Genomic DNA, 70,717 nt, shown 5'->3' on the forward strand with positions numbered 1-70,717 from the left:
TTTAAGTTTTTCTTAGACAATGTTTAAAAATTCATAGAAAAAAATATAGCTAACCGATTTTGTTGATAATAATGCACGAGCAAGGATTACACGAAAAATGTATTCAACTATATAAAAAAAATATTTGTAATTAGTATTTGAGTGTATATGTTAACTTTGAGAATTGAATTATTATTATTTGTTTGTTGAAAGTTAAACATAACTTAACGTCAAATAATGATTGAATTTTTTTCTTGAGTTGAAGATTAAAAGCATTGTTAAAAAAAGTATAAAGAGTAACTTTACTTTTAACTTTTTTTTTTTCTTTGATTTTTTTTTACCATCTTAATTCAAACAGAGCCCAAATACTTGTTTGTAATATTTTTTAATATTCTAATTTCTTCGAAGATTAAAATATATGTGAATATAACATTTTACAAAACCTTAGAGGATAGTCCATTGAGTTTGTGAGTTGATATTTCTTTTCGAAGAAATGTCAAAATTGATTTAAGATTTTCATATTTACAATATCACACTAATAAACTCTTCTACTGTGTTCCTTGTATTTTAGTTGGTACTAGAGTTTGAATTTTAGGATTAGACTCCTAACATCATAGTAAAGATATATCTTGAAAAAGATATGAAAAAAAAATATAAGTTTTTAACTTATCACTTATTTTTAGACCTATCACTCATTTTCTATATTTAGAAAAAGATATGGAAAAATGAAAAGTTGTCAATTGACCAAGTACTTCCAAAGTGTACTATAGGATACCTAACCCTCCAACGGTCAACCAATAACAACCACTGAAGGTTACTATAATGACGTTCGACCACACAGCTTGGTCGATCACTTGATCACCGACCGTAATAGCTTACGACCACGTGACGCTCTCGACCATTTGAGGCTCGACAGCCGCATAAGCGATGTCGCGACATGAGACATACGTCCGACACGTCATCCACTTAGGTCGACACGAATGATGATCGACATACAGAGGCTCGACAGCCGCATAAGCGATGTCGCGGCATGAGACATACGTCCGACACGTCATCCACTTAGGTCGACACGAATGATGATCGACATACAGAATGCGACATCGTGATCTAGCAGTTAAGCAGTTACACACCTTGACTGAATAACGCCGCGAATCACGACCATATATCGTGGAAATAATTGACTCAGTGTCAGCGCACAATTCGACGGTTACAACTTCTACTTCAGTAACTGACCGGATTTTCAGGTAAACGGTTTATTATGTTAATTTAAATATACGAAGCACACCAGAAAAAAGGTACGTTTTTCCCCTAGGAGAAAATTTATTGAGATTTTCATATTTCGAACAACACCCCTGTTGACTTGAGCGTCGGAGTGCCTTTGCAGGTACCCAGCCCACTTTGCTTACGAGGATCAGAGAAGAGAGAGGGAAATACAACACAGTGAAACCAGCGCAAGATAGAAGCAGAGCAAGGTTGTTAGGTTCGTATCTTGGTCTCCACACCCCTACTGAAACATTTTGGCGCTCACCGTGGGGCCCGAGATTACTATCCCAACAACGACCACCGGAGCAATGGAAAATTCCGATACGCACGATTTGATCAGGCAATTGCAAGCGCAACTTGAGGCACAGGCACAAACCATGCAGGAGATTCAGCGTAAACACGCAGAGGAGATGGCGGCACTGCGAGCACAGATCCCAACGCCAGAGTTATCTGCTTCCAACAGACAGGAGGATAACGATGCCAGCCATCATGGGGAAGCCTCCGAACGGGCCGGTGGAGGAAGGAGGGGGCCTCCTCCTATGCGCCTCACTAACCTGCTTCCATTCACAGAAGCCATCATGCAAGCAAACATGCCGGACAAGCCTCCTCCAACTCTGGAACGCTACAATGGCTCTGAAGATCCTGATGACCATCTACGCAATTTTATAGATGCCATGGCATTCTATACCGATAGCGACCCGGTGACATGCAGAGCTTTCTCCTTATCCCTTAAGGGGGAAGCTCTGGAATGGTTCCATAAACTTCCCCGAAATTCCATAGATTGCTTCGCAACCGTCGAATCTTTATTCCAGAAACAGTACGCAGCCAATAAAAAATCGGCGATGACTGCTACTGAACTTGTCCATACCAGACAGGAAAAGGATGAGACCTTGAAAGCTTTCATGCAGCGGTACATCGAGACAGCCCGGCGGGTGCCAGACATAACTCCTACTTTCATCATCAGCAATCTGTCGTCCTGCTTAAAGCCGGGGCAATTTTCAGAACAATTATATGCTGATCCTCCAGCATCCATGGAAGAATTACAATCTACTGTGGCAAAATTCATCCGCATTGAAGACCACCGTAACGCCAGCAAGAAGCACCACCAAAATGCCCCCAACCAGGAGACAAGAAAACCAGCGAACCGACCCCCCAACGACTACAGGCCAGACCGAGTACCTCGGAAGGAGTCGGGGTGGACATCTAAATATGATCGTTACACGGCCCTCAACGCACCAAGGGCGAGGGTACTGGAAGAGGCCTTACACGCCGAACTTCTCACCGTGCGGCGAAAAGTCACTCCCAAGAATGCGGATAACAGCAAAACCTGCCGGTTCCACATGAACCATGGGCACGACACGGAAGAGTGCAACATTGTAAAAGACGAGTTAGAACGACTCATTCGTGCAGGTTACCTCCAGAACTATGTCAAGGAGAGAGTTTCCACTAGAGCACCAACTCCTCGCCGAAGAGACCCTCCTAGGCGAAGTCCCCAGTGATCACCCCCTAGGGATGATCGACACCGCAGGCGGTCGCGCAGTCCGCCTCGACGCATAGAGAGAGAACGCTCAGTCCGAGGCCGCATCGACACCATATCTGGTGGTTTCGCTGGGGGAGGCGTGTCGGCTTCGGCGAGGAAGCGACATTTGAGACAATTGAAGTCGGTCCATATGGTCGAGCGGCAGGCTCGGTCAATCCCCGACATTACGTTCACAAACGTTGACTTCCATGCACCCGACCCCGACCATGACGATCCTATGGTCATCACTGCTAACATAGCTCGTTATGATGTCAGCAAAGTCCTCGTCGATCAAGGAAGTTCAGTCAATATCTTGTACTGGTCCACCTTTCAGAAAATGGACCTATCCGAGGATCTCATCGCCCCGTTCAACGAGCAGATTGTCGGATTCTCAGGGGAAAGAGTAGACACCAGGGGATACCTTGACCTACGGACTCGGCTCGGAACAAGTCGAGAAGCTCCTGAGCTTCGGGTCCGATTTCTTTTGGTCGAGGCGAACACGTCGTACAATGCTCTGCTAGGACGACCTTGCCTGAATGCGTTCGGGGCAATAGTATCTACTCCCCACCTCGCCATGAAGTTTCCGACAGATCATGGTACTATTTGTACCGTCAGAGCCGACCAGCAAACAGCCCGACAATGTTATGTCGCCGGGCTGAAAGTCACCCCTTTTGTTCCATCCAAAAGGACAAAAGGAGTCGAGGCAGCAGCAGTTGACTTAGACCCTCGGACCAATGTAGACGAACGTCTTCATCCGCAAGGCGAAGTCAAACTCCTATCCCTGACGAATGACGCGTCTAAAACCACCAGCATTGGCGGAGACCTTCCCTTGGGCGAGGAACACGCCCTAGGTCATATACTGCGAACCAATGCAGACTTATTCGCATGGACAGCCGCTGACATGCCAGGAATCCATCCAGGGGTTATGGCTCACAAGTTGTCAATCTTCCGGGAGGCACGACCAGTCGCCCAGAAGAAGCGAAGGTTCGGAGAGGAAAAGCGTCAAGCCATCCAGGTTGAGGTCGACAAGTTGATGAACGCCCGATTCATCAGGGAGTTAACGTACACTACGTGGCTGTCAAACGTAGTTATGGTCAAGAAGTCGAACGGTCAATGGCGGATGTGTGTCGATTTCACTGACCTCAACAAGGCATGCCCTAAAGACTCGTATCCCCTGCCCAGCATCGATCGCCTCGTAGATGGAGCTTCGGGTCATGTCGTATTAAGTTTTCTCGACGCTTACTCGGGGTACAACCAGATCCCTATGTATCACCCCGATCAAAGCAAAACAGCCTTCATCACCGAACGCGCCAATTACTGCTACGAAGTAATGCCGTTTGGATTGAAAAATGCCGGGGCCACTTATCAACGCCTCATGGATAAAGTCTTCCATCATCAGATAGGACGTTGTATGGACGTGTATGTTGACGACATGGTCATTCGCAGCAATTCTGTGGAACAGCACCTGCAGGATTTGAAGGAGGTCTTCGGCCAACTCCGACGGTACAGCATGCGCCTCAATCCTTCCAAATGTACTTTCGGCGTCCCCGCAGGAAAGTTCTTAGGATTCATGCTCACACGTCGAGGCATCGAAGCCAACCCCGACAAGTGCAGGGCGGTACTAGACATGTCTTCTCCAAAGACTCTGAGGGAGGTACAACGTCTAGTGGGCCGCCTCACCGCCCTATCTAGGTTTATTCCAAAGCTGGCTGAACACATCAAACCCATCCTTGGAAATTTGAAAAAGGGTTCCCCGCAACACTGGGACGATGATTGTGAAACTGCATTCAACACCGTCAAACACATCTTAACCAGTCCTCCAGTTATGGCTCGGCCAGACGAGGGATCCGACTTGCAGCTGTATATCTCAGCTTCCCAGCATGCCGTTAGTGCAGCCTTGGTACAGGAAACACCCTCCCTCAAGTTAATATATTTTACCAGTTGTACATTGCACGGGGCAGAGGAGCGATATTCTCGAATTGAGAAGTTCGCATTGGCCCTTCTCACCGCCTCTAGACGACTTCGCCCGTACTTCCAAAGCCATCAGGTGGTAGTCCGCACAGATCACCCCATAGCCAAGATCCTCCGCAAACCAGACTTGGCAGGAAGAATGGTCGCCTGGTCAGTCGAACTATCTGAGTTCGGACTCCGTTACGAGCCACGTGGGTCTATCAAGGGCCAACATTTGGCAGATTTCGCATCTGAGCTAATCCCTGCCCAACAAGACTCAACGACAACGTGGCTACTCAGTGTCGACGGCTCTTCCGACAAAAAGGGGAGGTGCCGGCATCGTCCTAGAAGGGCCTGATGGTTCAGTTATAGAACAAGCCATCATATTCAACTTTCCAGTTAGCAACAACCAGGCCGAGTACGAAGCCCTGATCGCCGGATTATCCCTGGCCAAAGAGTTCTCGGTCGAGCATTTAGAGTGTCGGATGGACTCGAAGTTGGTCGTCAGCCATGTGAATGGAGTCTATCAAGTCAAGGACAATCAGCTGTTACGTTACTTCCACACGGTTCAGACCTTACTCCGAGATTTTGCCGAAATTAATATCCTCCATGTACCCAGGGAGCAAAACGCAAGAGCAGACCTTTTGTCTAAATTAACTCATTGTAAAGAGCGAACACAGTTATCCTCAGTCATTCGGATGACACTCGACCGTCCTGTGGTGGAAGCTTTCGTCACCAATGTGTCAACACCTATGACAGACTGGCGACAGAACATCAAACATCTCATGGAGCGGCAGGAGAAAGGAGATAACATCACAGTGGCTGATTCCAAACGCATTGCGCGTTTTTTGTGTATAGGTGATGATCTATATCGTCGCGGCCATAGCACTCCTCTGCTGAAATGCATCTCAGAAGAGGAGGCGGACTATATACTGCGTGAATTGCACACCGGGATATGTGGCTTCCACTCTGGCAAACGCACCCTGAGAGCACGTGTACTCCGTGCAGGGTACTACTGGCCTACGCTCGACCACGATTGTGAGGCTTTCGTCAAGAAGTGTTTCTCCTGTCAAGCACATGGTCACGACATACGTGCACCTCCCGAAGATTTGCATAATATTGTTTCTCCTTGGCCGTTCGCCCAATGGGGTCTCGACATAGTGGGACCTCTGCCGATCGCCAAAGCGCAAAACAAGTTCCTCTTAGTGGCGGTCGATTATTTCACAAAATGGATAGAAGCTGAGCCACTGTCTGTCATCAGCGCCCAACGAGTGCAGAAATTCATTTGGCGTCTCATCTGTCGGTTCGGTCTCCCTCAGAAGATCATTACCGACAATGGTCGCCAATTCATCGAACGCAAGTTGGAGGATTTCCTTAGCAATTTAGGCATTAAGCATGTCACCTCATCAGTCGAGCATCCTCAAACAAACGGCCAAGCCGAGGCCGCAAACAAAGCAGTTCTAACAGAGCTAAAAAAGCGACTCGGTGACGCCAAGAGTTTATGGGTGGAGGAGCTACCAGAAGTCCTTTGGGCATACAGATGCACTCCCCATGGATCTACCGGGGACACGCCATTCAACTTAACCTACGGCACTGATGCCATGCTCCCAGTCGAGGTAGGCGGGCCCTCATTGAGACGCCAAATCACTGATATGTCGCTTAATGAAGAGCAGTTACGGACGAATCTCGACGTCCTTCCTGAACGTCGAGAGGTTGCCACCATCCGCGCTGAGGCCCGGAAGCGCATGCTATCTCGACGATACAATACCAAGGTCAAGCCTAGAGCCTTCAAAAGTGGCGATTTGGTGTGGCGAAAGCGGGGAGAGGCTCGGAAGAATCGAGCCCATGGCAAGCTTGCAGCTAACTGGGAAGGACCCTTTCGGGTTGCAGAGAACATGTTGAACGGCGCATATCGCCTCCAGCTTCTTGATGGACAACCAGTCCCCAATACCTGGAACGCCACCCACCTCAAACATTACTTTAGTTAACGTCCATGTCTTGTTCATTCTTTTTTCAGTTATCAAATAAAGATTACATTACATCATGTTATTGTTCAGATTCATTTATCACTGTGCTAATGTCGAGTCCCAGGCTTGTCGTACCGGACCCTTCTACACACAAAGGGGTTAAGAGCACACTCACTGGTAGATGTTCACCCTTGAACACCCAGTCCGTTCGGGATACACTCCCATTGGTCGATGTTCACCCTTGAACACCCAATGTGCTTGGGATACACTCACTGGTAGATGTTCGCCCTTGAACACCCAGTCCGTTCGGGATACACTCCCACTGGTAGATGTTCACCCTTGAACACCCAGTCCGTTCGGGATACACTCCCACTGGTAGATGTTCACCCTTGAACACCCAGTCCGTTCGGGATACACTCCCATTGGTCGATGTTCACCCTTGAACACCCAATGTGCTTGGGATACACTCACTGGTAGATGTTCGCCCTTGAACACCCAGTCCGTTCGGGATACACTCCCACTGGTAGATGTTCACCCTTGAACACCCAGTCCGTTCGGGATACACTCCCACTGGTAGATGTTCACCCTTGAACACCCAGTCCGTTCGGGATACACTCCCATTGGTCGATGTTCACCCTTGAACACCCAATATGCTCGGGATACACTCACTGGTAGATGTTCACCCTTGAACACCCAGTCCGTTCGGGATACACTCCCATTGGTCGATGTTCACCCTTGAACACCCAATATGCTTAGGATACACTCCCATTGGTCGATGTTCACCCTTGAACACCCAATATGCTTGGGATACACTCACTGGTAGATGTTCACCCTTGAACACCCAGTCCATTCGGGATACACTCCCATTGGTCGATGTTCACCCTTGAACACCCAATATGCTTGGGATACACTCCCATTGGTCGATGTTCACCCTTGAACACCCAATATGCTTGGGATACACTCCCTCGGGTAGATGTTCACCCTCGAACATACAGTATTTTCCTCACTCGACTATCGCACTCGACACTCACGCTTAACGATCACTACAAATAAGTGGCAGAATCACCTGAGTTAAAAAACAAACTGCAATATCGCCAAACATGCAAAACGCACTCTATTTCAGCGTCAAGCATTCATGTATTATCAAGTTTCACGATCATAGTCATCAACAAAATATTCAAGTATGTATGTACAAATCCCTACTACATCCTAATCTATTACAATTTTAGATGTGTCGCCTTCAACAGCTTCAGCACTCTCCTTGGCGGGCTCGTCCACCTCCTTTGCTCCTTCGGGCTCGTTGTTGGCGACCACCTCTTCATCCTCTTCCCCCTCGAGGACAGCGTCCTCCGGAATTTCTTTCAAGGGCTTCAGGTGACCTTCATGCACGTCCTTACGGACGTCAAATTCAGCTCCCTTGGTCGATATCTGAAACAAGTAATAAAAAGTAAAGAATAATAACATTTTTTAATACTTGTTTGTAATATTTTTTAATATTCTAATTTCTTCGAAGATTAAAATATATGTGAATATAACATTTTACAAAACCTTAGAGGATAGTCCATTGAGTTTGTGAGTTGATATTTCTTTTCGAAGAAATGTCAAAATTGATTTAAGATTTTCATATTTACAATATCACACTAATAAACTCTTCTACTGTGTTCCTTGTATTTTAGTTGGTACTAGAGTTTGAATTTTAGGATTAGACTCCTAACATCATAGTAAAGATATATCTTGAAAAAGATATGAAAAAAAAATATAAGTTTTTAACTTATCACTTATTTTTAGACCTATCACTCATTTTCTATATTTAGAAAAAGATATGGAAAAATGAAAAGTTGTCAATTGACCAAGTACTTCCAAAGATTTCAAAAATGAGTAATAAAAAGTAAAGAATAATAACATTTTTTAAATACTATTATATAAAAATGCTTGATGTTGTTGAGAAAGAAAATCATATTCTAACTTATGTCAACAACAACAATTACCTTCATGGATATGTATTTGTTTGAAGTGTTTCATTTTTATGTATTTGACAAACTTATAATATAAAATAGAAATTTGTTGTCAAGTGTTCGAAAGGTGTTACGTGACAGGGTGTATTTTTAATTGACATGACATTAAAAACATGTTTTGTGTATTTTTTAATTTGTGAATTAAACCTACATGTCAAATTTGAGAAAAATAATTTCGACAAAACCTGAAATGGCTAAGGTGGAGTAAAAAAAAGGATAAAAGATTGGGTAACGATATTTACAATAAATCATCCAAGAAAAGAAATTTCTTAAAACCAAACATGTTGGTGCCTTGGATTCAATTCTGACACTCTCCTGAACAACACCCGAGCAAGGTTTGCAATTGATTGTTGGTATTCTAATAAAAGAGATTGAAGTAGAACAACACCCTCGGATTTAGAGTGTGGCCTATCTTTAAAAGTTTTTTCCCTTGTCAATGTTGCCAATGTTTGCTTCAAAAACGCCCCACACATGCCAAGCAAACCTATTTTTGGGACTAGCCTGCACTGCTTTCTATTAAAAAGAAGAAAAAAAACATAAGTCACTTTATATTTCTTAATTTCTCCTTTCTCCCACCATCAGGTATCTCAATCAATCTTTCCTCCTTGTTTTCTCATAAATAATTTACTTACATGTTAATTATTAATTTTATTTTATTACAATTTTGAATTACTAACTTTAAAATTATACTTAAGAGTTATACATATTTTGTATCCATACTACTTTTATTATCTTGTTGGTTTAAAACTTATTTAAAGAATTTTAGAAGTTATTTTAATTTAAAAGAATATATAAAACTTGATCATCATATGATAAACAATACTAATCTTATAAACTAAACAAAGTAGCATGTATTTTTTTTAGATTTATTAGCCATATATACAGAAAACTTTCTGCTTTTTTATCAATCAATTGATATAAAATACTCAAGATAATCTATACAAAAATACTTTTTTCCATGCATCTTTTACCACATGACATTAAAAAAAAACTTTGTGAAGGTATATACTAATCATGGTTGCCAGATGACCTACGATATCTTTATCTGCTTGAATATTCCAAACATATTAGTAGACTTTTAGATTGTAAAACAATTCCTTAGACTTATTATGTATGGACCAAGCCGAACTAGTTTATTTCGGACTCCTACTTTTATTTGGAAAAAATAAAAAACTAACCAATTGTAAAAAAAACAAAAAACATCAACATATTTATTGATTAAAAGTTGCTAAGCTCAAACTATAATTAATTAATTAGCAAGGCTTTTCAGTAATCTAATTTAAAATACAAGAGGTTGTACGATTCTATTTAATCGTAACATAATTTGACTTTTTACACAGCTTTTAAAATTGATTACATAATTAAACGCTATAATTCCAAGGGGCGGCTTCAACAGAAAAACAGGTGAATGCAGACAAAAAAATGGTGTTGTTAATTAGTTTCCTTGTATGTCTGTTTCTGTATCAGAGTGAGAAGCAGACGATTAACAAATTTTTGGATTGTTCTGTTAGTTATTATTAAACATGTTAATCTGCTAAAGTAAGATGAGAACAAAAAATTAGTTCCTAGTTTGCCCTCAATGATATATACTGCATAACAGACACTTTAATTTATGCCAAAACAATTAGAAATACAGTCCAGATGATGGAATGAGAATTAATTTATACAAGTGGTGTCACTCTTGTTATTACATCACCATTAATGTAATTTCCATGGATTAATGAAAATACAAGTTTATATTACTCATATTAAATTTAATAATAACAAATAGCCGGTCCCAGTGATAATAGAATCAATTTCCTTAAATAAATCTTCCAGTTGCAATCTTATAGATAAATTAAAAAAAAAGTATTTAATAGAGATAAAGTCACATTTCTCAACAAAATTGACAAAATTGGTAGATACTCCATCATGATACAATCTTTAAAAATGTTAAATATATTATAAAAGTTATGCTTCAAAGAAGAAGAATATTGATTAAATGCATTTTTATATTTGTTAAAATATTTAAGATTCTAATTTTAATATAAATGAATTAAACAAGTTTAGATTAGATAAATTATCTATATTAAAATGTGGGGATATTTGGGTAAATTTACTGTTATTATTATAAATTGATCTATTTACTAAAATTTAACCATATTTAATTATTTTCACTCCTTTTCATCCACAAGAAAGGATTTGAGTAAATTTACAAGTATAAATTTATCTAGTTTGGAGTTAAAAGTTTCATGGGTGTGTTTATTATAGGAAAGAAATAGATGGATGAGACTATAGAAAAAAAAAAGTTGAGAAAAGAAAGATAGAAAACAAAAAAATAAATAAAATTAACCGTTTAGATTTTGGTAAAGTATAAATAAGTGAAAAATGGAGAAATTCTGTTTGGAAGGTGCATAATTTAGTTGATTTGATAAAAAATAAAGTGAGAGATAAAAATAGATGAAAAATAATAAGAAAATGAGAAAAACTAAGGGGATAAGGTGAAAAAACAAAATAAGACATAAAAAAATTACTTTTTCCTAGTAATTCTTCAATAAAGAGAAAACTTATTTAAATAAAATACAATAAGTTGTGTCCAATATTTTGGTAGGCATTATTAAGATGAGTAAACTAAACTTCTTTGGCCGAGTCATGTCATTTGATTAGACGTATTTCAATTTCAAATATATCATGAGTTGTTGCTAACACAATGCATCACACTGTGACTGTAACTTATAATGTATGTAGTAATAGTTTTTTTGTTAGAAAACAATATAATGTTGTTAGTTCTTATGATTTCATTTTCAATGAAAAGGAGATGGCTGGTTTAGAAATGAATAGCATCATCATGTGAAGCCCTCACATCGTCAACCTCAAACAAGAAATCAGCTATCAATTTTTTTGAAAAGACTAATGATAAAACTGATTATTTGATGATTATCCGAGACTTCATTACAGTATGAAAATGACATGAGAAATAAGTAGAAAGATAATTAGTTTGAATCCATCAGCTTTTAGCAGCAAACCATAAGGTAGGAGGAGAAAGTGAAATGAATTGCACATGCGATGCCTAATTGCTCTGTCTGGACATATTTGGCCGAGCACTTCCAAATGCATATTTTCTTGATTCATACGTAAGCTTACAATAACACCCATCTAATCTCAATTTCTATATATATGTTATCGTTGACTTTAATACCATGTTCCAAACCGCTAACCTTCACCATGACATAACCATTTCTATTACCTCAACTCCAGAACAAGCCCCTAGTATTTCATACATAGGATGAGCAGCAACACTGCGGTCAATTCCCCTGGATTCCTCGGCTCAAGCAACATCAGTGGCTACAGTTATGGCATAGGAATCTCCATTGGAATCCTGTTGCTCATCATAACTATCACTCTAACTTCTTACTTCTGCACCAGAACACATGTCTCGTTTGCTGCAGCTACCAGGAACAGAAGATTCACTCCGAATGTTCTTCAACCAGACCACTCTGTGGTTGATGTCAGTTTGGATGAAGCCACCATTCTCAGTTATCCAACCCTTCTATACTCTGAAGCCAAGGCTCGGAAGCGTGATTCCACTGCAACATGTTGCTCCATTTGTTTGGCAGATTACAAGGACACTGATATGCTTCGCATGCTACCTGATTGTGGACACCAATTCCACCTCAAATGCATAGATCCATGGTTGAGATTGCATCCCACTTGTCCAGTTTGTAGAACATCTCCAATTCCAACGCCCCTCTCAACTCCACTGGCCGAGGTAGTTCCGTTTGCTATCATACGAGATTCATAAATAGACCTAAATTCTCGTGTCGACCAGAGAAATGATAAATTTATAATATATAAGTCATACAAATTTTATTTTACACATTAGTTTTAGCAAAATTTGTATTTTTCGAATGTATTATTTCATCCTATTGTCTCGACTTGAGAAGTGTATTTTTTCATCCTTACTTAAGTTTTTTTCTTTCCAATAGTTATTGTTTCATCCTATTGTGTATCCATGAATCGAGATTGTTCGTCATAGTTAGTTCTAACCTCTAATCTTTACGTGATAAATTGGACTAATTCAAGACATTTTTACACGACTTTCATGATCTTGTTCCTATTAAAACGTTTTCAGAGACTGAGAAATGGATGAACCAAAGAGAAAAACCCGGTGTTTTCAGTCAATTTATACTTCATCCGTAACGAATTTGCGGTTTCATCTCTCATAGTTGATATAAAGAATTATCACAAGTGGGATTGCAGATACATTAATGTCAAAATTTAGGTTAAATTATATTCCTACCTTCTTTATTTTTCTTCATATTTTTCCGTTTCTCATCATATACTAAACTCTCTCGTGTTTCTTTAACGTTCGGGACAAATTGTTTACTTCTGGTTAAAGTTGAAAAAAATGGAAAAAATATAGATTACAAAATTCATTTTATGCAAAAATAAACAGAAAGAAACCGAGAGTATCCAAAGTGATCGTATATTCAATTACGTTCATTATTTAATGAATTGTGTTACAAAGATTTTTAAAATATGTTTCAAAATGGAAAACACAATAATTAATCGTGAATGATATTTCTTTTGCTTTTTATAATAATTTAAAAGTAATAGATAAAATTATTCATATAAAATAATATCGTTTTATATTTTATTCATATTCACTTTCTTTAGTATCCAAACAATTTTTCTTGCCTAATTTTCTTCCTTTAATTACTAAATGTCAGATCCATTTTTATGTTCTCTTTAAACATATTGATACATGATCAAGTATGTTAATCATTAACTAGAAATTTGAAAGTTAAGAAGATAAGACTAACAATAAGAAGAGTTCTTCATAATTTTGAATAATGAATTAAATCTCAAGTTTGAAGAGATCTCTTCGAACCTTTAATACAATAAAAATCACTTTTAAACTCTAATTGCTAGTGAGATTAAGCTATTTCTTAATTAAGAGTTAGTTTAATTCAATCCTTTAATTTTTTTTTTCACCCAACATATAAGGGTGAGTTAGTAGAGAAATTATTGGGTGTTTTTGTACTACCTTAAGTTGTTTATAGTTTCAGTCAATCTTTACGTGATACATGATTAAATACTGTTTATAATTTTATTTTAAATTTTAAATTCATATCGCTTAGGGATTGATCAACCATGAAAAAGTGGTAATTCAAGACCACTAATAATTTCTCCAGTTACTAACGATTATATTGAAAGAAAAAATCAAACTGAAGAAAAAGGGTAATTGATATTAAACAATTAGGATTCTAATAATATATATTTTACCTCATATGACTTGAAATACCAATTAATACTCACCTATCCTATAGATACAAAACAGAAAACTAAAGGCCCAATAATAAAAAAAAATGAAATGTTTTCAAATATAATATTAAAAAAATGCCGAAACTAATCCATTCACTTTCATGAAAAATGAATTGGGACAAATCAATTCGTTATAGTTAGAATGGATTTAAACTCTTAATCACCATGACTTGAAAGCAAAATGAGACAACCTAGTAGTTTTTTTTTATAATTTTATTCATTTCCACACTATATATATCATCCAATTATCTATTAAAGATTTAAATGGTTAATTAGTATTTTTAATTAAGTAGAGTAAAGGAACTTTTATTTTTCTATCTTAAATTACTGTATTACGATTAATAATTACAATTTATCTCATAAATATTAATTATTATTAATTTTAGAAAAGGTAGGTAGATTAGAAGAACCATTTTTAATTAATATCAATTTGACCCACCAAACCAAATTCACATATTAAAAATTTGAACTCACAAACGTTACATCACCCATCACTAAAAATAATGTCATGTAATTGAAAAAATAAAAGGAGCATAACAAAAACTTGTGCCAATAATTGAAAAAGTGATGTCCTGAATGTGAATTCAAAGCCGAAACAACCAAAATAGATGCATGTTTTATGATATCATATCATATCAAATTCAAATCACCGCCACCATCAAATTCAACCTGCTTAATTCTATCATAATGCCCCAATAATTACTTAACAAAACTTCAACCAAAAGAAAAGTGACATAACAAAACAAATGCAATCATCCCAAAACTACCAAAAGCCAACGGCTACAGTATAAAACTATGCCTCAAACATAATCAAATAAAATAAAGTTATTCAGCGATTTAGTATGTTAAACTGTAATGCTTGATTAAATTTCATTTTCAATCACTTAAAAGAAAAAATAGGCCTTAACAATATAAAATATTAATCAATTTAATTATTAAAATTATAATACTGAACTGAATTAATTTACTAAATTAAAGAAGTATACGTTGACTCTAACGTGTATATCTTTAATCAATTTAATCTCTTCCTTATTACCTTGTATAATATATAACTAATAACATGAAATGTTTTGCTATATTTGCTGCATGCATGTGATGCTCTCTCATGCATTTGTTACTTATCTATTTCATCCTAAAAATAAAATAGAAATTATATTTTTACACATACAATTTTTTATTTATTTATTTTGACAATATTTTTTTTATTTTTTTTTGTCAAAAAACACAAAAAATTATTTTATATAATTATTTTACTTTTATAATGTGTATGAAATGAATGTAAAAGTGAATGGTTCTATTATTACTCAAAATAAAAAGTAATACTTCATTCAACCTTTATGCAATAAATAAGCAAAAATATTTTAATATTATTACTCATCCTTTTTACCTATGTGCACATTCCAATTTTTCTTAAATTTTCATTTATTTTTACTTTCATCTAAAGTCATAGTAGCTAAACTATTGGTTTCTTCTCTAATAATAACTAGAATTATAACTAAGAAGAGTTATATATAGAGTTAACTTTGTGATAATAATGCAATGAGTAGAATTATAATCAATACAAAAATGAATCTATGTACTGTGTTGAAATCGAGCTAACTGCCATCAGAAAACTGCATTAATTGTTTTGTTGGTATCGCAGTTTTGTTTCCTAATCCGGCAAGGCAGCAACAACCATATAAGCATGTTTTTTCAAATGTCAAATCTTAGTTGACCAATTCCTAGCTCTTATGATTATCTTTTTCTGCATCATGTTAAAATGCCTATACAACACTTTATAACACTCAGTTCCTTCTATTTTACCAACATGCCCACTACACAAACCATTCATTTATATATATATATATATATATATATATATGGAATTGATAGTTCCTACTTAATATAAACATCATATTTTTTTGTATGATGTTTAGTTTTTTTAATTTTTATTTAATATGAAACTTAGATTCTTAAATAATTATGGATGCATGTGCTTTGTTTCGTCAGTTTAATAGAAACTTGTACAGCATATAATAAATACAGTGACAAGCAATACTAGTCTTTGGAGGAGGGATACAGAGAGCATGAAAAAGTTGGCAAATGCATAGAATGAACTATGCTTTAAAGTTTACCAGTCATTGCATTCATGTGCTTGATTTATGAAATGCATCCAAAATGGTATACTTGTGCCTACACATCAATGTACAAGGGCTTATGGTCTGACACAAACGCGATTAAACATTGAACATGTTTGGTGGACAAATTATTGATTCGCTTTTTTGAAATAGACATTTAATGGTTGCAATGTCTATTGCTTTTTCTTAATTTTTTCTTGCAACAACTAATCTTTTTAGGTCTTTCCAGTGTGCTGCTTTATGTGCGTGATAACGGCATTTGATTGCGGATGGGGAAGGATTAAAAATATGCTGTCTCTGCACAAAAAATATTCGCTCATGTAAACTTCATTTCATAGGGAGATGACATTAACAGAGATTGACTTTGGTGTGATAAAAAAGCGCAGATGATGATTAAAGTTGAGAAGGGTGAAAGGTAATCAAACTGCAAAGAAATTGTAAACTTATTCTCACTAAAATCATGAAAACATCTTTAAATTTGTCTAAGTGAAATTTCGCAATAGACATTAAGTTTAAGGCAAAACCTCAATCATGATCGATCAGGAACTACTTATCAATCACATTAGTCTCTCGAGAAGGACTGTAGTCATCAATTTGTCGTTTACAATGTTACTAACATGTCGGTCACTATATTTCCGTCGACAAATTTGAGAACTTACTTTATAGTCAATCTTTTTCCACTATTTGTGTCTTTTCCTCCCTGCAATGTAATGGGAGTTGCTTAAAGATTCTTAGACTTAAAGAAGTTATTCTTGTAGTTTCACTGTATAAGAAATTGATGTACAAGTTTTTATATAAACAGCAATTCTTAAGAACTGTAATGTTGTGGTTCATTTTAAGTTTGTAATGATGGGAAGAAAATAAATGTGAAGCTATTAAATCTCATGTGCACAGTGGAATCTGTGGGAAGACCCACGTCTAAGGTAAATCTAGATTATAAGAGGAGTGAGTTGAGCAATTTCAGCATGATGGTATTGCAGCATTGCATACAATTTTATTCTGATTCTATTATCCGAAAGGTTAGAGTTTGAGGAGAACGCGGCTTTTACCAGAAATATGTCGAATCATGATCATCGGCACACTTTGTCTCCTTTGCAATGGCCAAATGAATAGGTGTGGTCCAAGGGCACTCCCAGTGAAATTGGTACGAAACCAAGTGAATGATATGGTAAATTGAGATTGCATAAGGTTGGCATAGTTTCCCAATCAGATAAGCAAATGATATTGGGGAATATTAGCCACTTTATAGTTTTGAATTAACAGATATTCTTCATACTCCAAATCCATGATTGAGGCACCAAATGGTAGGTAAAGGGTCAGTCCCACTCTAATCTGATAAAAGATGAGGAGTGGGTATGGCCTTGTCCCCACATCGTCCGGTGATCATTCAAAAGCAAACCCAACATCACACACACCTTTAGAATCTCCACTTTATATACTCTCTTCAAACCATAACACAAAACTTATCGTCAACCCCACTCATTCTCACCCTCTTCTTTTCTTCACTCACCAATCACAATCACATGCCATCCAATTTTCTAGACACAACAGGAATAATGGTGAGGGGAAGGTTCGTCAGAAAACTAAAACTCCTCCCAACCATAACCAACTTGAAGAAACAAGGCTTTGTTCTTCAAAAAAGGTTTCCAACCCCATATCATGACTACAAAGAAAACAACCTGTCTGAGCTAGTGCTTGAGGATGGTAATCATTTTGAGGAGGAAGAAGCCACCGTAGGGTCCAAAGAAATCACTAAACTTTCGGAAGAAAAGTTATCAGACAAGATGGCATCCGAAGAAAAGTTATCAGACAAGATGGCATCATGCAACAACCAATACCCATCTCTCAGTGATTTCAAAGAGTTATGTCCACCAGGAGGGAACCACTCGATCGTTCTCTACACAACAAGCTTGAGAGGGATAAGGAAAACGTTTCGTGACTGTAACACCATCCGTTTCTTGTTGAGGAGCTTCAAAATAGTGTACCATGAGAGGGATGTGTCTCTGCACTTGGAGTTCAGAGAGGAGCTGTGGAAAATCTTGGGAGGGAAAGTTATTCCTCCAAAGCTTTTCATCAATGGAAGATACATTGGAGGAGCTGATGAAGTGGTTGGGTTGCATGAGACGGGGTGGCTCGGGAAGTTTCTAGAAGGAACACCAACTCACTCTAGTGATTCTCCTTGTACTGGTTGTGCCAACATTGGATTCGCCATTTGTTCCAACTGTTGTGGAAGTTGCAAAGTGTTCAGTGCCAACAGGGACAACAATGATGAATGCTTCGTTAGATGTCCTGATTGCAACGAGAATGGCCTTGTCAAATGCCCAGTTTGCTGCTAGAGATTTATATACAACCCTTGGTGCGTTTGATTTCTTTTTTCAGTTCATATTTCTGATTACAAAAGCATCATTTCTATTTTCACTCTATATTTTCTTTTCAAAAATTTGTTAAGGAAAAAGGTGACAACAAATTTACTTTGGTTGTTCTCACCGATTTCTTTATAGATTTGTGAAAATGAGAAGTAGAAGTAAAAATAAATAGATGTTTTAATAATTGTTGGCATCAACTGAAAAGAAAAAACAAACCAAGTTGGCCAAATAAGTTTTATATCATTCTTCTTGTACTATATTATTGATATTTTTTGCTCTTTAGCCTTGTCTGTCTCTGGTTCCTTAGAAATGGACATTGTATGAAACTCGTACCATCAAATGTAGAAACTGCAATACAAGCTCATGTTGTGTAGTGTGACAGGTAAACATGTCACTCGGTTATTAATAGGTTGTACAGTGATTTTGAATGAAAAATTTGAGTATCGTGTTTTCATAACAACAGTGCGTAGATTTAGCTTCAATGTATAGAATACAAAATAAAAAGAAAAAGGAACAAAATGTAGAATACAAGAATATAAAATTTGTATTTCAATCTGAAAATGTTTCGAAGTGGATAGTCTGTATATTTTGGAACTGAACATGAAAAAAAAATAATGATAAAGATAAAACTGGAATTTTAAAATGTATGGGGTGCAGGATAAAATTGAAGAGGTACAGAAAGAAACAGCGTGCAATAGAGCCCATGAGATTGATAACTTTTTGGCAAGTATACCAAATCGTTCCAAGTAATACAGTGAATAAGTAAAAGTATCGTTATCCCAAGGGACTTGCTCAACACATGACAATTCTTCCTTTTATAACTCAATTAGACATGAAAGTGTACAGAAAAAACACAAGAAACTCTTTTTGGTATTTTTATCAAACAGTTGGTGTGCATGGAATTATATTTAAAAGAAACTTCGTTGGAATTGAGTTTCATGAATCATATGAATATAAAACTCTGTTCAATATTTCATTACTTCATTCAAACATTCACATCAAGGCATACCAGTCCTAATCCCTTAGCAACTAGTTCTAAATTAATATATTAAAATGATAATCCCTTAGTCAATTTAATATACAATTTGCATTAAGTCTGATGTTAAGAATGATCAAGTTATTGAGTCTATCCCTAGATCCCAAATCACTTAAGTGCTCTATCTACGTTCATGTTCAAGTTACTTTCCAGTAATAAAAGACATTCAAATAACATCATATTTTCATACAATGATAATAAATTCAAGATAGAGCATATGAACGAACAACGATATATTGAACAGGAAAATTACATCACAGTGAATTCATTACATCCAATCCCAACGAAAGAGAAATTTAACTACTCCTAGTCATCTAAAACGTACACATTTGAAGCAATCCCTTGCAACAATGGTGTCTTGATGCCTTGAAGTAGTCTCTGGAAGTTCCTGAGATGTTTTCGTTTCTTTCTTTTGTCCGGAGCTTCTGTTAGAAGAAGAGAGTTTCTGTCGCTCTGTCACGTCTTTTAAAGCCACTTAAATTCATTAGTTCGCTTAGCGCACATGTACTGGTGCGCTATGCGAATTTTCTTAACTGCTGTATTTTAACTAATGTTATTCGCTTAGCGCACACGTACTGGTGCGCTATGCGAATTTTCTTTTTCTGGCAGTGCGAATTTTGGCTTTCGCTTTGCGAAAATTGGCTGACAGAATCTAAATAATACATTATTTCCTGTACAATATTTTACATAACAATCTACTACCTATTACAACTTTTCAATGAGGAACAACATGAATAATTACAAGATTGAGTTCATTTATAAGTATAAAAACAACTCTTTTTGACGCTTATCAGAGATCCATCAAGTTCAGGTCCATAACCATATGGAAGAAGTCTAAGATCCAGTACTTAAGAGGATTCATGACAAAAACTAAAGTGGTTCACTCAGAATGAGAAGCTCAATTGCTAGAATTTGATTATTTGAACCGAAGTTTAAGCAAGTTTACCTTAATCACAAACACAGGTTAATTATATTTTTCCTTTTATTTACTTCTAAGTATAAAGGAACTAAATTATATAAATTATTTAAAATAAATGAAATATTGTTAATTATTTTAAGGGTGAAAATTTTGTTGATCTTATAAAAAAAAAGTAAAATGTTTATAGTGATCTTTAATTGTTTGTGGAGTTAACTTTTTTTTATCAAAATATGAAATTTAATATCGTAAATTTCATCAGTATATTATGAATTAAAGGCTAATAATTATAAAAGAAAATATATAAAAATAAATTGTTAATATACATATCCCAATATATTATAAAATATCTTTAAAATATTTATCATTAATATTTAATGATATAATAATTTATTATTATATTTTATTATATTTTCAAAATATTATAATATAATAATTGATTATATTTAAATAACAACCATGAAAGAAAAACTTAACTCAAAGTTATATAGAACTTAACTATAATACTCAACTCTCAATATATTAAGAAATATATTTATAGTTAATATCTTATAATATAATAACTTATTATTATATTTTATTATATATTTAAGATATTATATTATAAGAGATTATCAAATATATATATATATATATATATATATATATATATATATATATATATATATATATATAATTTTTATTTTTATTTTATTATTTATAATATAATTATTAATTGATTTTGTAAAAAATATAATTATTAACTGATTTTTAAAAATAACTGCTATTTTAAAATATTTTATTTAAAATTGTGATGAATTTGTTTCTTTTTTCTTTATTATATTTATAATTTCTAGAATTTTTTGCTACTCTCATCCTTTTTCTCTTATATATTAATTTAATCTATTTACATATATTATTGACTTATAATATAATATAAATATTTAAAAAATGCGAAGACACAGTATTTACGCTAGTATGTTGATATTTTATAATATATTGAAAGTATGACCAGTTAATTTATACTTCAATTAAAAATTAAAATTAAAAAATAAATAAGAAAAGAATTTGTTCAAACAATTATGTAGCACAATTATGGAGGAGACATGTATTCTTTTAATTGGTATAAGTCCTATGACATTAAAAAACAAGTATTTCACTATGTCATCAGTAAATCGCACATGATACTAATACCATTCATATAAAAATATAGGGGCATACATTACCATTGGCAAAAACACGTACGTAGTAGGGAGAAACATGACTTTACTCATATATTAGTTCACGTGCAATGAAAATTAAAATAAAATTAATTATATAGAAAAGTCAATTTTATTAAAATTATAATGTCAAACTTATAATAATGTTTGACTATTCTTGCATTTGGAATATGTTGTTTTATTATGAATTCAAAAATACATAGAAATTTATTAGTTGAGGATTTATCTTCTACGTGTCAAAACATGCACTTATTTTAAAAGAAAATTATAGGATCATTCACATAGTAACCTTCCTAAGAAAAGATTGCAAATAAAAGCTCAACTCATCGTTGTCAGCATAAAAAAGCTTAAAGGGAGTATCCATTTGTTAATCTGATTCAATTAAAAAATCATAAGAATATCAATGGTTAGCATAAATTTCAATTTACAGTGTGATTATATAGAATCATCATTTAAAGCTAAAGTGTATTGTGTTATTCGACCTCTGGAGTTGCATAACAAGACTGTAATAGTTGGGTATAGTGAAACTCAACTTGCAGGAGTCTGTGATGAAGGGATGTTGAAGAAGTGATACCTTTCTTAGCATCTACTTCCAGTTCTCTTATAGGTATTGCAGCTAGGAAGCTTTTAATGTATTCTTTACATGCTTCCTTACCTCTGCAACATATAACTTCTTCTTCCTCACTTCTCAACTGTGCATCTTTTCCTTCACCAGAATCCATTTCCTTCTTTACTGATACTTTCGCCATAGTTTGTTGGTCGTTGGATGTTTTACCATCTGATATGCGAGGAACATCTGGCATTTTGTAAATCATCGTGCTGCTGTCAAATTTCAAGATATATGCTTGATTACACCCTTCATAAAGTCTTTCTCCCAGAGTGTCAATGATGTAGTAACAATCAGATTCAACTTTGAGAACGAAAAAATGGTCATTCCAACTAACAATATAAACATGAGGTTCACCAGTACCAGGACACTCTTGTTCAATACAACTGATCTCATCCCAAATGCTATCAAATGACATGGCACCATGTAAAAAGTCGAATTTCCCTTCATCCATGCCTTCAGGATGAAAAAAACCAACAAAAGATTTTTCGCAATCCACGGTAAGCGAACGTATTTTTGCTTCAATAATTGTTTCCAGGTCGAAATGCTTGTCGGGGAATCGCTCTTTATAGGTATCATTGTCGCACAGTTTCCTCCATTCTGATGAGCCTTCTCTGATTAGACTATCGAACTGAGACTCTATGGGCATGAGATCACGATTATTTTGAAACCAGTCAGCAATCACAGCAACAAGAGCTGTGCATGCACTCTCACCTGCTGCACGCTCACTGCGTTGATCAATTGAAGCAAAGAAGACTTGTGTCTGAAGCTTCATATGACCATCACGACTCATGATTTCTTTCTGCTTCCAACTCCCAACCACGAAACTGTCATCCCCAAATTCAGATATCGATGATCTACCTACAGATGTGTCCTCCTCAGTCTTGTACCACTGCATTAACACGAATCAAATAAACTACGTGTGCAACAAGACTTTGAAAACTCTACAAAAGTTTATGGCTTTTGCATCATACTTCCTATGAACATTGGACTATTATACACTATGTATTTGTTAGTTTACAACCATTAGCACAAAAATTAGAGTTAGGCTAAAACTGTCCTCCAAAAATAACATATTGCGAAGGTTTGCAAAACAAATTCAATAAGAACAAAAGAAGTTTTAGTTTCAATTCAGAAATAGTTCTTACACTCAGAGAAAGAGAATCATCGGAGCTAAGTTGACGACGATCAAAATCTATGTCATCACCGCCTTCTTCTGCATACGCCTTCTTTAACAACGGCTCTCCCTTGTAAGTTTTTGGAGATCTGAAACTCAACTTCCTCTTCCTCCATGGAAGTATGCTGCTTTTAGATCTTCGTAAATAAGGCTCGGAAGAAGAAGAAGAAGAAGCAGAAGGATCTTCCATCTGTGAACACTCAACATCAAACTTCGGTTGGCTGTAATAAACCCAATCTTCATAATTTTCTCTCATATCGGAATTAAAAAATCCACCAGCATTTGCAGAAGCCAATGTTCCATAACGAAACGACTTACTGACACTGGAATACTCCTTCCCTTCATCCGTTTCGTGTTCATCATCAGAATCAAACCACTCGGTATCCAAAGGATAACTATATTCACCATCCTCACTTCTAGAGGATCTACCTTCGCTTCCCTCTTCTTCAGGATACCCCTTTTTTGCTTTCTTGGAAGATACCAACTCTGTCAAAAAATTTACTTTCATACAACCAATTGTAGAAAGCTCACTTTTTTCTGCCAAGGTTGTTTCTCGTGACTTGGTTGAGCGCAATGACACAGGCACCGTAGATCTCTGAATTGACTCCAAGCTTTCTCGGGAAACTCCTTGCTCTGTCAAGCTAATTGATATCTGCACACAATCAAAATCTGTTGAAACAAATGCAAATACAAAACTTGAAAGCTGCTATGTTATATAGAAACAGAGAGGCCTGTACACTACGGCATGAGATGAGAAGAAAGAACTCAGAAAATGCTGTGAAAGAGACTCACACACAGTAAAGGAGAGGACTCTGCAGAACCTCCTGTTAGCGTGAGTGGAATGTTTAAATCGAAATCCTTCTGATCAGTCGAAGCTGCAAATTCAGCAATATTCAATAACTTCGTTCCAACAGCAGCCTTGCTTTTCGACTTCCGATCCGATATCTGCAAAAGAGAACAGTCCAAATTCCCTTTAGAGAAAATGATAATCAAATTCGTCACTCATTAATCGACCAAAATTTTAAAGGAAAATACAAAAACCATATATCATATAGACAATAAAGTCAACCAGAAGTTGGCAACAGAAGAAAATGTCCAGTTTTTCAACTAAATCTCTTGTTTGTAGTGAAAACCCAAGAAGTAACACAGTATTAATACCTTCATTTAAAAGGGAAGATGGGCAAATGAAACAAAAGACAAAACAAAATTCCGAACAAGTATTTTTCAAATTTTATTAGCCATCCTTTTATAAAGATTTTATTTAAATATTATGTATTAACATTTTTTAAGCTAATAAATTAAATTATAAGTGATATATATTAAAAGTTTAAGATACATTAATCACTACTGTCTTTTTGTTTCTTTTTCTTTTCTTTGATGTCGTTTTATAGATAAAAGAAATCAGAAAACTATGGCAAATAATATGTTTATGACTTTAATGACCTAATATGATTGGTTTTCAGTAATTATTATCGCTACATAATTTAAAAACATATTATTTCATCCATCCATACGATTACAAAAAGGATACAAATTTTATAACAATTGTAATGTTATTTTTCAAGTACATAACTTTTTTTATTTAATAAATATAAATAACTTTTATTTAATGAAATATACAACTATATAATTTTTTACCTAAAATTAAGTATGTAACTTTTTCGCTTAAAAATAACTATTAGGTACAATTTTTTTTTCAATTACCTTTTCGAAATCCTATTATTTAAAAAATCTAAAAGAATATTTTTTTCAGATGAATTAAAACTTTGCCGTTAACGACGTTATATCATTATATTATAAATCAATATAAAATCTTTAGCGCTTGTGAGACTGATGATAATATTACGTCTTTAAAAGAAATATTTTGTGTATCATATATTTTTTAATATTTTGACAAATTATTTATATAATTAATATTTAAAATTACTTTTTATGACTCTTTTTTTCATGAAACGAAAATTAGCCTCTAAAGTTTGTTTCTTCCTGTGACAATCCAAAAGAACCGATGATCCAAAATCATCATACTACTAAACAACCTTTAACAAAAAACTCGTATGATAATACAAAATCCCCCATCTCCAAATTCAGTTCAAAAAGTCTTTTCTTCTTAATTGGTGAATCCAATTTATAAATAATTTAAAAAAAAAAATTGGTTGAGATAGAGGAACTAACATTGAAGAGAGTGAAAGCGATCTCCCATGGCTTAAAGAAATTGTCCCTGTGGCCATTCAAATTGCATGACGTTTCAAACTCCTCGTCCCAGTCAACCACGGTGGCGGTAGCGCCGTCCACGACGGCCTCTTTCGTAGAATTTCTTGCGACGGAATTCCGCCGCAGAGAGCCGAGCGTCATCTTAGAACCCTTCCAGCGAATCTCCACGACTAATCTGGAACCTTCCCGTGCAGCGTCCGGCAGCAGATCACAGCCCTGGAGCCTCCGCACAATCAATCTGACTATGAAATTCTTGGAGACGGGCGGGGGCCATGGCCACCACTTCTTCATCCTCACCACCATTGGTCTCCTCCTGTTTTCTCACTGTTGTGTTATTCTATGGTGTCCCAAAAAATGATTGAAAGCGAAAATGGTGTTGGTGGAAAGAAAGAAAGTTAAGGTTGTTGCTGATTTATTTATGGAGAGAATGCGCTAAGGGTGACTTGGTCGATCATAGGTTGCGCTACTACACATGTTAAGAGAAGAAGTCGTTAGTTTGAGTTTTAAGAAACAGTTTATCCTTTGTTACTGGTTGGTTAGTTGGATGGATTGGATTACATTAATAAATAATACACCATATCATCTTTAAAACTATTTTCAGTTTTTTCCCTTTAACCAAATTATACATTTTTGGATATTCTAAATTTAATTTGATGCAATTGTCGATTTTAGAAATTAATATTTTTTTATATCAATGATTTCGTTATATATATATATATATATATATATATATATATATATATATATATATATATATATATATATATATATATATATATAATGGAAATTTAACCACTAAAAAAAGTGTAGCCTTATACAACAAACCACGAAAAGAAATTATACATTGAAGTTTGCGTCAAGAATACTTAAAATAATGTGCTTTATGTAAATTTTATAATAATTTGTACTTAAAATCTAATTTCGTAATGGATTAAAAAACAAATATAATTAATTAAAAATAATAAAAAATGCATTATTTAAAATATATAAATATAAACTATAATCAAACAGTAAATAAAATAAAATTAATCAATTTAAATTTGATATTTTTAGTTTTTTTTTATTTTGAAATGTTTTTTATCCTAACTTATTTTCCAAATATACTAATATCTAAATAAACAATTTATGTTATATCAATCAAACTTACTACAAACTTTTTACAAATACGTGAAGACTAATAAAATGTGTTAAAATATGTATTATGTATGAAATATGAAGAAGAAAGGGAATAATGGATATTCTTAAAAGTTATAGAAAATTTAATAAAATAACACATGAATATTTTATTGATAAAAAATTAAAATATAAATAGAATATTTTTATTTTCTCTATAGCATATAAAATTCATTTATTTTTCTTAATTAGAGCGGAATCATAATAGAGAGTATTTCAGCTTCATATAATCAAAATCTAAGTTATTTTTTTAATCTTTTTCCAGTATCAAATAATGCTTTTGGTTGCATGCGAGCAAGATGGAGTCGCATGTGATTTAATCCTACTCAATTTGTCTCTCTCCTTACTCATGATCCTAGAATACCTTTCGAATCATGGATTTTATGTGAAAATAGATTTACTTCTGGATTTGAGCAGTTGAAAATATGTTTTGACTACGTTAAGAAAATTGTGCATGATAAGAGAAACATGAAATTCAGTTGTTTGTTTATGATTGTTTTGATTATTTAAAACGATTGAAATTCAGCGAGTGAGTTTAATGCCCCATACTGATTTTCTTGTTGTAGGGGCGGTCCATGATAGAATATTTATCTCATTTATCATCATTATGCATCAGGGTTACTTTAATTATCATGTACGTTTGTATTAATTTATTCTTATAAATAAAAGATTATGAGAGAGATTAATAAGCCTCTAGAATTATTTTACAATTTAATTCTCAAGTTGGTATCAGAGCGAGTCAATCTCGTTCTGGTTTCTGTCTCGTAGCATTTGTCGTCGTCCGACGCTGCCATCAATCGCCATCCTCCGCCGTCGTATGTGTGCCGTCACAGTTCTGCCCGTCTAAACCCTTAGGGTTTTCTTGTTTCTCATTGGTACGATTAGTTTTCCTCAGATGGCAGTACTCTTAAATTCACCAAGAATGAATATCAAGAGTATTTAAGGTTAAAATCTAACAACTTTGCACAACCATCTCAATCTCCCAATACATCAATAACCTGCATTTATCAATCTATGGAAGGTCAAAATTCATGGATAATTAACTTAGGTGTTTTTTATCACATTTATGGTAATACCTCTTTGTTCTCATCTATTTCTTGTGGGGAAAAATCTCATTTCATAACCAACACAATATAATGATGATAAATAGGATAAATATCCTAACAAATATAACCATATAAGTGAGTATTTTCTTCATGTTTGTAGCTCTTAGTACAATTCTAAAGCCCTTAAAGTGTTTATTTATCTAAACATAATTATTTCTTGTCCAATCATGCTTTCTTGAGTTACAACTTGTTTTCTTCCATCAAAATTGTTTCCTATTTCCTCATTTCACGCATTCCATGAGAAATTAGAGGTAAAACAAACATATATTAATTGAAACACAAGAAAACATAAAAACACGTTAAACTTGAGAACAAACAAGATAAAAATTATGATGGAGTTGATTTATTCATAAAAATATACACACAAAAAATACGTAAAATCAACAGTTATCATAACTAAACATTGTATTAGTTAGATTCAAACTTTACGAAATTTTATCATGTAAGTACCTTTTACATATTTGGGATTTGAACTTTAACTAATAGGTTACACATGTATGTAGATTTGTGCTTAATGAATGACTATAATTTAAATAAGTTTTGAATTTAATGAGTAACTTGTAAATGTTAATGATGCGAGCTTCAATAACTTGTATATGTTTGAGAATAAAAGCTTTTACGAGTTACTTGTAGATGGTTAGAGATTTGAGCTTAATTCATGATTTTAATTTAAGTATCTTATGGGTACTTGAGGATTCAAGCTTTAAAAAATAGCTTGTGAATATTTGAAATTCAAGCTCTAATTAATAGTTTGGAAACTGAAGATCCAATTTGATTTAATATTTAAGTATATATCCAATAACTTGGATTTGAGAAGACTCTCATAAAATAAATAAATAAAATGTTATTAAGAAGGTGTCTTATTTTAGAAAAACTTTCACTTTTTTACTAAATTTATATATTTTTTTTTATCTAGGTAAAGCTTAAACATTAAAAAATAAATATTTTTTAAAATATTGTGATAAATAAAAAAAACAATAATAAAAAGAAAACAAAATAAAAAAAAAACTAACTTTCAAACTGTTTGGCCCGTCTTAAACCCCTTCACAACTATATTCAGTTGTTTGGGGCTTAGGTACTATACCGTGCATACTAGTTGTCCCTCTCGAAAGTTGTCCATAACTCACGGCGTATAATGGTTGAAGCTACCACAGTTGGGCGACAACACCATCAGCAGGTAAGCAGGAAAACATTAATGGGCAATTATTAGGTTTAATGGTCATATCAAATACAAATATACGATATTAATGAGTAATTAACATGTTATATTGCCTAAAAATATATTGTATTAATGGATAGTTAATGGGCTTGATGGTTATGAAGCCTATAAATACGAGATTAATGTCTAGGTAAAGACACTTTTTTCGAGAACCATATTAGGATCTTCTCGAGAAACATATCTGACTTGACTGTTGAAGAGTTCTCTGCATGTCAACCACCAATAAGGAAAGAACAGTTGAAAAATTGGATGGTCGGAGGAGTTCAAAGAAGAGTTGAGTGATCAGAGGAGAGTGAAAAATTGGACGATCGACCTTAGACCCTTCCAATCAAAACACTAACTAATTAAAAAATATTAATAAGTAAATACATATACTATTAAAAATGTATTTTTTAAAGTTACTCTAAGATACAAGAAAGAATAAAAAATGAACAAAAGAAAGGAGATAAGATAAAATTACATTCAATGAATGCAATCACGACTATGGAAAAATTAGTTAATTAAAAATAATTAATTTACAAATTTATGAAGTGAAGGAGAAAAGGAAGGGGTGTAAGACAAGAGAGAAAGAAAATTTGGAACAAGGGATTGTAAGAAAGTTTAATCATCTAAAGTATTATCCGGTGTCACTCCAATTATGTGTCTTCCTAAGTTTTTATTTATTTACAATTATTTATTTCATTTCATTTATATCTAGTTGTGTACTACCATTTTAAATTAATTTATATTTTGTTATTATATTTGTTTATGACATTCTAATTCACAAATTTATTTAAAGTTATTGCTTTGATTTTTATTTTATTTTAAACATCATGAATATATATATATATATATATATATATATATATATATATATATATATATATATAAAGTAAAAATAAATATTTTTTATACAATAAATTTATATAAAAGAAAGTTATTTATATGTTTTATTATTATTTTTATTTTTTTTATAATTTTTGGATGATGTATAGATTATTAGTAAAGAAAAATGACATGATAGTCATTACATTTTACAATCCTTATAAATATCCAAAAGACCAATGAAAAAGTATTTATGATCACATTTTCAAAACCAATAAATATATACACATATATGTCTCGTTCTCGTTTTCATCTTTATCTTATCTGTTTCATTCTCATTTTCCATCTTTATCACCATTTTAAATTGCCAATACAATTTTTAGTTTGTTAAGTAACTTAAAAATAATGTTAATCTTTAATATACCCTATTATCTTTAATTTTGTTTTATTTGAGTAACAAAATTTTTGCCACACAATTATTCACCAACTCTCTCAATAGTTCAGTTGTTTCATATCTACTTGAAAATTTGTTCTTTTGTTACACAATTTTTTATCTCATTTATTAACAATTTGACTAGTTAAATATTCATTAAGTTCAATCAAATCTGTAAGATACTTCCCATTTCAATATTTAAAACAATAATAGAAAATTATTTACCTATTTTCGTAGACTCTTGACATTTATGCATTTGTTACTTGGTACTATATTTTAATATTTATGCAAATTTCTTCTTAAGAAAAAGATTTTGCATATTTTAACGTTGAATTTTTTATAATATATAAAAGTCACAATGAAAAGTAAGCCATGAATCATTGATCCACCAAGGGGTGGCTTAACTCACAGAAGATTTGCACATTAATAAGTTTAGCTCGCCTCACAGAATCACGAGTTTGTAGGCTTACAGGCTGACTTTGAATAAACTACAAAATAATAAAAAAATATATTTCAACTTCTAATTCTGTATTTGAATATTTAATAAAAATAAAAATATAGTTGAAGTATATCAATTATAAAAAAAATTAAAAGATCAATAATTCTCTATTTACTACAAAAATACTGAAATATATTATGAATAAAAAAGAAAAAAAAATTAAGTCTGTATCTATACGTATATAATATAAATGAAATAATATTAAATATATTTACCGTACAAACAAAACAATACTTCGTCGTTACAAATCTTTTTAAGGATTTAAAGAGGACATAACTTTCCTTAACCTTTTGTTCTAAATTTTTTCAAAGTGAATATATATATATATATATATATATATATATATATATATATATATATATATATATATATATATATATATATATATATATATTAACCGTCCAACATTTTTATTTTAAGCTTGTGGCTTTCTCAAAATTAAATATCTTTAAAAACGATTATAAATTAAATTCTCGAAAATAAATTCTTATGAAAAATAAACTCATTTTAAAGATGCCAAAGTAGTACTATTATTCTCCCATGAAGATCGAGATAAATTTGAATGGAAATTGGTGTCTCAAATAAGAGATATGGACTTGTGAAGTGTAATTCATGATAAGTATAAAGGATGAATTCATAAGTTTTAATGTTTTTTATATTTAAGGAAATCCTTTTGAAGATAAAAATATTAGCTATTATTCATGGTTTAGTTTGTTTTATAAATTTTATTTGGGTATAAATACATTTTAATAACAAGGTATACTAATGGGGACACGAAATGGAATTAGATGCATACATATGAAGACTGTGTTAAAAAGAATATGATGTTAAAGAGGATATATTTTTTTTTTTAAAAAATGACTATTTTACTGTAAATTTTTTAAGTAATTTGAACATTTCAGTCCAAAAGATTGACCAAGTACTCCTATTTTTGTTAATGGAGTGCTGTATAAGCAATTATTGCTTATTTAGATTTTTTGTTTATTTTCCATGCATAATAAAAGCCAATAAAAGGTATTAAGTTTGGTTATATGTAAAAGGAAATCTAAAATAAATTTAAAAAATGCTTACACATACTATTTTTTATCAATTTAATCTTTAAATACACTGATAGAAAATTGCACGACTTTTCAAATTTCAAATTAAGATGACTAATTTCAAATTAAAATACATGCTATATCTTTATTTGATTTAAAAGTGTTCGAACTCAATAGATCCTCGGTGGAATCAAGCTTGTTTTATCTTCCCCGTGGAGTTTCATTTTCCAAAGCGATAATAGATTAATAGATTAATGGATTTATTAATTAATAATAGGATTAATATATTTTTTTTTAAAAAAGGTTGGCGAAAAAATTAGAAATGTGTGATTGCTGTTTTAAAACGTGATAATGGTGAGTTTGAGGGACCGAAATCGAGTTAAAGGAAGCGCAATTCTATGACCCGTTTTTCCGAGAGGCTCCGTTTGCGCTGGTTGTTTCCGAAACCGACCCGTTTTCTCGCTCTTGTTTCTCTCTCCACTCTCCACAATCTCTGCAAGTCCCTCGTTGGCTTCCTACTCTCCCAAACCCTACCCTTCCTCGCTATGGATAACTTCTTCTCCGACTACCTCACCGATGACCTCGATTCCTCCCCCTACCGTCCCCACCGCCGCTTCCTCCAAGACCACGACCTTGATTTTGCCCACGAGAGGGTCTACCTCCTCCCCTACAGGTACCTACCGCACGCAATCATTCTTTTCATTCTTTGTGTCAGGAAAAACCAAAAATGTCTTTCGGATTCTTTCAATTGCTTGCATTGGAATGTATTTTGTTATTTGTTGTGGGAATTTGATTTTGCTGCTCTGGTGGAGTGAAGGTGGCTGGTGGAAATGGAAGGTGAAGCTGATCGAAGAGAGGGTGTGCTTTATACGGTGACGTGTAATTCCGATTCCGACTCCGAGATTTCGCTTCATCTGAGGAAGGAGGAGGAGCGCCACAAGATTGGGGTTTCTGGTCGTCAGTATGCGTTGGTTCCCGAGGGAGTTTGGTTGCGAACACTCAAACGGTGAGTCACCGTAATGGTGCGGTTCTTACTTGAGGGTGCTGTTTTATTGAGATTAAGCGATGCTTTGACGTGTTTATAGCGATTGTGGGTTTTTGCATGTTTTAGGCATGGTGTCTATTTTTGTATTGTTTGCTCATTCATTCGTTTTTTGGATTAGAAGTTGCCTAATGGGATAGTCTACATAATTGTCTGTGTGTGGTATTGAGGAAGTCCACTGGGGTGTTGGTGTGCCTTGCATTTTCAGCTCTAAGATGCAGTCTCCATCGACAAGGCCAAAATGTCTGTCCCCAGGCTGTACCCACTATATCAAGGGTTCATTAGAGACCTTAGTTGAAACAGCATCAGGCCTGTCTGATACTAAGTCAACACTAGGAACACTCATAATAGTTCACAATCACATCCTTTACCTGCTCTTGCTCCTCAAGCTGGTGCAAATACTAAGAGCCTAAAAAGTTGAAGTGGTGGATAATCATTTAAGGATCAGATTGTAAATGTTCCTCCAATACAGCCTGTGGGTAATTATCATATGATGTTGACAGAAATGGTTGCAAGAACAACTGATTGCAGTAAATGAGTCGTGCAGCAATAAGATACCCTGTATGCTAGGAGTATCCCACTCGGTGTGTTTGTCTTTCTTTAGTGCCAGTGTGACACTAAATAACCATCACGTTTTACTAAGAATGGGAAGCTACGTCCTTTTATGCCATTTATTCTGGCCCCTTCCCTTTCATTGTGTCTGTGTTGCCGCAATTCACTTTTCTGGATCATTCTATGCGTAGTTATAGAAATCCAACATTAATCTGCATTTTGTTGCTGCTTTTCCAATGGCAAAATGATTTTAACAGCAATGAACAATATAAGTCTTCTACTGATGAATGTTCTTCTGCCAGATTATTTCCATTTCAAGCTAGAAAACATTTCTAGATGGTTCTTACAAGAACATATAACATACAGATGCAGTAAATTGATTCATCGTTTATCTCACTCTTCTTGAAGGTATAACGATTCTAATAATGAAGTGAAAGATTTAGGAAGCCTCTCAAATGCAGAGGATTGTTTGCCAGAATTGTTCCCCTTGCAAGTTAAGATATTTTTTTCGCTGGAAACCAGTTCACTGGAAGCAAAAATAAGCCAAAAGGTTGAATTAATGACTTTCCTGCCGCTTTAATTGTACTTTGTCTTCTATTTAAAGTAGACTTTTACAATCGATAATTGATAATAGCTGGCATGATTTCAGGAAAATGTGGCTGACTTCTATGAGAAAGCATGTGACATTTTCAATTCTGCATATAACCCCGTGAGTTAGTCATCTATTGATTTTATTGTTTTATAGTGTTTTTATATGATACATTGGTATTGTATAACTCTATTTTAATGATGTTGCAGGTGCATATTTGGGACTTCTCAGGGCAGACGACACAGTTTTTCTTGAATGACAAATCAGGATTGCCACATGATTCTTCTGGTCAATCTGTAAAAGAGGTAGTTGGTCATCCATCCTTTTTCTTCTTTATCTTCTTTTGATATAAGTTTGTTGAAGAAATTTCAATTTTGATGTGGTATAGCAAGTATATAAATGTTTGGTAACCAATTGGGGAATATTGGAATCAATCTATGTACTTGATAAATTCAAATTTTAACACATTTGTTTTTAATCTCTATATCTATTGTTTGGTTATGAAGTTTGAAAATACCAGTTACAGATATTCTGGCTGTTTATAGCATTTCAGCTGCTTCATGTATTTTCAGGTTACTTTGGAGTTACAAGTACACGGGCTTCCCGATTCTATGAGGGGTAATGGGGGCAATGAGATGATTTTAGATAGGTCTCAGATGGAATGTTCACACAGTGGTTCTGTTACAATGAATGGAAGCACTGACAATGTAGCCCCCTGCAAAACAGCCAACTATTTTCGAGGTAGTAGTTGTAGAGCAATTCGATCTTTGGGCTTGACAGGATTACAGAATCTTGGAAATACATGTTTTATGAATAGTGCCATTCAGTGTTTGGCTCACACCCCAAAGCTTGTTGATTTTTTCCTTGGAGATTACCATAAAGAGATTAATTATGAAAATCCATTGGGGATGAATGTAAGCTGTTTGTTTTCTGTTTTTAATTTGAAGTCTCATTTCTAAACATAATATTTTTTTGCAATATTTTAGTTAATTTACATTGTTTATTTTTCTCTCTATCTTTCTTTGCAATTGTTTCAGGGAGAACTAGCCCTAGCTTTTGGAGACTTGCTTAGAAAGCTGTGGGTTCCCAGATATATACCCATTGCACCAAGAACGTTCAAGATGAAACTGGCTAATTTTGCTCCTCAGTTTAGTGGTTATAGCCAGCATGACTCTCAAGTATACTTTTATCTTTTTCTTCTTATATATAATAATAATAGTAGTAGTAGTAACAATAATAATAGTTTTTTTTTATTGATGCAAAAAGTGTTAAAAACAGCTGTAGTTTCCAGGGGCATCTGCTATCATTGATGAATTGTCTTTTGTTTTGACACGAGAGGAAATAGCTTTATAGAACATTGAAGTTTCTTGCATGCAGGAGCTTCTTGCTTTTTTGTTGGATGGGTTGCATGAAGACCTTAATCGAGTGAAACGAAAGCCATATCATGAAGTTAAGGATGCAGATGGTCGTCCAGATGAAGAAGTGGCGGAAGAGTATTGGCGAAATCACCTTGCTCGCAATGACTCCATAGTAGTTGATTTGTGCCAAGTGAGTCTTATAGGGGTTTTCTCCTCTGTGATGTGAGAATCTCTTCTATAGATTTCTAAAGTAATTTTGGGTTCGGTATCCCATGTTTTTTCTTAACCCGAGATGCATTAGAAAGTTTGATGGAATCAATGAAATGGATATCTCAGAGATATTTAAATTTCTTGCAAGTCAGATTATGAGATTATTATTGAGAAGAGGATTTTCATTATAGAAGTTATTGTTATGGTGAACTGACTACTAGTTGGCACAGCACTCATTGACTGGTTACAATCACATTAATTATGAGATTTTAACTAATCTTTCTTTAGTTTTATTACCGAAGTAAAAGCTATACAGTTCCTTGGAAGCTATAACAAATCTATACTTTGTTCCCCTATCTTGTAGGGCCAGTTTCGGTCAACGCTAGTTTGCCCTATTTGCAAGAAGGTTTCTATCACATTTGACCCTTTTATGTATCTATCTCTGCCTTTACCATCTACAACGATACGGACCATGACTTTGACGGTCATAAGCACTGACGGGATTACATTGCCTTCTACACTTACGGTAACAGTACCTAAATGTGGAACACTGAAGGATCTTATTGGGGCTTTAACTACTTCTTGTTCTCTGAAAGAAGATGAAACCCTCTTGGTGGCTGAGGTATGTTGCAAAATTTAGAAATTAAATAAAAACGTTGTTTGATATATTTTGATTATAATTTATTAGGCCTTGCAAACATTTTTGTTTGCATTCTTATTAAAATTATGACTTTATGGAATTTTCTGCAGATATACAAGAATAATATTTTTCGAGTATTCGAGAATCCTTCTGAATCATTAGGTGAAATTAGAGATCAAGATAAAGTTGTTGCTTATCGAATGCAGAAGGATACTGAAACTACTCCCTTGGTTGTTTTTGTCCATGAACGTTCGGTGGAAACGTAAGTTTCTCTATGCCCAATCCTTTTACAGAGAAATAATTTCTTTCATCCTTCAATGTGCTTCTGTGCATGTCATGAATAATCATCATGTGCCCTAGGGCCAGAAGTACATACTGATTCCACTGTGGCCATCATGATATGATAGAATATTTTTGTCTCATGGTATGAAGTCAATTCATGGGAGCACATACTCCTAAAGCAGTACAGATCCAACAACTTAAATTGTGGGAAACACTTATTATTGATAATTTATTTTGATGAAAATAATTGAAGTTTAATTTAATGGTGAAGATAAAAGAATGTCGATAAATAATGATAGATAGTTAAAAAATTATAAACTGGATCGTCTATTGACCGAGGGTCGTTGTGTTGGTGTTATAATATGCGTAGTAGTATGCTTACTGAGCTGGAATGGGTTGAAAGTTAACACTAAGTTGTCTAGGAATTATTCCAACTTGGTTGAAGAATGAAGATACCGATCAAGTTCAGGATGTTCAAGTTGGTCCAGGGAACGTTGCCAAATATCTCATGGCAGGAATCTTTTTTGCGAAAATTAAAGAAAGGAGTGTGTAAAATCCACGTAGTTTATATTATTCCAATCAATTGAATATTAATGTCTTTAAAACAAGGATAAAAGTTAAAATTTTGATAACTGACCGCCCCTGTATAACAAGCAGGGCACACCCAGTTGAGAGGGAGAGAAACACAGTCTCACCACCATGAGTTAAACCGTGAATGCTTGTGGCAATAAGTCCCTTCATACTTCTTGCTAGAACATAAACTGGTTTTTTTTATTTTTATGTTAATTACAATGATATACGTGTCTAAAAATAAATAAGATTATGAATGTTTATTTGAAAAAAAAACTAAAACTATAAATATATTGGTTAGGATACAACTAAAAATGATTTTATATTTGTATGTATAAAATTAATAATTATATATATCTATTATAGTTATAGAATCTAAAAAGTTAGTGGGGGCAATTGCCCCCAAGGATTTAAGAATTTCACATTTTTCACCGCTCCAAGATTTTGATTAAAAACTCTTTAGACTTCATCATCATAAATTTTTTGTATATACCCAAGCAACCTACCTAGTTGTCTAAGAATGTTAACATGGTTGGTTTATGTAAGTTGGGCTGATATGCCTTGACTGTCGAGCGTACACGTTTATCGGGTCTTCTGCAATAGCTTTTGTTTCTGAAATGCTTATGCTAGCAAATTTTGGTGTTAAATGTCTGGCGTATTTGTTAGGTGAGTCTGCTTTTTGAAATTATTCTGTCGGTCGTTTCTCAATCTGCTTACATTAATAACTTTGTGTTTTATTTGGTGCACTAAATTTATTGTCATGTATTACAGTTGTGGGAAGGAAGGGTTGTTTGGTATTCCCCTTGTAACAAGGTTGTCCAATATTTCTTGTGGATATGATGTTCAAAGGGAGTTTCTGAAGATAATCAATCCATTTATGATGCGCGCTAAAGATGTATCGGATGATTGTGAAAATAATGAAGGTATTAGTAAAAGACCAAGTGAAGATGATGAATGGGGGGATACTACTAACTCCTGCGCAATAGGAAATGATACAGACTCAATCATTGGAACAGATGATGGCATACATTTGTCGACTGACTTTGAATTCCACTTACATGGAATGGAGAATAGCAAGATAATATTGGACAAACCATTAACAGTGACAACATTTCCCAGAAAGGAGCCTCCGGTAGTTGTCGTACTATGGTCGGATAAGATGCTTAAAATGTATAATACATCTCTGCTTGACTCATTGCCCGAGGTTTTCAAGTCCCAGCTATTCACCAAGAGAATACAAGAATCAGTTTCTATTTACAAGTGTCTTGAATCCTTCTTGAAAGAAGAACCTCTTGGGCCAGAAGACATGTGGTTAGTTGATATATGATATATCGTTTCTGTTATTTTATCTATGGAGATTTTATTCTTTTATGCTTGAGAACATAACGTCTTCAACACTACTGGCATCATGTTTTTATATGTTAATCAAAACCGATGTCCTGTATTCTGAAGGCAAGATGTATATTACAGTCGTTCTGATGTTTTTATATTGCAATTTGGTGTACACAAGGTACTGTCCTAACTGCAAAAAACCTCAGCAAGCAACTAAAAAACTAGATCTTTGGAGATTGCCTGAGATCCTTGTTGTTCATTTGAAGAGGTTCTCGTACAGCCGATACTTGAAGAACAAGCTGGAAACATTTGTTGATTTTCCAATTAATAATCTGGACTTGTCAACATATGTAGCATATGGGAATAGTCAGTCTACCGACCGCTATGAGTTATACGCTATTAGTTGTCATTATGGAGGGTTAGGAGGAGGTCACTATACAGCATTTGTCCGAGTAAGTACCTGACAATTTGTAATATCTCTAACTCCGTTAAAACATTACAATGAACTATTCTTTTTTATTATATTAGGATGTAACTATGTATCCGTAGAAAAACCAAGAGCTTGGTTGGTTAAAGAAGACATTTGTTTACTTTTATGTACTCATTCATTATTACCTGAATTTCCCGTTTCCACAATTTCTATTTCAAATATTTATAATCAGGGAACAAATTTTTTGTAACGTGAAATGAAAACAATATTTTTCAAATCAAACAGGTCCCCTATATTCCATTAGGTTACAATGGCAAACAATTTGTTGATAGGAGTGGCCAGTGGTGTGGTAAAAGAGCTTTGGAGATTACCTGTGACGGTGAAATATTTTTTGTGGTTTAGCTTTTTAGAAGTTCGCTCCGGAGGTGTTAGAGCACATAAGCTGTTCATATAGTCTTATAATTTTCATGTAGTAAATAAATCTTTTACAATTGTAAGTTACATATGCAGTATAATTAGTTTTAATTTGACATTGTTAATCACATGGATTTATTTTAGTTGATAGTTTTTTGGGTTATTTAGCCAATGTTTTTCAATGGTTAGTTTATTCTACACATTCTACTAATAATTATAATTAAGCTTATACAAGAGTTTTTATTTTCTTGCAGTATGGCTATGATAAATGGTATGATTTTGATGACAGCAGAGTCGAACCTGTTAATGAGGACACGATAAAGACTCCTGCTGCTTATGTTCTTTTCTACAGGAAAGTTTAGATTAATAATTTGGAGGCAATTGTGTAAAATTAGACACAGCTACATGGAATGCTCGAGGCTTTTCAGACCAATACACGGTTGCCTGATTTCCTCTAAATTGCTGCATAAGCGGCACCGGTTGGGTTTTACTGGGAGAAGTGAAGAGAAATGCAAAGAATTTAATATTGTACAGCTTTTAGAAGCTACAGGTAAAATGAGGGTAGCACTTCAATTTTTAAACTCTCAGGTTAGATTAATTACACATGTTTGCATGTACATATGCATCCTAAAATTGTTTAACCGATTTTTTTAGTAGATGTAGTTTAAACCATGATTATAAATGGAAAATTACACATTTTTTGCCTCGTTTATTTTCCAAATGATATAGTCAAACTATAAGCTCTTGCATGTTAAGTAATAATCAATGTCATGATGATAAAAATGTTTGACATACTTATGATTTTACCTTAAAAAATAAATTTAGATTTAGGTCTCATTTAATTTTGTAACACTGTCTTGTAAGATTTGTATCTATTTAGAATATTAGTGGTTTGATAGTTTATTTTAAAATGAACTTTGTATTAGAATACATATATATAAAGAGAGAGAGATTATTTTCTTCCCTGTAGGTGTTAATAGGACGATGTCCATGCATTATTATCATAAAAGCATGTAGATGTTTGCCATTTGATGTACACAACCGGATTGCTACTATTTTAATGCTTTTAAGCTCGTTGATCCCTCAAATTTTATTTGGATTAGTGGATGGATTTAAGAGAATGGAAAAAGATAGACTTGAGAGGAAAGATAGGGAAGGGAAGTTGTTTTGATTAATGAAAAGATAATAGGAAGTGTAAGAAAATGAGATAAAAGTTTATGAGTAATTCGATTAATGGGAATTTTAAAAGAAATGTTTTACTAGAAAAAATTTAGAAATAATCAAATTGTCCATCAGGTGAAAATTATTATTATTTTAGTTGTTACAATAATTATGGTTTTTATTATTATAATTATAATTATTATTTGTGGTTAATATTATTATAATTTTTATTATCCAACACCATCGAACCTCAACCCAGAGCTACTCTTTAAGCTCTTGCTTCGCATCGCCGCTCTCCAGCTTTCCTAATGTGGAGCACTACGTGCGTCTAAAGAAGTCGACTGACGTCTAAGTTTCGTCATGGTGATGTAATTGATCGACTCAATGACGTGCGACATTCGAAATCGTCACCATGAAGGCTACACCAATAACGGAAGCAACCACCACACCATTTTATCACCTACAACACAAGAATCTATTATTGAACAAATAAAAAAACAAGAGAATAAATTTTTAAATAAAGAGTGTTGAAAATCGATTCTCTCTAAAAACAGAAGCAGAAGAATCAATTATCCTTCAAATGGCTAAGAATTGATTTTGTCTCAGTCTAGAATGTTGTGAGTCGATTCTCTTTTAGTGGAGAAAAGCATGATGCTTGCGTAAAAACTACCTTTTTTTTTTCTTGTCACTCTCTTCCATTCCCATCGAGGAAACCGCTAACTCTATAGGACGTTTGACCAAGTGTAAATTTAAATTATAGTTGGGAATTTTTAAGAATATGTTTACTCTCAGAAGTGACATTTCTCACTTATGTTGTTCATTTAATCTCTAGAAGTATTTTTCAAAACTTCAATCCAAACAATAAAAGTTTAAACCCAGCAAAAAATATGCTTAGTTTCTCTGGCAGTTTAGTAAGCCAGCTTTTAGAACCTTTAGGCCTAGACGTTTTTTCAATGATGTTTGTCGTGGAAATATCTTATTTACGTTCTTAAAATATACGTAGCTTGTGCTTCGGTTAAATATATTGAACTACCATCTATTCCGAACTTCTTAATTGAAGATATAATCGAATAATGATCGGTCAGGATACAAATTTTTAGGACATGATTTTCATAAATTCTTTTTAATTTTATTAGAATAATTCTTTTTAATTTTATTCATTTAAATATTTTTTATAAAACAAATTTAATTTATATAAATATCATTTTATATTATTTTTAAATCTCTTTAAAACGTTTTTTAATCTATCTTATCATTTAATTCACTCACAAATTTTATTTATAAATCCATCCATTTTCACTCTCAAATTTCTTAAAAAAAGTAACACAAATTTTATTCTCAAATTGTTCCGGATTCACTTATTCATTCATCAGTATTCCCACGTAGACAGCCTAATGTGTGTGGTAGGAGTAAAAGAGCACTAATATCTTAAGCATAAAAGGAAAAGCACTGAATACCTTTTCAGTGCGCAGCTGCTGATACTTTCTGGCAACACAGTCTTAGTAGCGAGCGAGGTCGAGGTTCTTTTTCCTATCTCAATCTCTTTCGTGTTCTATTCACACATGAATTATTTGTTCATCCATCGTCGGAAATATCAATTCCCATTGCCCAGCTATGGGCTTTTTTTAACCTCAAACAGAGCATCTGGGTACATGGAAAGGACTTCATAGTTGTTAAAACTTACTAAATTTATTCATCTAACCATCAACTAAAACGAGCAATACATTGATTCATTTCTTCATGTAAGTTTTGGAGAGTCCTTCTCTGGTTGAATTTGTCACTCTTCTGTAATTACTTTGCTCTTTGTGATGGTGAATTGAATTTGAGTTAAGGTGGGGGGATTGCTTTGAAAATTGATTTTGGAAGGGGTTTAATGTTCTGTTTCCATTTTGTTATTGTATTTTAGGGCTAATGTTGCAGATCTTTCATTATCCTTTGCCTTTATTTGAATAGTTTAGGAGTGGGAATGCGGGGCTGGCATTTGGTGCTTAATTGTCTGTGAGTTCAGGACAGGTTATGTTAGGAAGTGTTCTGGATTTGACATGCACTTGGGTGGAGCTTTCTGTTTTTAACTTAAATATTTGAAGGTCTATTGTGGGAAATAATGAAATGCTTGATAAATCAGATGCACGAAGTGAAAGAATAATGTTTTGCAGATCTCGATCAAATTGTCTAGAATATACAGGCCCTATCTATTCTTTATATGTTTAAGTATATGCTTGATTTTCCAACAATAAAATACATGTTTAATTCCAAATTTTTGACACATTTATTCCCATCCAACAGAAGTGTTTTTTTTTCTTTGTAAAATTCAAAGACGTAGTAAAAACGTGTAAGTAAATGCAGTAAATATTACGTCAATGCCATCATCAGCTGTCCATTATTTAGACAAATACTTTAGCAGATTTTGGATCTGGTTTCCAAAATATATTTTTGGAGTTAGATGTTTAGGATCTACACATTGAACTGGATTCATAAGTTTGATAATCAAGGTGAGTGTTTTTTCCTTCAGTTTTTTTTTTTTATATAAATGTCTATGATTGTGTTGGTAACGGTGAACTGTGAACATATATGGTTGTCTCCTGGGATAAATATTTTCAATACAGCCTAATATTTTTGTATTATAATTTTTTTTACCCATCGGTACATTTTACTGCAGTTTTAAAATCGCAGGACGTTGTTCTCAAGGTTTTAAGCAGTTCCAGATTTTTTATCATATCAGTTGAAAGAATTTCTGAGAGGTAAGACTTTCAAAAACAGATTAAATAAATATACTGAGATGCCTATCTACTGCAATTTATTGGGATCTGCATCATTTTCAATTATTGGTGGCATTTTGAGCCACTTTTGGGTAGAACAAATGGGTCCTAAATTTGCTTTATTGTTTGTTGTTTTGTGAATGGTACTAACTAAAATTACACACTCGTAGAACTGTAGTTTATTATAAATGTTTATTATAGCATAATGGAGAAGAGTAAATTAGGAAGTGATTGATGTCCTTTGTAGAACTTATATCAGTGATTGATGTTGTCATATTATGCAATAATTTAGGAGCTCTCTGTTAGTAAGAGATGCCATACTCTTATCTTTATATTGGTATAAAAGATGCTCATATCAGATTTTTTTTATAATTTTCGTAGATATAACCCTGAACAGGTTAAGTGCCTGCTCTTTTTTAACACAATTGTTAGTTTTCTTACTAATTCAGCTTAAATACAAATGTCAGATAGTTTATAATAGTCTTTTTTAACACAATAAAGGGCTAAAGGAATCTTTGTGACAGTTTCAATCTTCAGCTGTGTAGTTGCTTCAAAAGAAGTTATCGTGCTTATGAGAATCTCAACTAATTTGTTCAGTTGGATAAAAAGTAGTTTGAAACCGGAAAACTAGACATTGTGGAATGTATAAATTGTTTTGCTATTACTATGTTAAAAGTCTATTTACTTGAACCTCGTAGCCTGAAATCACAACTCATCTCAACACAAAATGATGAATAAGCATAGAGTGAAACTGCCGCAAAGATGCATCCCTTTATTCTACTCACCATAATGACGTTATCTGTACGGATTTTTATTTTAGTTATTACAATTAAAACTATATACTTTTGGTGTTTTTGGTTTGGCTGGAAGAAAGTGGGTCTGATTGGATCTCTACGAATGATTTTTTTAAGTTTATGTTTATGTTTGGTTGACTGGGTTAAGTCGTATAAAATTCAATAAACGACCTTTTCTGTTACTGAACGTGTGATTCCCCTAATAGCACAGAGGTGCTAAACGATGACAACTTATGTTTTTACTGTATACTTGTGTGGTTAACAGACTACATTCTGGACTCGAATGTGCATGGTGTATGTACATGATATTACCGAGCAAGCCAAGGTTCAATGTTTCAGTCTTGATTATTAGCTAAAGCATTTTCTGTTTAGCAATTCAATGTACATGATTTATACTTTAGTTCTGTTGTTTCTTTGATTTACTGCTGCCCTGACGTACATGGTTCACTATGAATCAGTAGGAAATAGTTTAACAAAGGACACTTTATTTTACATTTTATTTTATTTTTAAAATCATTATGCCTTTACATTTCTATTTGCCAATTATTTTAGCTAAAATGGAATCTGATGCACTGGCATGGGGAGACAAACTCGTACTGAGGGGATTGTCATTTCATGGCTTCCATGGAGCAAAGCCAGAAGAAAGGAAACTAGGCCAGAAGTTCGTGGTAGATATAGATGCTTGGATGGATCTTGCAGCTGCTGGAAAAACTGATCACTTATCAGATACAGTCAGTTACACAGAAATATATGAGTAAGCGGTCAACAATTTAGAACGTCTTTGTTCTGCTTTCGTCATTTGATTGCACAACCTTCTAGTCTCACTCTTCTTATTGTTGAGTGTGCTAATTTAGTAGTTGTAATTTTATTAACATGTCAATAATTTGTGGTGCAGTATAGCCAAGGAAATTCTGGAAGGGTCACCTCACAACCTTCTGGAATCAGTGGCCCAAAAAATTGCAATAACTACTCTGACAAATCATAAAGAAATTTTAGCTGTTCGAGTGAAGGTTGGAAAGCCTCATGTGGCAGTTCGAGGTCCAGTTGAGTACTTAGGCGTTGAGATTTATAGACGGAGGAGCGATTTGTCAGGCTAAACTTTCATATTTGTTTTGGTTTCATTCTCATATTTACTGCTGCAGAGCTTTTAACACTACATATTTCCAAACAATGCAAAGCACCTTATTAAATTTTAATTAATGGTATGTGTGGGTCCACGTAGATGAAGATATATGTTCCATTTCTTTATTTGTTTATTTGTGCTGCACTATACATTTTGGGTTGTGTGGATTAAAAAAAATTGATGTAAAGATGAACGTGTATGATATCATGAGTATAATAAATTAAAAAAATATATTTTAATAGAAAAAATGAGATAATTATTATTTAATCCTTAAAAATAAATATGGTATATATTTAAATGTAAATATTATTATTATTATTAATATAAAATAAATTAGTTAAATGTAGGAACATATTGTATATAACAATTGAGAAACTAAGATTGTCCCTCGTAGAGAAAAAAATATCACATTGCATCCAAGAGAATCAGTTCCATGTAAACAGAACCGATTCCTTTCAACGTGTGTCACAAATCGATCTTCGAGTGAGATCGGTTCTTTGCTACTTGCACATTGAAAACTGATTAACAACATCATGCATAATGAAAACTGATTGTAATTTAAAAAAAAAAAACTGTTAGGATAAACTTAAAATTTAGGGCTTATTAATAATTTTGTTTAAATATTATTTAATTTTAGTTTTGGGTTTAATAATATTTGATTTGATTTTGATAAAGATAAAATAGATATAGGTAGTTTTTATTTTTCATTTATTTAAAAGAGTATTATTTTATTTTATTGATATAAGATAGAGATAGATTAAGTAGATTTTATTTTGAGTCCGTTGATATTTTATTGACAATTTTTATTATTTATATTTGGCCTAAGGCCTATTTGCACCTATTTAAAAGTTGTCAAGGTTCAATGAAAAGTAATCTTAGTAAATTGAAAAGTATTATTATTTGTGTGGGTCACGTTTTTTTAAGGGACTCACCCTTAAGGGGAGTGTACCACAGTTGGGTCTATCGAGGAGAAGGTTCCTGCTAGATTATACAGAGCCAACTATATAAGGGATTGACACCACTCTTTACCAAAAACCTTAAAATAATAAATTAATGAATCTTTTATCTTTATAAATTTAGACTTGTACTTAGATTTCCAACAAAAACATAAAAAAATATAAATAATATAATATATGAAGAAAAACGCTGAGAGTTTAATAAAAATGTGGAAGTGTAAAATAATTTGGTGTTTTGACATCTATAAACTAAAATGTTATGTATAAGTTATTTCATATTATCCTTGTTTTGGAATATTTTAGTTTTCAACTCCTCTAATTAAAAATGGAGGAACGTACTTAATACTCAAACTGCTCTTATGTACGAAATCATGCCACTGATATCACATTTTGTAATTCCTAATGATAATCAATCTTGCTATTTTTCTGGATGTTACAAGAAGAAATGCCTGGAAAATAAATGGAGAATTAAATTATGAAAACATAAATAGAAAAACCAAAATCTGAAAAACATTAATTTAATAGTAGAAAAGTGGGAAAGGAAAGCTAACTTTCCAATGCTGGCATCTTCTGGAGACTTCTCCAAATCTCTCTGTGATCTATCTTCCCCCAATCTCATAAAAAAATCATCAAGAAACAAAAAAAAAAGATGACCCTATAATTTAGAGTAATGGAAATTGATTGAAAATTTTGAAATAATTTTGAGAAAATTTTGAAATAAAATTATGAAAAATTAAAACGTAATTTAACGTACATATATATTAAAAAATTTAAAGAGAAAATTTTGGATAGCCCATAACCCATGACACACATGTTCATTTATGGATTGTGTATTTTATTTGAGCATATTAACTTGTACCAACCTAACCTAACCTCAATTCATTGACTATGATGTCTGGTCCTACGATCATTCACTCTCTCTGTTTTGGTACTTGGCTGTGGTTGCAGGATCACATTCACCTTACTTTCTTCCTCTTCTTCTTATTTATTTACCATTCTTTTTTTCCTAATAAGACAAACAAGAGCATTTTCGAACAACAAACATGAACATGCTTCTTTTCTCTAAATCTATCTAGTACAACACCTTTCACCAAAATCTTTTCCATTAAATTATATGAACCTAAAATATCAATCATACTAAATAAATTCAGCTCGAGATTCAGTTTTGACTCAATCAATTTCTCAGTTACTAAAACTTAAAATGTGGGATTCAAATTTTTAAATTGTTAGTTTGTTTTAGTCTCTTGTTTCAGTTTGTTTTTTCTTTAAATTAAAAATTAAATTTTTTTTTAAAGGTTGTATTATATATTTAAAATGTTGAATATGTTAAAGTACTATATTTAAATTATTAACGCTAAAAAATTAAAATGAATTATTAATTATAATAGAATAACTTAGTCCATAAAAATTATAATTTTTTTAATTTATTCTATTAGAAATATTAATTAATCAATTAAAAATATAAAATTAAAAAAGGTTGACATTTTTTACGGAACAGGTTAAGATTTTTTAACATGTTCTTTCTTGGTAGGTCAACTTGTTCATTCAATTTGACAAGACCTTAAAATGAATTTATACTTTCTTCATTTTTCTAATAAATATTTATTTCCTTGTATTTTTAATGAAGATTTAAATATATTTTTATGCTTAAATTATTATAAAAAGTTATGTGTGATCTCTAACTTAAATATAACAAGTCATTTTTTTAACAAACACGAAATAATATTTTAAATAAAATGCTGATGAAATAGATGTATATTTTAATTTAGAAAAAGAATTAAAATATATTTAATCTTTCAATAAGTTGTATTAAATTATCTTATTTTATCCAAAAAATATATTTACTAAAATTTAGATAAAAATTATATAATTAAAATTTAGACTATAAAATTTAAATTATTTCTATTAACAACTAATTAAATTAATCAATTATAAAAAAATGCTTTTCGAAAGTCTGTTTTAAATAAGGTTTAATTGCTTCCTTTGTCCCCAGTTTGGTTGAATTGTGTCAAATTCATCCTCATTTTTAAAAAAGTTTCATTGTCATCCTCACGTGGTGTAAAAGTTTCATTGTCGTCCTCACGTGGTGTAAAAGTGTCAATTGAATCCAAACATAGAAAAAATTTGTGTCAAAGTAGTCATTTTTCCTATATCTCTGTGTCTTCCTTTCATATGTCACTTCTCTGGAGCTATGAAAAGCCTTAAATTGGATAAGGTAAAATGAATATCTGTACTTGATTGTATGAAAGGAAGACACAGATATATAGGAAAAATGACTACTTTGACACAAATTTTTTCTATGTTTGGATTCAATTGACACTTTTACACCACGGACGACAATGAAACTTTTACACCACGTGAGGATGACAATGAAACGTTTTTAAAAATGAGGATGAATTTGACACAATTCAACCAAACTGGGGATAAAGGAAGCAATTAAACCTTTAAATAACATCTAAACCTTATGAAAATAACTCTTATCCAACTAACAATAAATACAACATCGCATCAAGGATTAGTCTACGACCCACCGAGTTATGGTTGGGGACTTTCATATATTAATCTATCTTATGATATTAATGATTCTACAATCTGTATTTTATCATATTTATATTTACATTAAATTAGTTATAAATAAAATAACAAATTAAACAATTTAATCACATACTGTACCGTTATTTTTTTACATTGAAAATAATGTTTTCTCCAAAATATTATTTTATTTTATTTTTATAAGACAATTTATAATTAAATAAAAATATAATTTTTATGATATTTTTAATATATAATAATTAAGCTATCTAGTTTTTGTTTATAAATTTTTATTTCAATTTTAGTTTCAAATAAAATAAAAGAGACAATTATCATTTTGCTTTATTTTTAAATATCATTTTATTAAACATTAAAAATTGTGAGTAACATTTATTAACAATTTTAGGAAGAATGATTAGTATCTATGAACATTAAGAAACATAAATATTATTTTATTAAAAATTTAAATAAGGTCAATATCTATAGTAGAATTAAAAGTATTTAAAACCTATTTTTCAGTAACTTATAAAAATAAATGTATAATTTCTTCGTGTGTATATATATATATATATATATATATATATATATATATATATATATATATATATATATATATATATATATATATATATATATATATGTATGTATGTATGTATATAAATATTTATATATGATAAAATATTGCATAGTGATAATCATGTGAAGATTAAGCAAGAATAATGGTTATTAAGTAAAGTTTTCTTCATATTATAAGCCTGTTCTGGTTTGGTTCTTCCAATGTCTGCTGGCCACCGCATGGGTGTTCTTACCTGAAACGACTCTGTCTCTTCTCTGTGTGGTTAGATTCACTGATTCTTGGTCGATGCAAATTTCAGGTTTTTTTTTTTTTTGTATTAAAAACCACAGCTTATCAACAGAATGTTTAGTGCAAGTGGGGTTTGTTTTTAATAAAATTTCCTTCTTGGATTGATATTAACGCCTCTGTTCTAGCTATGAACTGGAAATGATTAGTACCTCTACACACGTGGTTTCATTAAATTTTGTCACCCGTTTCTTTTGGGGACCTGTGTATCTAAATTTTGCTGCGAAATGTGTCAGAATTTCCAATATTTTTCAGTTTTATTGGAGCAACTTGGTAGCTAGACCACACTCACAGCTTCAAATGAATGTGTCTTAGAGTTATCCACCTATGGTCTTTTTTTTCTCCTTCTGTTAACATTTAGTGGGGCTAGTGGGAGAAATCTTCTGGGACCGATTGCTTGTTACAGTATGGTAATTTTGTTCTGTTTTCGATGAGATGTGAAATTGAACTTAACCTGAATGAATGACTAGATAGTGTTTTTTACTCTCATCATTGGATTTCTATGATTTTGGAGAATGTTCAGTTTAGAATCTTGTAATTATAAATGGTTGTTTAGCACATGACTTGCTGATAGAAGGCTGGTTCTTCTTTCCTTAGAGATATAGAGATGGTGAAAAAAGGAAACATTGTGCAGTACAGGGAGAGGTTGGACAAGAGTCTTGCCTTACCTGATCTGACAGATGAACGGATACTCAAAACCCTTGTCAAAAGTCAACTCCAACGTTCTTCTTCAAAAGTGGAAATTGAAGGTAATAATAGCATTCCCTAGTTCGCTTTGAAGTATGTTGCCGAAAAGGTACTAGCTGACAGATGTTATTATTTTAGCTAGTTATGTTTTATCTTCTTTTATTTGTTTATTCATTTGGTTTCTGCAGGATGTAATGAGAAATTAGTAGAAACCAAAACCAAGGAGATATATGACTTTCTTAGCATGTTGAGAAGTGCTTCTGGAGACAATAGTGCAGGATCTAGCACATCACGCTCTGATTGGAAAGTAAGCTATCGATGTCATGTTTTCTTCACCTTTCAATTGCTTATTTAAATCATCCCCGGTTGATTTATATCTTGAACCTTTGTTTCTTGTTGACATGACAGAGGCTCAACTTTTTCTTTGTACTCTGGTTTGAAATTTTACTTCCATAATTTATGTTGACATTTGATATAAACTTTTATTACATGAAATTTAAGGTGAAATGCTATACCTATATTTTAGTTATTTTTACTGATTGGTGACTTCTTTTCATAGAAATCAGGAATTTACATTGTCTGATCAACTTGTTGCTTTTAAACAGTTAAAACAGGATACTGAAGATTTTCGAGTTATGTATCGCGAAGGACCAGAGGGAACTCCCTTTCATACATTGCTAGTTGAAGGCTATGTGGATGGGCCTCTAGATCTCTGTGAGTCATGCAACGATGAGCCTAAATTTTTAGCATAATAATCCTTTTAATTAGTTTAACAAGGGTCATGCTATGATCTTAACATGAGAAATTTAACCTTTGTTACATTAACAGCTTTGTGCCTTTCATGGGAGTCCTTCCTCTACAAGAAATGGTGAAAATCATATTGCAATACGTGCCTTTGCATCCATTATTTTTTTATAGCATAGAAGTTATTTGATTCTGTGTTGGGGTATATACCCTTTTCACAATTTCAATTTTTCCAGGTGGCCTCAGTTTACTATTCCGAGTTTCAAAGTTCTAGTATCTGAACGTTTGCAGAGGGTCCAGATTGGAGAACACATATCACTTGTTAGGTTTGTCTTGGCTCCATCAATTTAGTAAATTTACATTGTAGTGTGTGTCACTGACCATGCTACATAAAAACTTTGATTTTTGAATGCTTATAATGCTGCTGATTGTGGAAGAAAGGATGAAGGTTCCATGGCCCCTATCTACAAGGGAAGCTATAGTGCATTATTATCTTTTTGAGTACTTTCAAGATGACTTAGTAGTTGTTCTTTTGAATACGGTACTCCCCTGGCCCTTCTTTCTTTTTCTCTACAAAGTTAGTTCTAAGTCAGATCATCCAAGCTTCGAGAAATGAATGTTTAATTTCTTTTCAGGTCTCTGAGTCTACGAGCATTGACAATTTCAACATGGATGCAATTCCTGAGGCCAAGGATGTTGTAAGAATTGATTTGTTGGGAGGCTATGCTATGCAAAAGGTGACATCAGAAAGAAGTTATTTTCGGTGAGTTTTAAGTCAGTACTAAAAACTTAGAAGTAGCCTGCACAAACATGAGTACAAGTATTGAATACGGTATCCACTAAGAATTGCTATGGTACCCGAGAAATCTAAGAGTTTTGGTATAATTGTTTTTAGGCCTATATAGTTAACTGAGGTTGCTCACAACAAGGGAGAGAAGGGGACAGTTTCTCTTACTAAAACTCTTAATGTAATTGATATGTATATTTTGACTTTGTCATCATGATTACTGTAATACTATTAGACTAATTCAACTGGCTTTAATTTACAGAGTAATTGTATTGCTTAACTTCCAACATGTGGTGGAAAATGAAAAAGGATTTTGGTTCCAAGGCTTAAATTGTGTCAAATTTTGTAGGATAATAGGAAATTTGGATATAAAGTTGGATTTTGTGCCTCCATCCCTCATAAATTTCATTTCAAGGCAGCTCATCGGCAGTGGTTTCAGACTTTATCAGAAGGTTGTATATTCTTTTCAAATTTATTTGTTTCATTATTCAATATTCACTTCGTTTCTATTTTCTGGCCTCTAATACGGTAGGCAAATTCTTCTAAATATAGAGGAATAGTTAAAATGTAAGGCATCATTATGTTTTAAATTCTGTATAGAACACAACATTAGCTTCATAAAATTTGTACTGTTATGGTTATTGTTTTCAATACTAGTTAATATAAAAAAGAGTTTTTATCCCAAAGAAATCAGAGGAGAAAAGATTATAGAATAAATTTCACTAATTATTTATGAATTTTTTGCAAAATTACACAAACTTCTCTTGCTTTTTTTATATCGATGTTAATTCTGTTAATTGTTTAAAAGCATTACACTAATATTCTTTATACCTTACACTGGCTCTTTTAATTGTTTATAAAATTTTACTTCTTATACTTCTAAAGAAACAGAAAAATTTGCGTAATTTCACAAAACTTCTAAATGATTAATAGTATAGTTCATTAATATGGATTCATTAATTGTGTATTTAACCAGAATCTTGCTAATGATTCTCCCAGAAACTCTTGTTAAAGGAGTGTTTGACACACTCTATAAAACACTTTTTATTTCTTAAAAACGAAGAACCAAATAGTATATTTATGCTTTTTTAATGATGAATGTTTTTCTTTTCATTAAATAAATACTCTCTGATTTTGTTTTTTTAACTGGTGCTGTAAGGGAACTGTTAAAATTTTCTTTGAGTTATCTAGGAGGGTTTACCCTGCTCATGATCTTATTGTCACTTTATTTGCAATGGCTAGTTAGAAGATTGGTTCCAGTTTATTTACCATTTTCTGCTTGCTCATGTATATAGAACATACTTGTTATTTTGTATTACATCAATTTCTCGAATTGTTACATTTTAGGCCGTTGCTTCGATGTTGGGCAACGATAAAGATAAAGACATCAGCAAGGCCTTGGAGGATCCATTGTATGTTCGAATACGCGAAGCTTTGGTAATTGGAGAAGAGCTTAAGCAAGATGCAAGCTTTGTTCCAGCTGAAGAACTTATTCAAAGTGAGCAAAATGGGGTAAAAGATAAAGATATATCCTGTGAGTATATGAGCAACCAACGTGCAGGTGGTGAAGAAGATGTAGAAGCAGGTTGTGAAGAGATTGTACGAGTTGAGGAAGATGTTAACAAGGTACTTGAAGTTCCAATCGAGGAAGGTGATTCATTGAGTGTGCTGATCAATGGCGAGGGAAATAGTGAGATTGAAGGTGCAGATAATGAAGAGATTGCTGAGATTGAGAAGGAAATGATCAAAGTGAGTGAGATTCCAACTGAGAAAAATGACGCAAGGAGTGTACTGAAGGATAAGATGAATGGATATGTACGCTCAGATGTGAGAAGGGCTCTAGACACAATAGAGAGGGTTATTTCAACGGTTAAGGAACATGAATTTCATTCCCGAAGGCCTACTTCAAACTCTGAAAAAGTGGACACAGTTGACTCAAGTTCTGCAAAACCTATTCAAGTATGTTTGAAAGACGAGGATGGTGTCAAAGAATCAAGCAGCAATATACGAGAGGAAACTTCAGAAGAACCTGCGATACAAAGCTTCAGGTGATTTATGTTACTTCTGTTATTTGAGTAATGTTATCTAATGCTAGTTTACACTTTGAGAGGGAAATCATTTTTGTATTGGTTTTTTATCGTGACTATGTATTTAACCAATGTTCTTACTATTTTTGGTTCCATAAGGCAGACAGAAACAAATCCAAACTCGAAGGAAGTTAACCATAAGAAAGTTGCACCAGCTTCACCAGACCATAGTCTTTCAAGACCAGTGGAAGTGAACCAGATTGATTCATATTCTTTGAAAAATGGGACGACAGTGGAGCAGACAATAAGTGATAATAAGCAATTAAACAATTATGCAGTCCAAGATATAAGTTCAGAGGACATGAAAAAATCAACAAGGGAGATAAGGTATAGATACTGTTGTTTTATGAGTTAGCTAAAAGCAGAAAAGTTTGATGTTTATTTATCCGAATATCACTGATAGAATGGTCACATGTGTTGGACTAATTTTGTCCACCAATAATTACCCTTGAGGCTCCTCAATCAATCTCTAAAGTTAAGTTTATTTAGAAATGTAAGAGTGGTTAATTAGAGATCAGGCAGACATATCTAAAAGTACAAATGTATATTGCAGTATAAATTAAACGATATATTTTTGTGAATTACTCTTTTACTGGCCTTATATTTTATTTATGGTCTTCACATTTTAGTTTCAGTCTCGAATTGTTTTAAACCAATAAGTTTCCACTACATTACTTTTTTTAAAATGTCCAAATTTAGTTCAAAAGCTGACACCTTTTTTCTTTATTCAGAAGACTAAAATTTGTATTCTTTTAAATAGAGATGCAAATGGATTTTTTAAAATAAATACAAACGTGCGTAAGTTTGGTTTTGTTTTTCAAAATCACATTCAAAATATACAATGTAATGTTTTATTTTAACATTTAACCTTCCAGCTCAAATTTTATAACTTATATCGAACTAAATCGATTTATGAACTATTCTATATTTATGTAACAAAATCTCTGATCAATTAGGTAAAGAAAAGTACAAAGCCGACTATGATTTGTTGCTTCTTTCTACTCAATAAAAAGTCTTATAAAAGTGTAATTTATAACTATACTATATTTGATATTTTAAAATTTTAAAAATATCATTGGAATATTGCATTAACGTTTTATTTAACTAATTGACATTTTATTTTGTAACAACTGTCTCATATTATTTGTCAAGGAAACTGACCAAAATAATGGAAGAAAAAAAAGTACTGATGAGTTTCTGTCATTTAACTGAGAAAAAAAATAAATGTGTTTAATGACATCTGGGTGTTAAGGAAGAAAATAGTTTATAATATATATATATATATATAAGGATCGAAAATATTGATTTTAAAGTAAAAAATAAAAAATATTACTTTAATTTTAAGATACTAGGTACTAACTTTTAATCTTGTTAACTAGTTTATGAGAGGAACATTTTCAAGAAAAATATGGAAGAATGTATTAAAAATCATAAAAAAAAAACTTTTTTATGTATACTAACGAAAAATTATTTTTACTTTTAAAAATAATCTAAGTAAGCAGTTAACATTTGCGAAAAACATATATAACTACTATAAATACTAATGTTATAAAATATAAAAGATTAATATAATTCAGGACTAAAATTTCAAAAACCGATAATAAAGTAATTTAATTAATTAGTTAATTTTTAATTTATGATTTATTACTTTCTTTGATAAAATGTCTCAAAATAATGGCAATTTTAATCTGTATTTTTCTTGAAACTGTTTGATGTTTTTAATTCACTGAAATATTATTTTTTTTATTTTAATTTTACTTGTAAAGTAAACTGCTTCAATATTTATAGTTACAACGAACAAAAAGTAATATATTTATAGAAAAAGTGGAATAGTTTTGGGAGGAGTATTTATAATATAAATATAGGTTATGATACAATGAAAGCAGGCAGAACCCAAAACGCAGCGTTCGAAACCGGAGTCTTGGGGAACAAGTTGCAAAGGCAAACCATAAAGAAAGGGAATCTTGGTGCTCAAGCTGCAAGCAAACACGAAAATGGGGTGGGTTTGGAGCGATGACAACAGCGACGATCTTCGACGCGATATCTCGTCGGAAGGGTGCTCCACCACGAGGGTCGTCAAATCTCAATGCAGAACAGAGGAGGTCGAATCTGGAAAGTTCGTCAGAAAGTGCGAGAAAACAGAAGAGCTTCTCAGGAATTGCATCGGAAAGTAATACTCTTTTCTGTCATCCTCTTGGTCACTTATTATGAATATTTTTTTAATGATTTTTTACTATAGTCTCAGATGTAAGGACGTAGGAATTATGATTGATTAGGTGTTAGGAAGAGCTTTGCTTTGAAAGTGAAAACCGTGAATCAGGAAAGGGGTTTTGATAGGTAGATTACTCACGTGGTGATAGATGCGCGGGGACATTCTTGGGCTTATAATCGGCTTATAGAAAATCTATTCAAACTATTTGATGCTTTCGCAGTGATGTGTATCTAAGATTGCGGTTGCGAAAACTTCTCGTGTTGTCTCTCATCTTGCACTACAAGTGAAAAAGCCTCGTGATGGGTAAAATAGGATCCTTGAAGAGGATTGGCCTCTGATATGTGGAATAGAGTCATTCAAACCCATCAAGAATTTCATGACATACTCCATATGAGTATATTCCAGCCAAGGTTGAATACGTCCACAGTAGCATGAGTGGGCAGGTTTTGTATTCACCTACCCCCTCTGATTAAGACTAAATTTTGCAAAATGCTGAGAGCACTAGCTCACACAGAGAATTCACTGTTCGAGATTCACCAGTGCACACTTTAATTGAAAAATTCGTGGACCATTTTGTACTTGGAATCTCACTTCCACGCCAAAAATAATTCGGTAGAGGGTGAATATATCATAATTTATGTGATATCGTTTGAAATGGATTTGAAGAGCCAAGAAGCAGCAATGCTATTATATAGTTGCCAAGAAAGAAGTGTATTGTCTTTAATCGATATAAATAATACTAATGACCATTCTTTGCCCCACATCATCATATCCTACTTCTCTCGGACTTATTTCTTATCATCTATCTGCATTAATGCAAAACCAGGTGAAAAATAGCTTTGTATAGTAAATGGGTTGTAGGTGGGTGAGACATGCGATGTAATGATCATACTGGTTTTTAAAATCTAGTTTGTGTAGTCTTTTTAAGCTTAAATTAGATTGAATAGTTTTTATATCATGCGATAAACCAGAGATATTAGGTGAGTTTGCACACTCACAAGCACACAGAGGAGCAGAAGTGCTTATGCTTTAATTGATTTCAGTTTGTACTATTTGGGCATTGTATTATTTGGGAATATTACTCTCGAAGTCTCTTCAAAAGGAGACCGAAACTTTTATCTTATTTTTACCTTCACACTTTGCAGGCCTGTTGAAGTATTGCAATCTAACAAAGAGTATACCGAAGAGGATATAACAGACGAGGTACTTAAAGGAAGGTCTGTTCCATCTAGCTCATCAGACCATGGTGTGTTTGACTTCCCAGGGCTACGAAATGATATCGAAGTCATGGAACGTAACCTTTTCCATGGTCTTGGTCGTTTCCTGGAATCAGCTGAAGAAATGACGAATGGCTTTTTTGATGTTTTTGGTAAGTCTCCAAGGATCTTCGATGCAGAGTCGTCTTCACCCTCTGTGAGGCGAGAGATCCCTGTTGCAAGTCGCCCAGAAGCGTATCCTAAAACCCAGCAGAAGGAATCAGGAGATACTGATTATGTTTCTGTCGCTCAAGATGTTTAAACTTTGAACATCGACATCTGGACCACAACCAAGTCCTGTAATAACATTTTTCTCTGCATCTTTGGAGCTGTTTAACTTCTTTTATTTTGTTTTAAGCTGTGACACATGTAACGTATGACCAATTTTTTATCTTTTCACTCAAATATAGCCCATACGAATGAAAACAAATCCAGTTTTAGACAAAGTTATGAATGTTAAAATAAAATTGGTAATTAAAGAATAACTTTCCAATTAGATAAATACTTAAATGTTGTAAGGTTCTGTTTGATTTGAATGGGGAAATGAGTTATTGACCAAAAGGTGTAGGTAGTACTATATGTGTCATAGTGCCAATTTAAATCATTCTATTCGATGGTTATAATTTTAAAGTAATCTTTTTGAATGTTATCTAAATGAAATTCATTGCTTTAAAATCAATTTAAGTTAAATATTTTCCAACGTAATTAACATATTATATATTTTTAATTAAAAATATTTCACACTAAAATATGTCCGAGATTAAATTTAATGTAATTCAAACACATTATTTGATTTCATTGACTCGTGCAACAAGATCGATCCCTCGAAGTGGAAGTGGCTTTGCTTTCATCACATCATTGACGCCATTTTTGTGTCTTGCAGACGAAGAGTAGAACTAGAACTCCGAAGACTAAGACCATAACAAAATTGCGAATGGAGACCTCTGAGAAAAACACATTCAGAAGTTGGGTTGGTCTATAATGGAAGTTAGTGCGGCACCAATTTATCCTCTTTCTTGTAAAAAATTTGTTCATTAACCTTTTTCTTTTTCTGTTAATCAAATTAAACTGTTCACTATTCTTGCGAAATCCTCTTCCTTTACCTTTTTATCTGTTAATCAAACTGCTACTTTTTTAAGCCACTGTTTCTAGAAATGGAAGTATTCAACTATGAGTTCATTATTTGTTTTCAATGTTGATTTAATCACCAAATTAAATATATGAAGTCTACTCTACTTAATAATGCTGAATGGGTCACTTGCACAAGTAGATCAGATGGATTTGTCAAACTCTCTATCACTACTATATTTGAATTCATCAAATTGAACAATGAGGACCAAGTAAATGTTTTACATTTTTTTAACAACTGATAACTATTACACATATTGTATGACTATAAAGAAATGTGAAAATTCTGAAACTTATAAATTAAAACGGGAAGATTTAATTAACAAAGACGATTTTATACATTGATCATAAAAATATTGAAATAACAAGTATAGGCAATTAAAATTTTATACTAAGATATTAAAAAATAATTCAATTAATAAAACACTTTTAACAGTAGTAACATGTAAATATTGAGTGTTTAATGTTATGTAAAGAAAAATCAATTTAATTAAAGAAATTAAAACCCATCGACAGAAAATTAAGAAAAATAAAAATATTCTTTAGTTGAATAATCCATGAAAAAATATTTTGGCATCAGAATTTAAAAGTCTTTTGATACCAAGCAAGAAAGACTTTGAAAAATATATTCAAAAGTTATCCCATTTTTAAGAATGAAAACTTAAAACGTATTATTACACAAGGGTGATTATTGTAATCATGCTTGATAGCATATGATGTTTTGTATTAAAATTCCAGTCCAGCTAATTACATAGTTATTATCTCTTAATAAAATACTGTGTGTCTATAAGCTTCTAAACTTATCTGTACAAACAAAGAAAAAGACACTTAAAATAATAAAGAGGAATTATTTTTTCTTCCGGTTATGTTAAATGGTAAAATCTTTTTAATTTTAAAATAAATATCTCTTTTATGCGTTTTTAGTGAAATGACACTCACATATTTTTTCATGTTTTTAATAATAATTAATACTTACTTATCTCATGTTTCAATAGAATAAAACTTACTCTCTTAATTTATTTTTAAATATTTTTAATTTACACTTTAAAAATGATTTGATTTTTATATTTTAAAATTTTAGAATTTTTAAATTTCATTTAAACTTTAGTTAATATGATATTTTTAGAAAAAATAAAACATTTATTTTAAGATTAGGAAAAAAATTAATGTTTTAACATAACTTCTGATAAAATAACTGCAATTTCTCCTAATAATATTGACTTAAATGAAAAGAAGAAGAAGAACACATTAAAAGACAAGATTACCGGCTATGGCCGGAGGATTGGAGCCTTCCCGTGAAGCACCCCTATTAGTCAGAATACCTCTGGAAGTTTTTTTTTTTTTTTATGTAATTTTCCAATCTCTAGGTATTTTAATTTATCATTTTTAATGTCCTTATTTCAATACATTTTCCATCTATAGAAATTGAACCCAATTATTTATATTAGGTTTAACATAAAATAATATTTACACAATCTTTCATTATAATATAATTTCTTATAAATTTTAATTATATAAAATATTTTTATTAAAACACTAGAAGAATATGTAGCCAGCATTCTTGAATAAAGAAATCTGGACCGTCCAGTGGACAGGTGGAATTCCTTTACTACCATTGGATTTGGCCACACGCGTGTTTGCTCGAACATTTGGAACATTCTCCATTTACACAGCCTAAACAAAACAAGAATTGGTAACTGTCACTTGTCTTTCCCTCCATTGTTCTTCCTTTTTGTCCTAGCTAATCACTCCATTCCTGAAAGTGTTGAGTGTGTATATAACGCATTTTTCAACTGTCTAAGAGAAGAGAAAGAAAATTTAGAAGCATAAATTTTTTCGTATTTAAAAAGCAACTATGAAATGTTCTTTCTCCTTAGTCGTCATGAATGGATCATTTCCACTGTCTATACATTATACACTGTCTTTTCCATCTATACGACATCAAAACTTTCTCTGTCACGCGGCTAATTTTTTTCTTCCAGTTTACACTTTCCACTCCTTTGAAAATTTCCACTTTCACGCCTTCACAATCAACCCTTTACATTTTTCTCGTTCACTTTTGTATCCATATAAGGTTTGATTCATTGATGCGAATCAATCACCTTCTTCTTCTTCAAATTTCCACTGATTTTTCTTTCCATGTTCACATGCTGGCTTTAGGCTATTGTGGGGTTGGTGCAGAAAACCGAATGTGATTTTGGGCTTCACTTGCTTCTTGCTTCTTACAAGTCACAGACAGGAAGTAGCAAGTGCAAGATGGGAAACAATTGTGTCGGGTCAAAAATCTCGGATTATACACTGTTTTGCTGTGTTTTTTCCAGTTCATTGGTGTGGCCTCATCATCATCATCAAACGGTGGTCACAGAAATTTCTGATCCAACTTCACTTGTGACTAAAACTAAAGACACAAATACTCCAGAGAATGTTCAGGAAAAGCCTCCACGAGTGGTGAAAATTAACAAAGAGATTATTAACATGCCTTCGGAGCCTGCAATTAAAAAAATACCCCGTAAAGTCAAGAGGGTAGCAATAGGGCTTCGAGAAGAATCAATTTTGAAGAGAAAAAGTGGTCACTTTAAGGAGTACTATAATTTGGGAGAAGAGCTTGGAAAGGGACAATATGGAACAACATTCCTGTGTACTGAGAAAGCAACTGGGAAAAAGTATGCTTGCAAGTCCATTCCAAAAGTGAAACTGCTGATAGATGAAGACGTGGAAGATGTGAGGAGGGAGATTGAGATAATGCATCACTTGGAGGGGTGTCCCAATGTGATATCGATTAAAGGGGCTTTTGAGGATGGTGTTGCAGTTCATGTTGTGATGGAGTTATGTGAAGGGGGTGAACTTTTTGATAGGATTGTGGAAAGGGGGCATTACACAGAGAGAAAAGCAGCTGAACTTGCAAGGACTATAGTTACTATTATAGAAGGTTGCCACTCCCTCGGGGTGATGCATCGTGATCTTAAACCTGAGAATTTTCTTTTTGTTGATGGGAATGAAGAGTCCACACTTAAAGCCATAGATTTTGGAATGTCTGTTTTCTTCAAACCAGGTTTGGATGAAATGTTCGTTTCCTTCCTTTGTCCCTTCCATGAAAATTGGTTTAAAAAATTATAAAAGTATAACTCTAAGACTTTAATATTAAGGCAAGAGCTTAATAAAATGGTGTTTAAGAATACTGTGATATTGTAGAAATCAGTAAAATAAAAACTTCAGATATTATTTGAATTAAAGATATCTATAAACCTTACCTGTCTTTTTTTGTCAGGGATAATGTATCTAAAGTTTACAATTCTTCATGATAACTAAACTCTAATTAATTTGCTTCCCATTAAAATCAATCCACCAGATAGTTTGATATGAGATAGAGCATGCTCCTTCATGCTTCCCCTAATACAATAGAATTAGTTGAAAAAACTAAAACTTTTCTGCAATGTTCTAATTACATGATTTCTATGATTGCTTTTCGCTGACATTGTTCAGTTACAGAGGAAACTTTTAGGGAGGTGGTTGGAAGTCCTTATTATATCGCACCTGAAGTTCTACGAAGGCATTATGGTCCAGAAGCTGATGTGTGGAGTGCAGGTGTAATCATATACATTCTTTTATGTGGAAAACCTCCATTTTGGGGTGGTAAGAGTCCTTCATTAAGATTTCTAGCCCTTCAGTGATTCAATCGTTTTGCATAATTTTGTATTTTGTTTAAGTTTCTGCTGATTCTAAAATTAATTTTCCATGATAATAGAATCTGAGCAAGAGATATTTGAAGAAGTTTTGCATGGTGATCTTGATTTTACTTCAGATCCTTGGCCGAATATCTCTGGAAGTGCTAGAGACTTGGTCAGGAAGATGCTTGTTAGAGATCCTAGAAAACGGATAACAGCACATGAAGTTCTTCGTAAGTTTCTGTCCCAGTATTCCACTTAGATGTTAGTAAATCACATTTCAATACCACATTAGGCATCACATTATACTGTCATGTTTTCTTTAGCATGGACTTGTTCTTATTCTTTTATTAGCTTTCTTTGATCGCATACAATGTTACAGTGAAAATCTTTTAAAAAATCAATGCATGATTTTTCGTCACTGGTTACTGTACTATCACGTCTTTCTAATTTTATCAAACACATTTATAAGAAGGAGTTTCTTAGATTTTGGACAAAAGATTAGGCATTATATCAGACTTTCTGACTAGTGAGTACTAATTGTCATTGTCATAAAAGATCAATGGAGTTGAAGTTATGTTACAACCTTGTAGATGACAACATGCTTATTCTTTGCAGGTCACCCTTGGATTCAAGTCGATGGAGTTGCTCCGGACAAGCTTCTTGATTCTGCGGTTTTGAGTCGCCTGAAGCAGTTTTCTGTAATGAACAAGCTAAAGAAAATGGCTCTTAGAGTAAGAAATCTTTCTAGCGTATAACTCTGCACCATAAATTCTATTAGCAAAGTAGAATATATCAACAAACTTTTATTTGAAATTTTCAAGTCGTGTCTTCATACTATTTTCCATGTTGCTCTCTACAGGTTATTGCAGAGAACCTCTCAGAAGAAGAAATTTCTGAACTGAAAGTAGCGTTTAAGATGATAGACACAGACAACAGTGGTCAAATTACTTTAGAAAAGCTCAAGGCTGGATTAAAAATGCTTGGTAATAATCTCAGTGAACCAGAAATTTTGGACCTAATGCAAGCTGTAAGTATTAGTACAGAATCATCTTACAATTTCCTTAATACCACTAAATAAACCTACATTTTTGTCCTTTTTTTCTTTTTTGGCCAAACAATTTCTTTTCATAGTACAGTAGGATTCTTATCGATTTAGGAATTAGGACTCATTATTAAGTAGAACTAAAGAAGTAATCCTATAGGATTTCATAGGTTTTTAAGTTGGCTTAGGTTATGATTAATTTTTCTCCTTCCATTCATTATAATTAGTTTTACAAAGCTCTTTGAGTGTGTCTTAGTGAAACATTCTTATGCAAGTATATAGGGAAAAGTAAAACAGTGAATAACAATCATTTTTAGTAGCACATTGTTATAATCCATCTCCCAATATTGTTTCTGATTGCAGGCAGATGTTGATAACAGTGGCACAATTGACTATAGAGAATTCATAGCTGCAACATTGCATTTAAACAAAGTTCACAGAGAAGATCATTTAGTTGCAGCTTTTTCATTTTTTGATAGAAGTGGAAGCGGCTACATCACTCAAGATGAGCTTCAAAAAGCCTGTGAAGAATTTGGTATTGAGAATGTATGCTTTGAGGAAATGATCCAAGAAGCTGATCAGAATAACGTGAGTACGTTTTACAGTAATGTAACATAATGTTTGGTATCTGATAAAAGAAATCATAATTCTTAAAGAATAGTGTGCTTGAGATTCTACGGAGGTGTAACCCTTATCTGATGGACTAAGTGTAGATTAAATATTGATGGATCTCCTCAAATCTGCCTAAGAACCAACCAGTAAGTAAAAGAACCAAAGGGGTTGGTGACTTGGTGTTCCCTCTGATCAAATTGAAATACTAGGTTTTCCACCAGTTGAATAAAAAGTAAACAAACTAACACTCCAAACATTGCTTTCTTTGCTGTTACGTCATCAGTAGCCTACATAATTCTTTATATATGTTAAACTAAATTTATGCTGTAAAGGTATTCTAAATTTAATTAATCTTTTATGACGTGGTTATGTTCATGTTTTACCCTTTCAGGATGGCCGAATAGACTACGATGAATTCGTGGCTATGATGCTGAAAGGCAATGCAGATTTAGGTATAAACAGGATAAAGGGTGGCACTGATTTTAGCATTGGATTTAGGGAGGCACTATCAGTGTGTTGAGAAAAACTGGAAATTTATGATTTTTCTCCCACTTTATGGTGAAATTAACTTCTTTTGAAAAGCTTAGTGAGGGGCTATTTTACTGTAAAAATGTTTATGACTTAGTTTCGTTTTTCCATGTTTGTATTTGTAAGCTATGGAGGAAAACATTAACTTGGCAATTCTCTGGAGTTCAGACTTGGTGACATGTAAAATTGAGCCAAACCAGCATTTGTTTAATAGTAATGAATGCAGCATTATGGGTAGGACAATTCATATCAAGTTTAACATGAACTGATGAGACTTGATAATGGAGTTGGTGGAGGGAGCTTTTCAAGTGTGCTTGACATGCTTAAAAATTAGGGTTCAGAGGATTGTGATGACTTGCCTAATGTCAAAGATATCACTATCTGAGTTTTATTTTTGTCTCTCCTATGAATGTTTTAGCTATGAATCACAATGTGATATACAGTCTACAAATAGAAAAGGGATAAAGCAATTAAATTCTAAATCTTTGCAATTTAAATAACTGGTAAAAAACACCTCGGTGTTTCTCGGCCTTTCACGTTGAGATCGACGTTGTCGAACATAGAACAATTTGAGGTTCACAGTAAAACAAATTAAGTCGAATTTTGTCAACATTCGACGTTAATCAATTTTTTTGCTTTTTTTAATTAATTGTGATTTTTTTCTACAATTCTACCAAACCTCAAAAGCAGAAAACCAACAAATTTTAGTTTTTGATATTTTATAAAGCATAACTATGAACATGTAGTGTAGTATCAACAATAAACAACAACAACAAACATGTTCAACCAAACAACAACAACAAACAAGTTCAACAAATAAGTTTTTCAAAACGAAAACTAACCTTTAAAAGGTGGGTTCGTCGAAATAAAGTGTTATCACTAGTGAAAGAGAAACCAGAATGCGGCTATAAAGGACAAGAACACGAAAATCATCCGTCAAAACTAACGAAAATCATACATAGAGTAGTTAATTAACATGCATTTGTAACAAATAAAAGAAAGATTTACATGTGATGGTCGTCAAACTTCATTCGAGAAAGTTTGAACAAAGGAGAGGGTATCGCGCGCTAAGATAAAGGGAATGAATTTTCAATCTCTCGCTCAAATTTTTATTGAATTCACTAACATTTAAACGTGTCTGGGGCATTTGGCGTTTTATATTTCTACGAAATTCAACGTCATACATAAATATATTTTCACCTTCGCGCCAAGCATTTTCGCAAAATTTATCCAATATAACAAATTGACATCGAATTATAATTCTAAACCACGTCTAATAAGTACATTTATTTACAAAAATGTCATCGATCATTTTTAACTTTAACTATCTAGTGATTGAACCTTGAACGTGTAATGTTATACGTTATTTTTGTACTAATGATTTTAAAACCGGAAGCTAAAACAAAGTTTAAAGTATGAAAGCCAAGTAGAAGGAAAAGAAAAAGAAAATTTGCAAACTTCCCAAATTTATTCATCCTCGCTCAATCTCTAAACTTGGCCATGGTATTAATGACTCATATCTCATTGAGCTTGTGGATAAGAAACACACCATATTCTATCTCTTTATTCTTCTACCATAATCTAAAAAGATCAAGATTTTGTCATCTTAAACTGATACATCACTTCACTCAACATACCAAATGCAATTATACTGACAATTGTTTGTAGAATTTGGAGAAATACTGAAAACTCCAAAAGATAAAAAATAAAAAGAAGAAAACATTATTATGTGAAAACACTTGACTATTATAAACAAAAATGAGAACAATGAATATTAAATACACGTAACATTTTAATGGGAGCAAAACTCCTGAACTCGTAAGGTGGATTCATTTTAGGTTAATTTGAATGGTAAGAATTATTCACTACATATCTATTCTGGTTTTACAGTGAAAAACATATGACTCGGTTTTTGACTCCTTTTTGTTTGCTTTCGACTATTGCTCAAGCATTTTGACGTGGACAATGTAAGATGGTCTGAACTGGAGTCAGTAGCTTTAATTAGGGTCTCTGAATGTGTTGGGGGTATGCATATGGGTGGCTATATGCTGTTCTTTAAGTCATCATTGCCTCTTGTCTCTTTCTGTCTCTCTTTCTCTCATTTTATGTACAGTGAAAATCTCTCACAGCTACACTCTCTTTTTGGCTTTCAGTAATTGCAAAATTATTTGAGAAGACACACCGAAATCCTTTCGATGTTATTAAAATGGATACAGATTTTTGGACAAATTCAATTGTGGTGGTTTCAATTATATAATGAGAGAAATAATGTGGACATGGCCTTCATGAAAAAAACATGATGACCATTTCATTATCCAGAAGTTAAGTTCTGGCATATCAACGAGTGGGATTTGGCTGTTTAATTAATCATCAAATTGATTAAGTTAATTAGGTGAAGATTATTATTCTGTTTTCTGTTCAAAGTAGGCCATTCTGTCTTCCAGTGTTTAATGGATTTGGTGACTGTTGTCTATCACCTGGTCAAATATTTCACAGTCCAATCAGATCTATAAGGAATGTTGTCACTACAGTTGTTACTTTCATGGTTAACTATCAAAGTAACTTCACCTAATCAACAACACCCTTTTTTCCTCTCCTCTTTTCTTTTAATATAATAATAATAATAATTAAAAAAAATAACATTATCATAAAATGAGTCCAAGTATTAGGGCACGTGGATGCTGCCTGGAGATTCAATGAATGGAGGTCCACCTGTCGGAGCCAATGCAAGCCATAGTGACACGTTTGCGCGTAGAGCGCACGCTCCGATCACACAAATGGCTCGCAGGGTTTAATGGAGTTAAGCACATAATACAACATAAATATTATGAAATGAGTGATGTGATAAATACCCAAAAAAAATCGTATAAACTTTTAAAAACTAAGCGGTGCATTTAGAATATTAAATAATTTTTTCTAATACGTCTATGAAAGATATTATCATCGTGTTTTACTATATTTCCTTTATATTTTTTACCATAGTTTTTAATAAATATTGTTATGACATTCCTTTCTTAGACAGGATATAAGTGTAACTCTACAAGAAGGTGGCTAGATTTGTTCTTGTCTAGAAAGCAACGTACCACCTCCAGCCAAATTCTCATAGGGAAAGAAAACTTAAAGTTTAATATAATCAAACATGCCCTAATTTAATACATTCTATAAATTAATTTAATATTGAATTCGAAGTATTATAATTTAAATATATGAACTGATTATTTTTTTACAGTATTATTTGTATGTTGTATTGATCAGTATTTACTTGGACGTGTGACCCCACCAAATGCATAATCACGACATCATCACATGAAGGCCGGCTAAGAAGATGTCATTCGATGGTTACTTGTCTTTTGCTCCAAAATCTGAATAAAGAGTACAAAAGTTATGAAAACAGTATCACAAATTTTAATATTAACATTTACATCTAACAATTTCGAAGATAAGGAAAAGAAAAAGTGATTGATTAATATTTAGGGTGATATTTTGGTGCTCTCAAAGAAAGGATTTTAGTGACTATTATTTAATCCAATTTTGATCATTTTGTCGTCATTGATGATGACGCGTCAAATGAATCTCTTCCTCCACAACACAACATACCAACTTATCAAAAATAACAAATCAAGACAAGTTAAGTTCTTCAACTCGTTAACGCATCCATGAAATCAAAAGTCACATAGGATTTAACAATGTCATCCTTCTTTGTTCTACACACGAAATTGCTAACATAGAAAGAACGTAAATATGATTTTTCACGAAGCGATGTTACGTGGTATGATGAAGTGATACTAGAAGATTATAATTTTTTCAAGAAATGTTACTGCGGACTTATAGTCGGTCGATTGGGTATGATGATGTATTGGCTTGAAATGACCGAACGGTCAGGAAATAGTCTCACAATCGCTTGGTCCCAATAACAATTAAAGTATAATTAATGTGATAACGGTTAGTAGTTAAGGTTTGCATTAATGATTATTAAGAGATAAATTAATTTGTCATATTCTTATAAACTCTACAAAAAAAAATTTTAATGTCAGAGGTAAACTCACTTTTGACTTATCATTGAATTACTTTAAACCTAGGAAGAAAGATTCTGATTTGAGCGTAGAAGTGTATTCTGCAGGTCACTCCATACGTCGATTGGTCACACAAAATGAAAAACGGAGAAACGTTCGACAGAGATAGCAACATCACATGTGTGGTCCTCATCCCATTACAACATAAACAAGAAACTTACAGTTCTTACAAAGATTAAAAATGAAAAAGTCAATACTATGAATCTTGGACAGGGTCAAAGAAAGAATTTTTACAGTGAAAGAAGTGGGTTAATTGAATTGTCTTTAGTTTAAAAAAAAAAAGCTAACATCGATTCAAATAAAGAAAAACAATAAACTATTAGAAGGTGATTATTGTTTTAAAGAGAATTCATATGGTTAATGAAACCTGAATGATCCAAATTGAATTGCATACAGCATTGTTATATCATTTGAAATAATTAAACGTTGTATGTTTTTATTAGATTGAAGGGAAAACACATCCCTTCTCTAAAAGACTCCAAACTAAGGTTCTAATCTTTATTTTAGTTTTTGAACGAGTAAAAAGTTATGTATTTATATTTTATTCTTACATTTAGTAAGATTATTTTGTTATTACAATGTTAGAATATAATTGTAAGAATATATAGAAATAAAAATTGTTTATGAAAGAAAGGGAAGAATGCACGTTGTGACAGCTCACGCGCGGTTGGTGGGAGGTGGTGGGGTACTTGTCAAGGTTGGCCTAACGTGCCATGTCATCCCAAAACACTCACTTGTCACCATTCCCATGTTCTCAACCCCTCCAAATTACTTTTCTGCCCTTCTTCCAATCCCCATTATTTCTTCTTATCCAACCTTGTCTATGATCAACATCCAACTAATGCTTAACAATTAACTCATCATTTCTACGCCACAAGAGTTTAAACGAACCCTATGTCTTGTAGGTTGGAATTATGTGTTTGATGAATCCCAATTGAATGTTTTTAGGTAAAAAATTGAGAAGAAAGAAACATGATGGTATTGATTGTAAATCGGGTCAACTTGGTCAGCATTTTGGGGACAGACAGCCACGTACATTTGTCTCTTCCATTATAAAGAAAGCTTTATGGAAGAAGTGATGATGGATTATTAGAATTGAGGTGATTAAGAAAGAAGGAAAGAGGAGTGACAGTTAAACAAGAGAAGAAAAGAAGTTTGCTTGCAGTGACAGTTACTGAGTTAGGGAGGAAGTGGTACAAAAGTCATTGTGTTGTGGCAGTTCTTATTAATCTGTCTATCCCCTTCCTTGAAAGCTCTTCCATTTTTTCTCATTTTCTCTCTCTCATGCACACATCTCCAACTACACCTTTCAAATTCCTCTGCATATCTATCGTACCCTTTAAAACCTCCTCTTCTTCTACTCTCTTCTCTATCTTTTAAGCTATTCAAGCTCAATACTTTACATCTAACTTTCGCTATTGAGGATCGTCTTTCAACTCGACTTCGTTTTTCTAATTGTTAACACCACAATGGAATCTGATAACGGGCTTGCTGTGGAGGAAGAGAAACGTGTTATCGGAGTAACAACCAAGGTGGAGAATATAAAGAAAGAAGATGAAAAGGACTGTAACGGTGCAGAAATTCAGACCAAGAAGGAAGTATCTAAACCCATTTCTGCTGCAAATAAAAATTCAAAAGGTGCCACTAAGGTATCATACAAAACGTATCTGAATTATTGTTTTTAGTTACATTACAAAACAACACGTAATGCACAGTAGAAGGGTCTTACTAATTAAGTTAACGTGGTTAGGAAACTGGTGGCAGAGCAAGTGTTGCTTCCAAGAGCAACAAATATGCCAAAGATAATTTGAAGGGTCTGAGTTCGATAGCTCAAAAACAAAGGCCATCACTTTCCCAAAGCATTTCTTTCCCAGCCAGATCATCTCGGGAAGATGCTATGCAGAAAAGCATTGATGGGTATATTCTGAAGACAAAAGTTAAACACGTTCAAGGTTATGGGATTAGAGCTGAAGCCCCCATTCGTCATTTAAACAACCCCACAAACTCACTTGCCAAAACCCACGCTGCCATGCCTTCTTTGAAACGCTCTGCGGTAGACATTTTCAATTCCTTTGCATAATTCCATTGCCTCTTATCATTGGTTTCTATGTTCGTGACTTTAGTAATGTCTAACAGTTTGGAAGGACTACTACAGTTACTCCGGCCACCAAGAGCCAAATTTCTGAGACATCGTTGTAAGTAGCAACCAACCTCACAATATTTACTAAATCCTTCTATACGTTTTTGTTTCAGTCTTAAGGTTTATAGTGTTGCTATCAATAATTTTCAGTTTGAGGTAACTCAATTCTTGTGCATGTGTTGGAAAATTTATGTTCGGGAGATTGCTGAATGGAATCATGAAAATATCACGTTATGGTTTTTACATTATT

General features: G+C 33.0%; 9 protein-coding genes and 1 pseudogene across 23 annotated transcripts in view; 9 read left to right on the top strand and 1 right to left on the bottom strand.

Moving 5' to 3' along the window:
* The first annotated feature begins 1,550 nt into the window (after positions 1 to 1,550).
* LOC148198080 (uncharacterized) lies at positions 1,551 to 2,741 on the top strand. The gene has a single exon (XM_088115709.1). The coding sequence runs from the start codon at positions 1,551 to 1,553 to the stop codon at positions 2,739 to 2,741; it is 1,191 nt and encodes a 396-aa protein (XP_087971835.1).
* Positions 2,742 to 11,696: 8,955 nt separating this feature from the next.
* Positions 11,697 to 12,681, top strand: LOC124825500 (RING-H2 finger protein ATL70 pseudogene; annotated as a pseudogene).
* Positions 12,682 to 17,567: 4,886 nt separating this feature from the next.
* LOC124825501 (uncharacterized protein At5g39865-like) lies at positions 17,568 to 18,937 on the top strand. The gene has a single exon (XM_088091644.1). The coding sequence runs from the start codon at positions 17,638 to 17,640 to the stop codon at positions 18,448 to 18,450; it is 813 nt and encodes a 270-aa protein (XP_087947770.1). The 5' UTR covers positions 17,568 to 17,637; the 3' UTR covers positions 18,451 to 18,937.
* Positions 18,938 to 22,004: 3,067 nt separating this feature from the next.
* On the bottom strand, positions 22,005 to 26,126 carry LOC124825502 (uncharacterized). Its single transcript, XM_047298120.2, has 4 exons — positions 25,588 to 26,126; positions 24,208 to 24,360; positions 23,387 to 24,067; positions 22,005 to 23,130 (listed from the first exon to the last, which is right to left on the bottom strand). The coding sequence occupies exons 1-4, from the start codon at positions 25,927 to 25,929 to the stop codon at positions 22,105 to 22,107; spliced, it is 2,202 nt and encodes a 733-aa protein (XP_047154076.1). The 5' UTR covers positions 25,930 to 26,126; the 3' UTR covers positions 22,005 to 22,104.
* A 6,134-nt stretch (positions 26,127 to 32,260) lies between these two features.
* Positions 32,261 to 40,028, top strand: LOC124825503 (ubiquitin carboxyl-terminal hydrolase 8-like). Its single transcript, XM_047298121.2, has 13 exons — positions 32,261 to 32,570; positions 32,715 to 32,903; positions 33,900 to 34,041; positions 34,141 to 34,200; positions 34,290 to 34,385; positions 34,653 to 34,994; positions 35,118 to 35,258; positions 35,458 to 35,628; positions 36,013 to 36,270; positions 36,399 to 36,550; positions 37,912 to 38,451; positions 38,651 to 38,924; positions 39,571 to 40,028. Exons 1-13 carry the CDS (start codon positions 32,296 to 32,298, stop codon positions 39,676 to 39,678), a joined length of 2,748 nt encoding a protein of 915 aa, XP_047154077.2. The 5' UTR covers positions 32,261 to 32,295; the 3' UTR covers positions 39,679 to 40,028.
* A 1,853-nt stretch (positions 40,029 to 41,881) lies between these two features.
* On the top strand, positions 41,882 to 45,257 carry LOC124825504 (dihydroneopterin aldolase 2-like). 7 transcript variants are annotated; one of them, XM_088091686.1, is made up of 5 exons: positions 41,907 to 41,997; positions 43,151 to 43,218; positions 44,296 to 44,355; positions 44,583 to 44,784; positions 44,926 to 45,257. In XM_088091686.1, the coding sequence occupies exons 4-5, from the start codon at positions 44,588 to 44,590 to the stop codon at positions 45,125 to 45,127; spliced, it is 399 nt and encodes a 132-aa protein (XP_087947812.1). In that variant the 5' UTR covers positions 41,907 to 41,997; positions 43,151 to 43,218; positions 44,296 to 44,355; positions 44,583 to 44,587; the 3' UTR covers positions 45,128 to 45,257. The 7 variants fall into 7 exon arrangements, with proteins under 7 accessions (XP_087947813.1, XP_047154081.1, XP_087947812.1 ...); XM_088091685.1 differs by having other exon boundaries at positions 41,933 to 41,997; positions 43,137 to 43,218; XM_047298125.2 differs by lacking the exon at positions 44,296 to 44,355 and having other exon boundaries at positions 41,905 to 41,997.
* Positions 45,258 to 49,336: 4,079 nt separating this feature from the next.
* On the top strand, positions 49,337 to 54,389 carry LOC124825507 (uncharacterized). Of its 5 annotated transcripts, none has more exons than XM_088091883.1 (11): positions 49,337 to 49,479; positions 50,101 to 50,252; positions 50,379 to 50,497; positions 50,796 to 50,904; positions 51,019 to 51,058; positions 51,171 to 51,260; positions 51,376 to 51,475; positions 51,570 to 51,697; positions 52,071 to 52,173; positions 53,069 to 53,769; positions 53,908 to 54,389. In XM_088091883.1, exons 2-11 carry the CDS (start codon positions 50,111 to 50,113, stop codon positions 54,161 to 54,163), a joined length of 1,788 nt encoding a protein of 595 aa, XP_087948009.1. In that variant the 5' UTR covers positions 49,337 to 49,479; positions 50,101 to 50,110; the 3' UTR covers positions 54,164 to 54,389. The 5 variants fall into 5 exon arrangements, with proteins under 5 accessions (XP_087948009.1, XP_087948012.1, XP_087948008.1 ...); XM_088091886.1 differs by having other exon boundaries at positions 49,351 to 49,516; positions 53,912 to 54,199; XM_088091882.1 differs by having other exon boundaries at positions 49,352 to 49,516.
* A 1,300-nt stretch (positions 54,390 to 55,689) lies between these two features.
* LOC124828318 (Mal d 1-associated protein) lies at positions 55,690 to 57,681 on the top strand. Its single transcript, XM_047301583.2, has 2 exons — positions 55,690 to 55,978; positions 57,166 to 57,681. The coding sequence occupies exons 1-2, from the start codon at positions 55,803 to 55,805 to the stop codon at positions 57,536 to 57,538; spliced, it is 549 nt and encodes a 182-aa protein (XP_047157539.2). The 5' UTR covers positions 55,690 to 55,802; the 3' UTR covers positions 57,539 to 57,681.
* A 2,685-nt stretch (positions 57,682 to 60,366) lies between these two features.
* LOC124828302 (calcium-dependent protein kinase 26-like) lies at positions 60,367 to 64,645 on the top strand. The gene is made up of 7 exons (XM_047301560.2): positions 60,367 to 61,456; positions 61,894 to 62,037; positions 62,150 to 62,302; positions 62,688 to 62,803; positions 62,932 to 63,099; positions 63,478 to 63,702; positions 64,118 to 64,645. The coding sequence occupies exons 1-7, from the start codon at positions 60,661 to 60,663 to the stop codon at positions 64,244 to 64,246; spliced, it is 1,731 nt and encodes a 576-aa protein (XP_047157516.2). The 5' UTR covers positions 60,367 to 60,660; the 3' UTR covers positions 64,247 to 64,645.
* Positions 64,646 to 69,326: 4,681 nt separating this feature from the next.
* The window catches only part of LOC124828303 (TPX2 (targeting protein for Xklp2) protein family), a 2,767-nt gene continuing 1,376 nt past the window's right edge, over positions 69,327 to 70,717 (top strand). The window contains exons 1-3 of one of the 5 annotated variants that reach the window (XM_047301564.2): positions 69,327 to 69,976; positions 70,078 to 70,380; positions 70,464 to 70,522. In XM_047301564.2, the coding sequence (XP_047157520.2) occupies positions 69,797 to 69,976; positions 70,078 to 70,380; positions 70,464 to 70,522 (542 nt within the window). In that variant the 5' untranslated portion in view covers positions 69,327 to 69,796. The remainder of the gene's footprint in view (positions 69,977 to 70,077; positions 70,381 to 70,463; positions 70,523 to 70,717) is intronic. The other 4 variants (XM_047301563.2, XM_047301562.2, XM_088091407.1 and 1 more) reach the window with 4 other exon arrangements.

The sequence above is a fragment of the Vigna umbellata genome, chromosome 5 (assembly GCF_029865625.1).
Source record: "Vigna umbellata cultivar VRB3 chromosome 5, Vumbellata_1.0, whole genome shotgun sequence".
NCBI classification, from domain to species: domain Eukaryota; kingdom Viridiplantae; phylum Streptophyta; class Magnoliopsida; order Fabales; family Fabaceae; genus Vigna; species Vigna umbellata.

Coding starts and splice junctions, on each gene's coding strand:
- LOC124828318 (XM_047301583.2), top strand. CDS start 55,803: ATGGGGTGGGTTTGGAGCGATGACAACAGCGACGATCTTCGACGCGAT. Junction 55,979..57,165: donor CTCAGGAATTGCATCGGAAA/GTAATACTCTTT, acceptor CACACTTTGCAG/GCCTGTTGAAGTATTGCAAT.
- LOC124825502 (XM_047298120.2), bottom strand. CDS start 25,929: ATGGTGGTGAGGATGAAGAAGTGGTGGCCATGGCCCCCGCCCGTCTCC. Junction 24,068..24,207: donor AGTCCTCTCCTTTACTGTGT/GTGAGTCTCTTT, acceptor GATTGTGTGCAG/ATATCAATTAGCTTGACAGA. Junction 23,131..23,386: donor ATGATTCTCTTTCTCTGAGT/GTAAGAACTATT, acceptor GTGTTAATGCAG/TGGTACAAGACTGAGGAGGA.
- LOC124825503 (XM_047298121.2), top strand. CDS start 32,296: ATGACCCGTTTTTCCGAGAGGCTCCGTTTGCGCTGGTTGTTTCCGAAA. Junction 34,995..35,117: donor AAAATCCATTGGGGATGAAT/GTAAGCTGTTTG, acceptor CAATTGTTTCAG/GGAGAACTAGCCCTAGCTTT. Junction 38,925..39,570: donor ACTATACAGCATTTGTCCGA/GTAAGTACCTGA, acceptor ATTTTCTTGCAG/TATGGCTATGATAAATGGTA.
- LOC124825501 (XM_088091644.1), top strand. CDS start 17,638: ATGCCATCCAATTTTCTAGACACAACAGGAATAATGGTGAGGGGAAGG.
- LOC148198080 (XM_088115709.1), top strand. CDS start 1,551: ATGGAAAATTCCGATACGCACGATTTGATCAGGCAATTGCAAGCGCAA.
- LOC124825507 (XM_088091883.1), top strand. CDS start 50,111: ATGGTGAAAAAAGGAAACATTGTGCAGTACAGGGAGAGGTTGGACAAG. Junction 50,498..50,795: donor CATCACGCTCTGATTGGAAA/GTAAGCTATCGA, acceptor GCTTTTAAACAG/TTAAAACAGGATACTGAAGA. Junction 51,476..51,569: donor TAGTTGTTCTTTTGAATACG/GTACTCCCCTGG, acceptor ATTTCTTTTCAG/GTCTCTGAGTCTACGAGCAT.
- LOC124828302 (XM_047301560.2), top strand. CDS start 60,661: ATGGGAAACAATTGTGTCGGGTCAAAAATCTCGGATTATACACTGTTT. Junction 61,457..61,893: donor GTCTGTTTTCTTCAAACCAG/GTTTGGATGAAA, acceptor GTTCAGTTACAG/AGGAAACTTTTAGGGAGGTG. Junction 62,804..62,931: donor TAAAGAAAATGGCTCTTAGA/GTAAGAAATCTT, acceptor TGCTCTCTACAG/GTTATTGCAGAGAACCTCTC.
- LOC124825504 (XM_088091687.1), top strand. CDS start 44,588: ATGGAATCTGATGCACTGGCATGGGGAGACAAACTCGTACTGAGGGGA. Junction 44,785..44,925: donor AGTTACACAGAAATATATGA/GTAAGCGGTCAA, acceptor TTTGTGGTGCAG/TATAGCCAAGGAAATTCTGG.